Source organism: Liolophura sinensis, chromosome 2, assembly GCF_032854445.1.
Source record: "Liolophura sinensis isolate JHLJ2023 chromosome 2, CUHK_Ljap_v2, whole genome shotgun sequence".
NCBI lineage: Eukaryota > Metazoa > Mollusca > Polyplacophora > Chitonida > Chitonidae > Liolophura > Liolophura sinensis.
The window spans coordinates 4,625,351-4,697,439 of record NC_088296.1 but is presented as its reverse complement, the minus strand read 5'-3'; the positions used below and the strand labels follow the sequence as shown (position 1 = coordinate 4,697,439).

Genomic DNA, 72,089 nt, shown 5'->3' with positions numbered 1-72,089 from the left:
CAGCTTTATGTTCTCCAGTCTTAAAACAAACATGTTTTGTTTGCTTGCTAACAATAGCTGGACAGTAGTGTATTACCGCGTGCAGGCGGAGGCATTTCTCTCATCTTCGCCCTGTAGAGAATGGGGTGCCACAGGGGAGTGTTTTGTCACCTTATCTTTTTAATATAGCTGTTAATGATCTCCCGGAATCTATACCTCCGAGCCATAGATGTTTATTGCTGATGATAAAGCTTGATGAATTTAGTTCTCGAAATACCAATGTTTGCAAAATACATATTCAGCAAGGAATAGTTGTCATCATGGCATGAGGTAATAAATAGGGGTTTTAATTTTCGTCTGCTACGACTGGAGGTGCCATTTTTACAAAGAAGTTTGTTCACAATGTGGTTGTCAAACAACGATTTGCCCATTAAAATTTCAAAATCTTTGGAGGGGGAGGGGGTTGTGCTGCAGATAGACAATGTATTCTTTTGCTATATCGTTCCTTAATTCGTTCTCGACTTGACAGCTGCCCTGAAGCGTAAGACACTTACGGATGGGTTGAGTTAAATTCAGTGCGTTGCGCTCCGGATTTGTACCGGGTGTATACGATCGACGGCACTAAACGTTATGCAGGTTTTCTGTAAGGAGTGGCCCTTGTACGTCCGTCGGCATTAGCACACTCGTAGAGTCTCTCTCATCCTTAAGTCGTCTGTTAATAGCTCTGCCTCTGCTGTTCTTCAACCTTCATTTTATGATTGTTTATAAGATTTACAGGATTCTCATGCAATGCCTTTCAGTTTAAGATCCAAACAAATTTCTTCTTTATTGCAGTGTAATGATTTAAATCTTCACTTATCTTTTGTACCTCATTTCGCCCCGTGAAAGCTGCACATACCATATACATCCACGGAACCACATGCACTCAAAGATCAGTCAATGTGACAATTCAACTGTGTCTCTGTTATGCGCCAAGGATCAATTTCATTGTAATTGGTCACAATATCTTCACGTGTTTACAGACTCTTCAAAATGCCCCGATACCAAAGTAGTGGGTGCATCCTTCGCCATACCAGAGTTAAAGTATAATAAATCGTTTAGATTATCTGATTTAATTTCATTTTTTTACAGCTGGACTGACGGCTATTGTATGAGCATTAAATTTTCTGTTAGATTTAAAACCGGCCCGAGCTATATATATATATATATATATATATATATATATATATATATATATATATATATATATATATATATATATGTGACGTATTATCCGGTTCTAAAACCGTGGAAGGATCATACTGATCCGTATATATATATATATATATACGGATCAGTATGATCCTTCCACGGTTTTAGAACCGGATAATACACGCCATGACGGTGGGAAATCACCAGTAATACAAATATTATTAAACACAAATCACATACCAAGCGTCTCAAGTGGCTCAGGCGGTAAATGCGTTAGAAACTTATAATATACGTTATCAGGACCACAAGCAGTATCGTGGGCCTTTTTTAATGCAGTTTTAAGTTCATCGTTATTAAGAGGATGATTATAATCTTCTAAATTTTTTGAAGAAAAGGGCAATTTAATTTTCTCCTTCTGCGTTTTAATATGTTGGAATTCTGAAGTATAATTCTTAGGAGAAGATTTCTTGGAAATAGTTTCAACAGATTTATTAGCTATATCGGGTGGAGATTATCGCCATCTTTTAAATGCTGAACTTTCGCTTTATGATTTTTGCCCTGAAGTTTCTCAATCATGTTCCAGACTTTACGCATAGGTAGGTTTGTGACGTAATGCCTGAAACAAAGTTCCGCCAACAAGATCGTTTCATGGATTTCAATAATCGACGAGCCTTGGATCGAAAAATATGAACCTGGTTTAAGTTAGTATCGGTAGGATATATATTAAAGCTTCGCACGGCCTTTTTGCGGTCCTTAATGGCTTTGCGGCAGTCCTTATTATACCAGGGTTTACTATTGGATTTGTCGATGTCCTAGGGATAGTTCTATCGCCAGCTCCTATAACTCGTTTATTAAATTTTAAAATAGGATCGTCTATTCCACTGAGAATCTCTGGAGTGATATCAGCCTCGCAGAACATCTCAAACGCGATCCAATCTGCTTTATCGAATTTCCACCTAGCTACACGTTCTAAAGAAATAGAAGTGGTATGTTCTAGGATAAGGGGAAAATGGTGACTACCACACGGATCATCATGCACTCTTAAAAAAAACCCGGGAGAAGTGATGGATCTGTGATAGTGAGATCGATAGCAGAATAAGCGCCATTACCCAGATGTAAATAGGTATTAGAACCGTCATTGAAATAACACAGTTCCTCCTTCGATAAGAAGTCTTTAGGTAATTGTTCTATTAAATTATGTAATTAGGAAGCTGACAAAGAAGTGTTCGGAGATATATACACCGAACATAGTGTGATTGTTTCAGACAATGAAACACGAACGGCCACAGCCTGAAACTCTGTATCCAGAGCAACAGAGCTGTAAATAATATTATATTAGAAGACGCCTGCAGCTCGCTCTTTTTCATTTGAATAAGTACTGTATAATAAGTAATTTTTAAGCGTTATTGTATCTTTGTCAGAAGTCTTCTGGTGAGTTTCCTGAAGACAAAGGGTAATATGATTTTATGATTGAATTAGCTGTGTTATTTCAATAAAATTTTCTGTGGGACCGCTAGGTTTATCTCATTTTTTTAAATTTTGACGTTTACTCTCAGACTGAGTTTTTGCGTTATTATTGTTTTTTGAGTGATTAGGTTGAAGATTTTCAGTTTCTGTATTATTTACTGGTTTTATCTGTTGACATTATGTGGTTTGGGTTCAGCAAGAAGTTAGCGTAGGCTGAACAAAAGGTTCCACAGAAATAGGAGTAGGCTTGTCGTTTCCAACGAGCCAAGTTAAGGAAGTTTGAGTAGCCACAGATGCTACTCGCTTGACCGTATTGGCAAATGAAGTCTGCAATGAAGTATTAGAAGGCGAGACTAATTTTCGGACCTCCTCATACGATATATTGTTTTTAGTTTTTATATTTATTATCTCTTTTTCCTTGAGAAAAAGTGGACACTCCTATAGAGGAGGCCATGTGATATCCACCGCAATTGCATTTGCAATATTCAACTGTGCAGTCAAAACTGTTATGACCCTCACTGCCGCATCGAAAGCAAATCACTTTATTCTTACATTGGCCTTTTGGGTTAGGTATATATAAATCCACATTTACCCTATACAGGCCAATGTAGATATACGAAGGAAGAGATTAAGTATTGGATGTCAACAGATATGTATTTAATTTAAGGATTTTACTAGATTTCTTTATTACTAGACCCTGTGATATCAATTCTGAGCACATTACCTGTTTTCTGAGCATAAAGCAGGTATGTCCGAAATTTTGTTTAATGTTAATAAAATTTATGGATTCGTGTTTTCGGAAACATTCAATGAGAATGTCTCCGCATCGTAATTTTTAACGTTCTCTAAACTTCCTGCTGCACCCTGAAGATCTCTCTCCAAGACAAAAGGATGAATTTTCGAGGCCAGCTTTTGTTCACTCTTCGGTGAGAGAACAATGAAAGCCGACCAAGGGTCCAGTGCATTATCCTTATCAAGAGGGTCTGACAAAACTTTCAACTTCTGATATATATATTCGTCGCCTTTGGCAGGGTGAATGGGATCTGCAGGTTTACAATAAATTGCATGCCATTCATCCTGTCATTGGCTATAATTCCTATACCTTTGATATGTCTCGTAGAGATGAAGTCGTTTTAACAAGATGCCGTATTGGGCATTCTCATCTAACACAAAATTTCATCTTGGATGGGAGCAGTGCTCCCGAGTGTGTTGGATGTGATGTTCAATATGGCATCAAACATATCCTGGTTGCCTGTGTAGACTTTGCCCATGTTCGGCAAAGATTCTACACAGTCAACTCCATATATGATTTGTTTGACAGCATCGCTGGCGATGCTGTCTTAAAATATTTGAGGGCCATTGACTGATATCATAAAACATAAATTTTATTTGTCATGAATCTTTATAGATAAAAAACTGTCTACATGTAGATTTCTAGAGATACTATTTTGCCAGGTGCCAGTTAGTTTACTGCTTACAGTGTCCTCAGAGTCAGGCACCAAACTGCCTACAATACATGTTAACTGTCTAGACCATTCGACCAACAGGCCGAAGGTAGTTGACCGGTAGACTTTACAGGCTTTACACAAATGACACCACTCCACTCACCTAAGGGAGCGGTAGCATTTGTGATCATCACAGAGGTAATGCATGTTCGCTGTAAAGTTTACCGGTCAACTACCTTCTATATCTGTGGAAGGCCTGTTGGCCGAGTGGTCTGGACAGTTAACATGTATTGCTCGCGATTTGGCGCCTGACTCCGAGGACGCTGGTTCGAACCCCACAGTGGTCACAGTCAACTTCAGCACTAGAATCTGTGCTATATTCAGAAAGCGTAATCCCTATTAACGATAAAACTGTAACTGGCACCTAACGATGACGTAGTATTAATGCTTGAACAATGCTTAGCTAATCACCCTTCCCACTGTTCTTTAACGCTGCTTTCTACATAACCTCACAAAGTGATCAGAATCAACCTTCACAGTACGTCATGAGGGGAAACATAAAAAAACCCCATCAAGTCCAACATCAAAATCCCGGACAGGCTTCATTCATCAGATAAACATCACACTGTCTATTTAAAACATAACTTTTATTTTTATTCTGATATGAAGGAAACACACAATTGCACATGTTTTAACGTGTTTTGCTGTGAACAATTTAAAAATCAGCACGTTTGTGAGAGTAAAGACTATTTACAGCTCATTCCATATTCACTATAAATCCTAAAGTTAAAAAATTTGGCAAAATCAACAAAATCCAGAAAGTGATTTCAGTTTTAAAATTGGAATGGTTTTGGTAAAGCACTGAACATAGGTTATTAAAGGCAAGGAAATCTCATTGTGTGGATGTCGATCTTTAGTGTACTCATACACCCATATATCAAAACAGAAAGACATAATAATATTTAAACGTTCTTGTTCAACATTAGCGTCAAAGAACATTGCAAAATGTAGTCTCCTAAAATCCGGTATGTTAGGTGTGTTGGTTAGCGGATTAAAGTAGAATAGCCTTATCCTGCGTCTATGGTTGGCGTTAGTCCTCGCACATTAATTATCGCAGCGAACTCGCTAACGAAAGCTCCTGAAATGCCTACTTGGCTTTGAATAGCTTGACAGAAGCATAAATAAGCGTTGGTTGACCATTTTCACAACAGCTACCAAGAAACTTGGTATATTCTTAATTAGGTACGTTCACACAACAGCTCACACATGAGCACCTCGCCACACACACAGATATGTATTCAGGCTACATAGTCACCTGAAATAGGAGTCACCTGAAATAGAACATCCTGAAACTTGACACAAAACAAGCCTCAAATTCCACCATACATATCATCCTTACGTCACAGCTGTTCACTGCATACTGGAATGTCCTCTCATTGACGCAAAATCACAGCCAACATCAGAACTCTACCATACAAGTATATACATATATATATTATATACATACACAAGCATACCACAGGTCAGCATTGATATTAACAACCACGTTTCAAAAAAATTTCACTGCGACCAAGAATCCTAAAATGCAAATCATCTTCATTATAATCTAGCGAAGGCACATATCAAATCATAACATAATCGGAACATAAGCATACATTGCATGCATACCCCAATTCTTCTGACTTAGTGTATTGTGTATCAGAATCAATGTTAAACAACGTGGTATGGGTGGTTTCTCCAAAAGCACTGCCTGTATCGAGCTCAAGATTTGCGCACACGTGGAGCAGAATAGCACGAGGAAGGTATTTCATTGTTGACAAATACCGTAAATGACTGAATTCCTGACTTAGTGTATTGTGTTTTAGAATCATGGTTAAACAAAATGTAAGGGTTGGTGTCTGAAAAAGTCTTGTATGTACTGGTCTGAAGTTTTATATTCTTATAAAGCACACGGCGCTAGGGCGATGTTCCATCGCTGATCCTCTGGGCATAATAATTACTGTAAATGACTAAATTCACGATTTCAGCTCTTTGTGTATTGAGCTGAAGTGTCTCAGGCAGGTGGGCTCTTTTGGTAGCCTTGCTACCAATTCTAAGTTGGGACACCTGGCCTGCCAATGTACAAGTAAAAGTAACAGGGATGTTTACTTTCATTTTTTTTTACGTTGTTAGTTCATCTAATGAACAACACATACATATCTTTACCTTTCCAAATAAGAGAGAGAGAAAGGTGATTCTTTTGCTTTAAATCTGCTCTAAAAATCAGAAGAAAAAGGGTACTTCCATTCTACAGAGAGTAAAAACTATTAACTCTGTCTCCCGGGATAGCTAGGAGAAACACTACTTAGTCCAGCTGGTCCTCGATTATGGGATTGGGTGTACTTTGAAACAATGGTGATTTTCACGTCAATGCTTTCCTGTGGCAAACCTGTATCGGTACACAGCAAACATTCCAATTAAAATATTTTTTGCTATGTGAATCTTGATAGATATCACTGAAAATCTAAGAAGCTAATGTAAAATAAGCAATACTTCCTCTACCAGCAAAAAGACAAAAAGAAACACAATTTCCATATGCTAGCTCCCCACATACATGTGACATGGAATACCATCATGTCAACAACAACAACGAAAGACATACAAATACAATCTAATCATAAGAAAAAATTGCTTTTGTTACATGTACAGGAACTAATGTTATACATGTACTGATCAAAGAAAATTGACTTCAACCTAAGCTAAGAATCAGACAAAGTTAAGAATTACAGGTACCATTTATGAAAGCAATTTACACCTCTAACAACAGCAAATCTATGATTCTCTTGTAAAACCATAGAATCTCATCTTCCACAGCACAGAAACTCTTTTGAAGTCAAACCAACATGTCAAAGACAATACTTTTTTTTGTTTACGTTAGGATATGAAGCCCCGAAAAAGGAGCAAGCGATGCAAATGTTTATAACCTTTTGTCAACATTTACTTTGTACATAAAAACTGATCTATGTGAAGAGGTGTTTCTTATCCGACACATTCATTATGTAAAACACATGTATTATGGACAATCTTTTCCTTTCCAAAAAATAACAACAAGTGCAAAATAAAAGTATATGACAAGAGATATTACAAAACCCCAAAGTAATCAGAGAAAAGCCAAATGTAATTAGAGAAAAGCCAAAAGTAATCATAGAAGACCCCAAGGTAATCAGAGAAAAGCCAAAAGGACATTCAAGAATTTAGGAGCAGTGAAAGAAAAGTCAAAAATATAAGACATGATAATGGCAGGCATGGAATATCCATGCAGTTCTACGTGGGCCAAAAAAAAAAAGCCACAAGGGTAGATGGTTTGTAATGGCAGCCATAGACAAAGATGGCTGCCATTGCAAACCACATATATTCAAGAACTTACGAGCCGCAAAAGACAATCCACAAAATATAACATAACGCCATGATTAGGCAGAGTAAAGACATATCTAACAACTTCAAAGTAGGCAGAGAAAAGCCACAAATCTAACATATGACAGCGGCATGAGATATCTAACAACTTCAAAGTAGGCAGAGTAAAGCCACAAATCTAACATATGACAGCCACACGAGATATCTAACAACTTCAAAGTAGAGAAAGAAAAGCCACAAATAGAATATATGATAATGGCATGGGATATCAAAGAAGTTAAAAGTAGGCAGAGAAAAGATACAAATATAACATAACAGTATGAGATTCTGAAGAAGATCAATGTAGGTAGAGAAAAGCCACAAACATAACATAACAGTATGAGATTTTGAAGAAGATCAATGTAGGTAGAGAAAAGCCACAAACATAACATAACAGTATGAGATTTTCAAGATCAAAGTAGGCAGAGAAAAAGCCACAAACATAACATAACAGTATGAGATTTTCAAGAAAATCAATGTAGGCAGAGTAAAGCCACAAATGTAACATAACAGTATGAGATTTTCAAGATCAAAGTAGGCAGAGAAAAAGCCACAAACATAGCATAACAGTATGAGATTTTGAAGAAGATCAATGTAGGTAGAGAAAAGCCACAAACATAGCATAACAGTATGAGATTTTGAAAAAGATCAATGTAGGTAGAGAAAAGCCACAAATATAACATATGACAAAGCCATTTGGGATTCAAATACTTTAGAGTTGGCACCAAGAAAACTATCCGATCACGGAGAGAGTAATTACATACCTCATCAATGATATACTGGATATTCCTTTCCAGAATTTTTGTACATATACATTTATGGTGAAGTACTGCACCTCACCAAAGTAGTGCATGTGAACTACACTTACATCAAACAAGTCTTATTTAAATACTGCATCTGAAATACGTTTACATCTCGCTATATTCATACCAACCTGAACTACATGTGCATTTTGTTGAACTATTTTATGAATACAAAATCATCTGCTTTAGATTTCTTGTAATGAGCACTCATTACGTAAAGCGCACTCCCACAGAATTACCACTGTGGCATTCCCTCGGAATTATCACCGTGGCACTCCCACAGAATTACCACTGTGGCACTCCCACAGAATTATCATTGTGGCATTCCCACAGAATTACCATTGTAGCATTCCCATGGAATTACCATAGTGGCATTCCCGCAGAATTACCAAAGCAGCATTCCCATAGTAGCATTACCACAATGGTACTCCAGCAGAATTACTGTTTAGAAATTCCCACAGCATTACCGTAGTTGTATGGTACTTCCATAGCATTACCGTAGTGTCATTCTCACAAAATTACTTTAGTGGAACTCACACAAAATTTCTATAGCCTAGTGATATTTCAACAGAATTACCTTAGAATAATGGCCTTCCCACAGAATAACTAGAGTTTAGCGGTATTCCTATATAATTTCAACAGTGATATTCCCACAGAATTACCAGTGGTATTTCCACAGGCCATAATTTCTTAGTATCTATACAACTGCTTCATGGTAAAGGTCTCCTGTAACACAACTGACCGACCGACCAACTGACTGACTGACTGACTGATAGGCTCAACGGCTTTGTACCTGGACTAGGTACTTCTGAATCAAACGGACTGTACTTACAACACACCTTGCAAACTGAATGTTCCTCACTATTACCATAAATCTCTGACATATCAAAGTGGCTTAGATTTCTATTTATTAATTTATTTAATGGCTGTTTAATGCTATTAAAAAACAAGTGTTTTGCTTGCATGATCAGTTTGATGGGCGCAGGAAATGCCAGGGTTCAACAACCAACATTTCTCCAACTATAACCTTAACTGCTGTTGAATGAGTGCAAAATATCATGCCCTAGCATGTCAGCAATTGACGACGACGTCAGATAAATGTCTGCCTAATGTTGCCATTGGTTACCTGTGTGCATACATGTAGATAACACCTCCCATGTGAAAATGAAGGCCCAGCCAACCAATAACTATTACCAAAATGTTGAGTTTTCAAGACAAAATGACCTGAGATCCAGGACAAAGACAATGTGAAGAAAGAATCTATGGGTGCTGTGACAGAAAGCACTTTTGTGAAATGAACTTGACAGGAGCACCAACGCCCAAAGAAGACTAAAGACTGGAAACAGAACACAGACATAATCATGCCTGTGGATGAGAAAAAAAGTCAAATTTTTTTGAATACATCATAACTATTCCAACAAGGTGAGAGTAAAATGTTTGTTACTATAATTCTTTAACCTTTTCGCAATTTAAAGAACAAGGTTCAGTGCAATATATGTACATTTTTGATTTGATTTTGGGTACAAAACTATATTTGTTGGTTTGGCCAGTTTCAGGGCCTTACAAAAAAGTATAATTTTATCAATCAACACAACATAATGCCTTCAGAATATTCCTGAACAAATACCTTGTAAACATGCGAAAAGGTTGAAGAGTGTGAGTTTTGAAGACATGCATCCTGTCTTCATAACACATGTACAGTATGCAATTTCAATTTTAATGTGAACAAACTTTAAAATATGTAATGATGTACATACATGTCCAGTTTAGCACTACAAATGTTAAACTACGATGTGAATTTGTCGCACGTTTTCTAATTAACTTAGACTTAGGGTGAATAAAAATGACTTCAAAGCAGATTCACGACACAAAGGTTTAAAGTACAATCATACATTCGTCATTATCACATGCCAGATTATCTAAAAACCATGCCTATTTACATGTACAAGATTATTTTACACCATACATATTTATTTCACTGTTCATTTCTTAGACAAAAATAAATAAAGAGCCTTCCAATTAGGTATTTAACAAAGAACAGTCCCATCTCTTACTCCTTCTGGAGCCCCATATTTTCAACAATCAGTGCCTCCCCCTGAAGATCCTCACACCTTTCACAGGGCATCTTTACCATGAATCTGCAGCTGTATAGTCTGGTGGTCACATGACCATGTTGTCGTCATTGCTGAGCAGCAGTTCGTGGTTGGCATACTGCGCCCTTGCTCGCCACCATCGAACAACGCAGATTCCCATGGCAACAAGCAGAATCAGACCAACGATAGACGTCACTACTGCGCTGATGATAACTGTGGTCTCTGAAACCAAGTACATGTATAACACTGACGATAACTGTGGTCTCTGAAACCAAGTACATGAGTAACAGTGTCATGGAATTATTATATTAACATTAAAATATTTCACTTTATATTATACCTTGCTCAAGACGCTGTCGATACTACAATGAGGGGGTCGGTTTAGAGGAAGAGGGAACTGCCAATCCAACTCATTTGTGTGTGTGTGTGTGTGTGTGTGTGTGTGTGTAAGTGTGTGTGTGTGTAAGTGTGTGAGGGAGGGAGGGAGGGAGTGAGTGAGTGCTTGGGGTTCAATGTTGTACTTAACAAGTTTTCAGTCATATGACGACGAAGGAATCCTTACAGTGCATGTAATGTGCCTCCTTGTTGCAGGACGGATTTCAACCGCTCTTTTATCTAGTGCTGCTTAACTGAAGGAAAGTATGTTTTCCTGCCTGAGCCATTATACTGACTCAGGTTAACCAGTCTTTAAACTATCCCCTTGATGCTAAACGCCAGGCAAGGAAGTTACAACTTCCTCTTTTAAGGTCTTAGGTGTGACCTGACCCAGGATTGACCCTGGATGTACCGCTCCCGCAGAGGACGCTCTACGCCAAGTATGTGCATAACTTCCTGGCTTTAAATCGTGCCAGACCGAACATTAAGGTGTAGGTTTCAGTCTGCTTCCTCACTGGTCAAAGGATGATCAACTGAAGTTGAATATAGCAATTACTTTAAATATTCAACCTTTTCAACCACTAAAGCACTTTTTTCAGTGGGATTTATGCAGATAGTTATAATGAAAACGATGCTAAAATGACTAGGATGCGAGCTTCATAAAAAGATGCAAATTATTTCTGTATTTCTCTTCACAGAATGCCACAAAATATTGGCTGCAGTTGAAAAGATTGAATTAGGGTACCTGAATTAGCCAGCTGTTTTTATACACCTAGAATAATTTTTGATGGTTAATCATACATGAATGTACACCTGGAATAATTTTTAATGGTTAATCATACATGAATGTACACCTGGAATAATTTTTGATGGTTAATCATACATGAATGTGCACATTTTTAGACACATTTGGGGTAAATGCCCTAAGAAAAACTGAGTATTTCTTTAATTGGTGTTTTACGCCGTACTCAAGAATATTTCACTTATATGACAGCAGCCAGCATTATGGTTGGGGGAAACCGGGCAGAGCCCGGGGGAAACCCACGACCACCCGCAGGTTGCCTGCAGGCCTTCGCACATATGGCTGGAGAGGATATTAAAAATTAAACTGCTGCAATGAGACTGTAAGGAAAAGTTATGATGTCGGCAAAAACGAGACAACTGCTATAGAATTCGCAGCAGCCGTTGTGTCAGTGTGAGTGTGGGTTACTACAGATGGGCCTGAGCTCTCTAATATAAAGGCTTTAGGTAAATCAAGTGGTTGGGATAAAACAGTCAAAACAGGCAGCATTTGTGATAATTATAAGATACAAAATTGTTGATTTATTTATTTATTTCATTGACGTTTTATGCCGTACTCAAGAATATTTCACTTATACGACAGCGGCCAGCATTATGGTTGGAGGAATCCGGGCAGAGCCCGAGGGAAACCCACGACCATCTGCAGGTTGCTGCCAAACCTTCCCACTTACAGACTGAGAGGAAGCCAGCATGAGCTGGACTTGAACTCACAGCGACTGCACTAGTGAGAGGTCTCTGGGTCATTACGCTGCGCTAGTGCGCTAACCAGTTGAGGATACAAAATTGAGAAATTGTGATTGGCCAAAAATCTGTAAACAATCTGTTTCTCTTTAATAATACTAAGATGAACTCCATGTTAACTCATTATTCCTCCACCCACCCATCCAGGCCCCACCAAAAAATCTACAAATGTGAATTTACAAATTCCCTGTCCAAGGTCAGGTTTGAACCCACACCTCCTGTCTCTTCATGATTGAAAAACAATTGCCTCTAACCACTATAAAACCCACGACCCTCTCTCTACTACACGTGTATGAAATGACTGTATGTCAAGACTGACTTACTGTTACTTGACTTCTGCCTGGTAGGTGAAGGCTTGGTAGTAGCTGAAAATAAAGAAAGGCTGAAGTTGTAGTCTTATGACATAAAAACCAGTGGGCACATTACTAGGTTCTGAGGTCACTTTCACAACACGTCATAAGAAAAGATGTTGTCTAGGTTAAAAGCGATGTCTTTTATGAGAAATGTTATGAAAAATTGATTTGCAAAGTTTTGTGAAAGTGGCCCCAGAGCTTCAGTACTAGTATACAAAATTTCTCACGCCACCATTTCACCATCATCCAAGTCTGCTGATGTCTAAATACTGAGGTTAGTAATCCATTTATACAGGTTCTGTAAATAACCCAAAACTTGGTCCATCAATAACTAACTCAATTACTTGACTGTGAGAATTCTTGTGATCTAAGAAAGGTATATTGTCAGGTTTGCTTGGAAGGTGCTCTGCTATCCTACTGAAAAATGAAAATTTGAGCACCAAAAGTATTAAATATCTTGATGACACTTTTATTTATATAAAATATGCGCTTCTGATGTAAAATTTACGTTATTTGTTTTAATGTTGATTTTAATAACGCTAAAAGTATGTCATAGATGATGGTGTTAGGTTGATCATGAGACTTAACAGATGCACCTGAAGCAAATCAACACCCGAAGCAAATCAACACCTGAAGCAAATCAACAAATCAACACATGAAGCAAATCAACACCTGAGGAAAATCAACACCTGAGGCAAATCAACACCTGAAGCCAATCAACACCCTCTCTGAGGTACTGACAAACGTCCTGACTTAAAGCCACAGCTGACGAGCGAAAGCTTGATTTGAGCCTTCAACCCGATTGGTCAAAGAGCTGATTGGTTTGGCCAAATGAGTGAGTGAGCGCTTGGGGTTTAACGTCGTACTCAACAATTTTTCAGTCATATGACAAGGAAGGCATCATTAGGGTGCATGTACGTCTAATGTGCCTCCTTGTTGTAGGACGGATTTCCACTGCTCTTTTTTCAAGTGCTGCTTCACTGAGATGACTTACCGAAGGCAAGTAAGCTGCCCCGCCCGAGCCATTATACTGATATGGGTCAACCAGTCGTTGCACCCTTAATGCTGAGCGCCAAGCAAAAAGCTACAACTCAACTCAAAGCTACAAGCTCTTTTAAACTCTAAGGTGTGACCTGACCCAGGATTGACCCTGGATCTACCGCTTCCAAAGCAGACGCGCTACAAATTATGCTATTGGGGCCGGAGGCTTGGCCGAGGGCCATTTATTTACATATACTCAAATTAGTTAGCAAAAGCCTGAACTAAGCTTTCATGATTCACAGGTACTTATTGTTGCAATTAGTATTTTAACACTGACACGTTCATGTTTAACATTGACACGTTCATGTTTAACACTGACACGTTCATGTTTAACATTGACATGTTCATGTTTAACACTGACACGTTCATGTTTAACATTGACATGTTCATGTTTAACACTGACACGTTCATGTTTAACACTGACACGTTTATGTTTAACACTGACACGTTCATGTTTAACACTCACTTGTTCATGTTTAACACTGACACGTTCATGTTTAACAATGACTTGTTCATGTTTAACACTCACATGTTCATGTTTAACACTGACAGGTTCATGTTTGACACGCTCTTGTTTAACACTGACACGTTCATATTTCAAAAAGCATAGCAAACAACACCTAACCGATAAATGTTATGTATTGCTGTCCAAACTCACGCTGTCCTTCTGAACCACTGAACCAATCAATCAGTCAGTCAGTTAACCTAATGTCCTAAACATACATCATCTCTGAGAATCACTCTATCATACTAAACTGACGCATACATTGTATTTGTGAATCACTACAAAACCAATCAATCAATCAGTCAGTCAATCATACAGGTGTATACGTTTCACCTGATGTCCTGTCTTCCTGTACAACCATCCATTGTATCTGTGAATTAATAAATTCGTCAATCAATCATACAGGTGTGTGACTTACCTGCTGTTGTTGAGTATTGTTTACATGCCCCTGACTCGACCGCATAGTCTGGCAGACACACGCAGATGTTACCTTTACACATCTCATTTGGGGGACAGGAGCTGATCATTTCAGAGTTACATTTGACACCGCTGCCTGAAATGATAACATACTGACATTTGACACCACTGCCTGAAATGATAACAGATTGACATTTGACACCACTGCCTGAAATGATAACAGACTGACACTTGATACCACTGCCTGAAATAATAACAGACTGACATCTGACACCACTGCCTGAAATGATAGCAGACTGACATTTGACACCACTGCCTGAACGGATAGCACACTGACATTTGACACCATTGCCTGAAATGATAAAAGACTGACATTTCGCACCACTGCCTGAAATGATAATAGACTGACATTTGACACCACTGCCTGAACTGATAACACACTGACATTTGACACCACTGCCTGAAATAACAACAGACTGACATTTGACACCAATGCCCGAAATGATAACGAACTGACATTCCGACATCATTGCCTGAAATTATAACAGCCTGGGGGAAACCCACAACCATCTGCAGGTTGTTGGAAGACCTTTCTACATATGGCTAGAGAGGAATCCAGCAGGAGCTGGACTTCATTGGTGCGAGGCTCCTGGGTCATTGTGCTGCACTGGCATGTTAATTAGGAACCTAGTTCACCTCTATATGGGTCTACCAGCAACTGTATGTATGGCCACGGGCACCCCCTGGGCTTGGTTTCCTCCCACCATAATGTTGGGTGTTGTCACATAAGTAAAATATTCTTCAGTACGGCACAAATCACAAATCAAAAAAATAAATCACCTCTATATGAACCTAAATATTAAAAAGATATCATTATCTGAATTTTATATTTTTTAATAACAGACACCAGTAAGGATGTGACCAGCTTATATCACTCAAATCACAGAGGGTACCCTAGGGCCAGCTTATGTCACACATAGCAGGGAGGGTGTGACCAGTTTATATCACTCAAATCACAGAGGATACCCTAGGGCCAGCTTATGTCACACAAGGCAGAGTGGGTGTGACCAGCTTATATCACTCAAATCACAGAGGGTACCCTAGGGCCAGCTTATGTCACACAAGGCAGAGAGGGTGTGACCAGTTTATATCACTCAAATCACAGAAGGTATCCTAGGGCCAGCTTATGTCACACAAGGCAGAGTGGGTGTGACCAGTTTATATCACTCAAATCACAGAGGGTATCCTAGGGCCAGCTTATGTCACACAAGGCAGAGAGGGTGTGACCAGTTTATATCACTCAAATCACAGAGGGTATCCTAGGGCCAGCCTATGTCACACAAAGCAGAGAGGGTGTGACCAGTTTATATCACTCAAATCACAGAGGATACCCTAGGGCCAGCTTATGTCACACAAGGCAGAGAGGGTGTGACCAGTTTATATCACTCAAATCACAGAGGGTATCCTAGGGCCAACTTATGTCACACAAGGCAGAGAGGGTGTGACCAGTTTATATCACTCAAATCACAGAGGGTACCCTAGGGCCAGCTTATGTCACACAAGGCAGAGAGGGTGTGACCAGTTTATATCACTCAAATCACAGAGGGTACCCTAGGGCCAGCTTATGTCACACAAGGCAGAGTGGGTGTGACCAGTTTATATCACTCAAATCACAGAGGGTATCCTAGGGCCAGCTTATGTCACACAAGGCAGAGAGGGTGTGACCAGTTTATATCACTCAAATCACAGAGGGTATCCTAGGGCCAGCCTATGTCACACAAAGCAGAGAGGGTGTGACCAGTTTATATCACTCAAATCACAGAGGGTACCCTAGGGCCAGCTTATGTCACACAAGGCAGAGTGGGTGTGACCAGTTTATATCACTCAAATCACAGAAGGTATCCTAGGGCCAGCTTATGTCACACAAGGCAGAGTGGGTGTGACCAGTTTATATCACTCAAATCACAGAGGGTATCCTAGGGCCAGCTTATGTCACACAAGGCAGAGAGGGTGTGACCAGTTTATATCACTCAAATCACAGAGGGTGTCCTAGGGCCAGCCTATGTCACACAAAGCAGAGAGGGTGTGACCAGTTTATATCACTCAAATCACAGAGGATATCCTAGGGCCAGCTTATGTCACACAAGGCAGAGTGGGTGTGACCAGTTTATATCACTCAAATCACAGAGGATATCCTAGGGCCAGCTTATGTCACACAAGGCAGAGAGGGTGTGACCAGTTTATATCACTCAAATCACAGAGGGTATCCTAGGGCCAGCCTATGTCACACAAAGCAGAGAGGGTGTGACCAGTTTATATCACTCAAATCACAGAGGATACCCTAGGGCCAGCTTATGTCACACAAAGCAGAGAGGGTGTGACCAGTTTATATCACTCAAATCACAGAGGATATCCTAGGGCCAGCTTATGTCACACAAAGCAGAGAGGGTGTGACCAGCTTATATCACTCAAATCACAGAGGATATCCTAGGGCCAGCCTATGTCACACAAAGCAGAGAGGGTGTGACCAGTTTATATCACTCAAATCACAGAGGGTATCCTAGGGCCAGCTTATGTCACACAAAGCAGAGTGGGTGTGACCAGTTTATATCACTCAAATCACAGAGGATATCCTAGGGCCAGCTTATGTTTTCACAAGGCAGAGAGGGTGTGACCAGTTTATATCACTCAAATCACAGAGGGTACCCTAGGGCCAGCCTATGTCACACAAAGCAGAGAGGGTGTGACCAGTTTATATCACTCAAATCACAGAGGATATCCTAGGGCCAGCTTATGTCACACAAGGCAGAGAGGGTGTGACCAGTTTATATCACTCAAAACACAGACGATACCCTAGGGCCAGCTTATGTTTTCACAAGGCAGAGAGGGTGTGACCAGTTTATATCACTGAAATCACAGAGGGTACCCTAGGGCCAGCTTATGTCACACAAGGTAGAGTGGGTGTGACCAGTTTATATCACTGAAATGACAGAGGGTATCCTAGGGCTAGCTTATGTCACACAAGGCAGAGAGGGTGTGACCAGCTTATATCACTCAAATCACAGAGGGTATCCTAGGGCCAGCCTATGTCACACAAAGCAGGGAGGGTGTGACCAGTTTATATCACTCAAATCACAGAGAATACCCTAAGGCCAGCTTATGTTTTCACAAGGCAGAGAGGGTGTGACCAGCGTATATCACTCAAAACACAGAGGGTACCCTAGGGCCAGCTTATGTCACACAAGGCAGAGAGGGTGTGACCAGCTTATATCACTCAAATCACAGAGGGTATCCTAGGGCCAGCTTATGTCACACAAAGCAGAGTGGGTGTGACCAGTTTATATCACTCAAATCACAGAGGGTATCCTAGGGCCAGCCTATGTCACACAAAGCAGGGAGGGTGTGACCAGTTTATATCACTCAAATCACAGAGGGTACCCTAGGGCCAGCTTATGTCACACAAGGCAGAGAGGGTGTGACCAGTTTATATCACTCAAATCACAGAAGGAACCTTAGGGCCAGCCTATGTCACACAAAGCAGATGGGGTGTTGCCAGTTTATATCACTCAAAAGATAGAGGGTAGCCCAGGACCAGCCTATGTCACACAAAGCAGAGTGGGTGTGACCAGTTTATATCACTCAAATCACAGAGGGTACCCTAGGGCCAGCCTTGGTCACACAAAGCAGGGAGGGTGTGACCAGCTCATATCACTCAAATCACAGAAGGAACCTTAGGGCCAGCCTATGTCACACAAAGCAGATGGGGTGTTGCCAGTTTATATCACTCAAAAGATAGAGGGTAGCCCAGGACCAGCCTATGTCACACAAAGCAGAGTGGGTGTGACCAGTTTATATCACTCAAATCACAGAGGGTACCCTAGGGCTAGCTTATGTCACACAAAGCAGAGTGGGTGTGACCAGTTTATATCACTCAAATCACAGAGGGTACCCTAGGGCCAGCTTATGTCACACAAGGCAGAGTGGGTGTGACCAGTTTATATCACTCAAATCACAGAGGGTACCCTAGGGCCAGCCTATGTCACACAAAGCAGAGTGGGTGTGACCAGTTTATATCACTCAAATCACAGAGGGTACCCTAGGGCCAGCTTATGTCACACAAAGCAGGGAGGGTGTGACCAGTTTATATCACTTAAATCACAGAGGGTACCCTAGGGCCAGCCTATGTCACACAAAGCAGAGTGGGTGTGACCAGTTTATATCACTCAAAACACAGAGGGTACCCTAGGGCCAGCTTATGTAACACAAGGCAGAGTGGGTGTGACCAGTTTATATCACTCAAATCACAGAGGGTACCCTAGGGCCAGCTTATGTAACACAAAGCAGAGTGGGTGTGACCAGTTTATATCACTCAAATCACAGAGGGTATCCTAGGTCCAGTCTAGGTCACACAAAGCAGGGAGGGTGTGACCAGTTTATATCACTCAAATCACAGAGGGTACCCTAGGGCCAGCTTATGTCACACAAGGCAGAGTGGGTGTGACCAGTTTATATCACTCAAATCACAGAGGGTATCCTAGGGCCAGCCTATGTCACACAAGGCAGAGAGGGTGTGACCAGCTTATATCACTGAAATCACAGAGGGTACCCTAGAGCCTGCTTATGTCACACAAGCAAAGAGGGTTTTACAAGCTTGTTTTTTTTTTAAATAGAACACAGCAGATAGGTTGTGGCCTGTAGTTTTGTTACATTAACAGACATCAAACAACACATGGCCAGTTCATTTTCTTAACAGGCAGCCGAGACGCTTGGATAGTTTATTATATAACAGATGGCCCAAAAAGTGTGAGCAGTTTATTGAAGAGAAAGCAAAGAGAGTGCCACTATGTGGCGAATTAATTCAAAATTCAGCAGATGGAAACCATGTAGTTGTTACACCCTCCATGCCATGCATATACATGTAGAACTTAACTTGAGGGTGTGACCAGTTTATATCACTCAAAAGACAGAGGGTATCCTAGGGCCAGGTTATGTCAGACAGAGCAGAGTGGGTGTGACCAGTTTATATCATGCTCAAGAATGTTTCACAATTTCACGGGTGGAGGAAACCCACTTGCCTGCTTGGAGAAACCTACGCACCTCTTGGAAGTATCTGACAAAGTTCTCCACCTAGACATTTTTCACCAGCGTATTCACATATGAATCATGCCTAATATTGTGCTAAGACAAGGACAATGCCAAATCACTCTGTTGGGAAAGATATAATCTCAATGATAACAATCATTTAGTATTTATAAGCCAAAACTACTACAAAAATGTTTCAAGTAAATAAATCCAATTTTTAATTCAGCTTGTTAAGAATCTGAACAATGGTATTATCTAGTTGTCTCTGAAGTGTTCAAGGAGAAAACAAAAGTGAAATAAGGTATACACCATCAGAGAAAGAACTACCTGCATGTCACAAATGTCTCTTTTTTAATAATCAAATTCTTTTTAAAACACTCAAGCACCAATTCAACACAGTGGCGACATCCTGCAAGTCAATGTTGTCCTGCACTTCCTTAGTGAATGTACCATGTTAAAAAATAGCATGTCAAACATTCAACTGACCAACTGATCAATAGACAGTTAGAAAAACTTAGAGTTACTTGTCACAGCTAAAAATGCAAAGCCAAGCAGCAAAATGTGTGAATTCTCAAGGAGACTTAAAAGGAAAGGAAACCGTAATCGCTGTTCTGACGATTCATTTACATGTATTTATTTGGTGAGAGTTCAGTGATGAATTGAAGATTATTTGCCTCATGCTCTGTTTCGGCTTCAGAACTTACCTGTGATTAGAGGTTGGGGTAAAGTTGTTGTACTTGTCACAGGTGGAGTGGAATGACCTGGCTTCGCGGCCTCGGCATGAGGGTGACGTGTGGTTACCATTGGTTTGGGGGTTGTGGACTGACCTGGAGGGATGCACTGCCCCACTGTCAGAGCAGGAGTCTGTTGGGGAGGGGACGTGGGGTGATCACAGTCCAGTAACAGCTGCTGTAAAGGAACAAGGCTTCTTTTCAGCCCCTCAGGCCAAGTCTCTGCTAGGGTGTAGTCGGCCCTGACTGTGAGATCCACCTACAACAAACAGGGTGGGGGAACCACGGGAAAGGGAAAGAATCATTCAAAGTAAAATAAAAATCAGTAGAAGGGACCTATTTGAAAATACCTGTATCTTATTACCAAAAATTAAGTAAACATCAATACAAAGGCCTCTGAAAATACCTTCACCATGTCTTAAATTTTTTTCTACGCTGAAATGAAATTCAGTTAACTGTTTGGATTGCTAAGTACGCTTTACCGGCCAAATGGATGATGTATGTCAGCAATGATGTCAAGAAACATTTTTTCCACCTCTATCTATGGGTTTTAGGCTAGCCTCTAACAAATATAAAATAACATCTACCAAACACTCTGTAATTGTTCAACATTTTTGCATGTTTGCATGGTGTTTATTATTCACTTTTTGCAAAGCCCTCAAATTTGCCAATCAAACCAATGTAATTTTGTCAGCAAAATCATATTAAAAATGTTCATAAATTACACTGAAAGTTGCTCTTTCATATGCGAAAAGGTTGAGGAATTAGTGTGCCATTTTTCTGTAAAGTACCCATACTGGTTTTTGAAAATTGTCAACCTAACTTTGCAGATGACCGTCCAGAAGCTCTGCACAGAAACCTAACTTTGCTGGTGACCGTCCAGAAGCTCTGCCCGGAAGCCCAATTCTGCAGGTCACTGTCCAGAAGCTCTGCACAGAAACCTAACTGTGCAGGTGACCATCCAGAAGCTCTGCACGGAAGCCCAATTCTGCAGGTGACCATCCAGAAGCTCTGCACAGAAACCTAACTGTGCAGGTGACCATCCAGAAGCTCTGCACGGAAGCCCAATTCTGCAGGTGACCATCCAGAAGCTCTGCACAGAAACCTAACTGTGCAGGTGACCATTCAGAAGCTCTGCACAGAAACCCAACTCTGCAGGTGACCGTCCAGAAGCTCTGCACGGAAACCTAACTCTGCAGGTGACCGTCCAGAAGCTCTGCCCGGAAATCCAATTCTGCAGGTGACCGTCCAGAAGCTCTGCGCGGAAGCCCAATTCTGCAGGTCACTGTTCAGAAGCTCTGCACGGAAACCTTACTCTGCAGGTGACCATCCAGAAGCTCTGTGCGGAAGCCCAATTCTGCAGGTCACTGTCCAGAAGCTCTGCACGGAAACCTTACTCTGCAGGTGACCGTCCAAAAGCTCTGCAGGGAAACCCAACTCTGCAGGTGACCGTTCAGACCCTCTGCTGCAGGTGATTGTCCACAAGCTCTGCTGCAGGTGACTGTCCACAAGCTTTGTACAGGCGCTCTACATGCAGTATACAAACTGTCTCCAATACTGTTATTAGCATGTTAATCTTCAGCCTGGTTTTAACTACTAGCTTGGGTTTTTACGGGGGCTGTATCATATCTTTCCTTGCAACCACCAAGGAAGCCCAAAGAATCGAGGGAATTTCCTGTACGAGTACCGGACTTGACTGACCACATCCTCCTCCCCGCCATCATTACCATTAGGTCATCACAATTTTTTCTGTACACGTAACTATATTAGTATATTCCAGACCGATCGAGTGCAATGGCAAAGGCCTGGGTGACTATGATCTCGAATAGCCATACCCTCGAGCCAAAAATAATGACCCTGTCAGCCATGTATATACAGTATACTCACCCCAAATTCTACACGGTTGTGGGCGGGTGTTCCCATGGTCACATCCAGGAACACATCAGCTGTGACAAAGTCAGTTATCAACCGATACGACAGATCTGTCCGAAAAAAAAAAAAAAAACACGAACAGAGGGTTGAAGACTCAAAGCCATACAGCAAATTCACTGTTCAGTTCTGGTATATTTAGATACTAATTCCCTCACTAGTAAAACATCACTTATTTGGATAGTTTATCTACTTATCTACTTTATTAGTGTTTCATGGCCCACTACACATGTAAATGAATATTTTATTTCAATAAGAGCGGCCAGCATCATGGTGGGAGGAAACCGGTCACCATGTATATTTATGTGTATAATTATTATGAAAATGATGGTAAATGATGCTAAAACTGTGCAAATTATTTCTCTATTAAGTTCTATCAAAATGTTCAAAATATTGGTTGCAGAAGCAGTTGAAAAAGTTGAAGAACTACGGCACATATTTTAACTGTTGGGTATACACATCACAATACTACATACAGTAGATGTATCTTGTTGACTGTGTAGAGTGCATATGTACCATGGACCTGCAAACTGTGATTATGATAGATGCAGACTTATTACTAGGGTCCTGCAGACATACAATGGGCATGTTGACTTGCATGGTTTGACTACTGTGGGCGCAGACTTACTGAGGACTTGGATGGTTTGATTACTTGTGGGTGCAGACTTACTGAGGACTTGGATGGTTTGATTACTGTGGGTGCAGACTTACTGAGGACTTGGATGGTTTGATTACTGTGGGTTTAGACTTACTGAGGACTTGGATGGTTTGATTGCTGTGGGTGAAGACTTACTGAGGGCTTGGATGATTTGACTACTTGTGGGCGCAGACTTACTGAGGACTTGGATGATTTGATTACTTGTGGGTGCAGACTTACTGAGGACTTGGATGGTTTGATTACTTGTGGGTGCAGACTTACTGAGGACTTGGATGGTTTGATTACTGTGGGTTTAGTCTTACTGAGGACTTAGATGGTTTGATTGCTGTGGGTGCAGACTTACTGAGGACTGGGATGGTTTGATTGCTGTGGGTGCAGACTTACTGAGGACTTGGATGGTTTGATTACTGTGGGTGCAGACTTACTGAGGGCTTGGATGGTTTGATTACTTGTGGGTGCAGACTTACTGAGGACTTAGATGGTTTGATTGCTGTGGGTGCAGACTTACTGAGGACTTGGATGGTTTGATTACTGTGGGTGCAGACTTACTGAGGACTTGGATGATTTGATTACTGTGGGTGCAGACTTACTGAGGACTTGGATGGTTTGACTACTGTGGGTTTAGACTTACTGAGGACTTAGATGGTTTGATTGCTGTGGGTGCAGACTTACTGAGGACTTAGATGGTTTGATTGCTGTGGGTGCAGACTTACTGAGGACTTGGATGGTTTGATTACTGTGGGTTTAGACTTACTGAGGACTTAGATGGTTTGATTGCTGTGGGTGCAGACTTACTGAGGACTGGGATGGTTTGATTACTGTGGGTGCAGACTTACTGAGGACTTGTATGATTTGATTACTTGTGGGTGCAGAGTTACTGAGGACTTAGATGGTTTGATTGCTGTGGGTGCAGACTTACTGAGGACTTGGATGGTTTGATTACTGTGGGCGCAGACTTACTGAGGACTTGGATGATTTGATTACTGTGGGTGCAGACTTACTGAGGACTTGGATGGTTTGACTACTGTAGGTGCAGACTTACTGAGGACTTAGATGGTTTGATTGCTGTGGGTGAAGACTTACTGAGGACTTGGATGGTTTGATTACTGTGGGTGCAGACTTACTGAGGACTGGGATGGTTTGATTACCGTGGGTGCAGACTTACTGAGGACTTGGATGGTTTGATTACTGTGGGTGCAGACTTACTGAGGACTTGGATGATTTGATTACTGTGGGTGCAGAATTACTGAGGACTTGGATGATTTGACTACTTGTGAGCGCAGACTTACTGAGGACTTGGATGATTTGATTACTGTGGGTGCAGACTTACTGAGGACTTGGATGGTTTGATTACTTGTGGGTGCAGACTTACTGAGGACTTGGATGGTTTGATTACTGTGGGTTTAGACTTACTGAGGACTTAGATGGTTTGATTACTGTGGGTGCAGACTTACTGAGGACTTGGATGGTTTGACTACTTGTGGGCGCAGACTTACTGAGGACTTGGATGGTTTGACTACTTGTGGGCGCAGACTTACTGAGGACTTGGATGATTTGATTACTGTGGGTGCAGACTTACTGAGGACTTAAATGGTTTGATTACCGTGGGTGCAGACTTACTGAAGACTGGGATGGTTTGATTACTGTGGGTGCAGACTTACTGAGGACTTGGATGATTTGACTACTTGTGGGCGCAGACTTACTGAGGACTTGGATGGTTTGATTACTGTGGGTTTAGACTTACTGAGGACTTGGATGGTTTGATTGTTGTGGGTGCAGACTTACTGAGGACTTGGATGATTTGACTACTTGTGGGCGCAGACTTACTGAGGACTTGGATGATTTGATAACTTGTGGGTGCAGACTTACTGAGGATTTGGATGGTTTGATTACTTGTGGGTGCAGACTTACTGAGGACTTGGATGGTTTGATTACTGTGGGTGCAGACTTACTGAGGACTTGGATGGTTTGATTACTGTGGGTTTAGACTTACTGAGGACTTGGATGGTTTGATTGCTGTGGGTGAAGACTTACTGAGGGCTTGGATGATTTGACTACTTGTGGGCGCAGACTTACTGAGGACTTCGATGATTTGATTACTTGTGGGTGCAGACTTACTGAGGACTTGGATGGTTTGATTACTTGTGGGTTTAGTCTTACTGAGGACTTAGATGGTTTGATTACTTGTGGGTGCAGACTTACTGAGGACTTGGATGGTTTGATTACTGTGGGTTTAGACTTACTGAGGACTTAGATGGTTTGATTGCTGTGGGTGCAGACTTACTGAGGACTGGGATGGTTTGATTACTGTGGGTGCAGACTTACTGAGGACTTGGATGGTTTGATTACTGTGGGTGCAGACTTACTGAGGACTTGGATGGTTTGATTACTTGTGGGTGCAGACTTACTGAGGACTTAGATGGTTTGATTACTGTGGGTGCAGGCTTACTGAGGAATTGGATGGTTTGATTACTGTGGGTGCAGACTTACTGAGGACTTGTATGATTTGATTACTGTGGGTGCAGACTTACTGAGGACTTGGATGGTTTGACTACTGTGGGTTTAGACTTACTGAGGACTTAGATGGTTTGATTGCTGTGGGTGCAGACTTACTGAGGACTTGGATGGTTTGATCACTTGTGGGTGCAGACTTACTGAGGACTTGGATGGTTTGATTACTGTGGGTGCAGACTTACTGAGGACTGGGATGGTTTGATTACCGTGGGTGCAGACTTACTGAGGACTTGGATGGTTTGATTACTGTGGGTGCAGACTTACTGAGGACTTGGATGGTTTGACTACTGTGGGTTTAGACTTACTGAGGACTTAGATTACTGTGGGTGCAGACTTACTGAGGACTTGGATGGTTTGATTACTGTGGGTGCAGACTTACTGAGGACTTGCATGATTTGATTACTGTGGGTGCAGACTTACTGAGGACTTGGATGGTTTGACTACTGTGGGTGCACACTTACTGAGGACTTAGATGGTTTGATTGCTGTGGGTGCAGACTTACTGAGGACTTGGATGATTTGACTACTTGTGGGCGCAGACTTACTGAGGACTTGGATGATTTGATTACTGTGGGTGCAGACTTACTGAGGACTTGGATGGTTTGATTACTTATGGGTGCAGACTTACTGAGGACTTGGATGGTTTGATTACTGTGGGTTTAGACTTACTGAGGACTTAGATGGTTTGATTGCTGTGGGTGCAGACTTACTGAGGACTTGGATGATTTGATTACTGTGGTCGCAGACTTACTGAGGACTTGGATGGTTTGATTACTGTGGGTGCAGACTTACTGAGGACTTGGATGGTTTGATTGCTGTGGGTGCAGACTTACTGAGGACTTGGATGATTTGACTACTTGTGGGCGCAGACTTACTGAGGACTTGGATGATTTGATTACTTGTGGGTGCAGACTTACTGAGGACTTGGATGGTTTGATTACTTGTGGGTGCAGACTTACTGAGGACTTGGATGGTTTGATTACTGTGGGTTTAGACTTACTGAGGACTTAGATGGTTTGATTGCTGTGGGTGCAGACTTACTGAGGACTTGGATGGTTTGACTACTTGTGGGCGCAGACTTACTGAGGACTTGGATGATTTGATTACTGTGGGTGCAGACTTACTGATGTCTTGGATGGTTTGATTACTGTGGGTGCAGACTTACTGAGGATTGGGATGGTTTGATTGCTGTGGGTGCAGACTTACTGAGGACTGGGATGGTTTGATTGCTGTGGGCGCAGACTTACTGAGGACTTGGATGGTTTGACTACTTGTGGGCGCAGACTTACTGAGGACTTGGATGATTTGATTACTGTGGGTGCAGACTTACTGAGGACTTGGATGGTTTGACTACTTGTGGGCGCAGACTTACTGAGGACTTAAATGGTTTGATTACCGTGGGTGCAGACTTACTGAGGACTTGGATGGTTTGATTACTTGTGGGTGCAGACTTACTGAGGACTTGGATGGTTTGATTACTTGTGGGTGCAGACTTACTGAGGACTTGGATGGTTTGATTTCTTGTGGGTGCAGACTTATTGAGGACTTGGATGGTTTGATTACTTGTGGGCGTAGACTTACTGAGGACTTAAATGGTTTGATTACCGTGGGCGCAGACTTACTGAGGACTGGGATGGTTTGACTACTTGTGGGCGCAGACTTACTGAGGACTGGGATGGTTTGATTACTTGTGGGCGCAGACTTACTGAGGACTGGGATGGTTTGATTACCGTGGGCGCAGACTTACTGAGGACTTGGATGATTTGATTACTGTGGGTGCAGACTTACTGAGGTCTTGGATGGTTTGATTACTGTGGGTGCAGACTTACTGAGGACTTGGATGGGTTGATTACTGTGGGTGCAGACTTACTGAGGACTTGGATGGTTTGATTGCTGTGGGTGCAGACTTACTGAGGACTTAGATGGTTTGATTACTGTGGGTGCAGACTTACTGAGGACTGGGATGGTTTGATTACTGTGGGTGCAGACGTACTGAGGATTGGGATGGTTTGATTACTTGTGGGTGCAGACTTACTGAGGACTTGGCTGATTTGATTACTGTGGGCGCAGACTTACTGAGGACTTGGCTGATTTGATTACTGTGGGTGCAGACTTACTGAGGACTTGGATGGTTTGATTACTTGTGGGTGCAGACTTACTGAGGACTGGGATGGTTTGATTGCTGTGGGTGCAGACTTACTGAGGACTTGGATGGTTTGATTACTGTGGGTGCAGACTTACTGAGGACTTGGATGGTTTGATTACTGTGGGTTTAGACTTACTGAGGACTTGGATGGTTTGATTACTGTGGGTGCAGACTTACTGAGGACTTGGATGTTTTGACTATTATGGGTGCAGACTTACTGAGGACTTGGATGTTTTGACTATTATGGGTGTAGACTTACTGGGGACTTGGATGTTTTGACTATTATGGGTGCGGACTACATAGGACACAGGCTTCTCAGGGACCTGTAGATAAATGTCCGCAGTGACTGGCGAGTCACAGGGGTTCAGGCGGAAGCCAAAGCAGAAGTCCACATTCCTGGCAGCTACAGCTGGGATCTGAAACACACAAACAATATGATACAGAAAGAACAAAGATTGTAGCATGAACAAAGGTTGCAGCATGAACAAAGGTTGTAGCAAAATGAACACAGATTGCAGCAAAATGAACAAAGGTTGTAGCATGAACAAATGTTGTAGCATGAACAAAGGTTGTAGCATGAACAAAGGCCTGAGCATTAACAAAGGCTGTACCAGAAAATGATACTTATGCCTGGTGGCATGTTACTGGTAATTGAAAGTAGAGAGAAAAGGGGTAAAATTAATGCCTACAGTGAGCAGAACAACACAAAACATTAACTTCCCTCGTAAATTTAAAGCATTTTCATGTACCACAGCAGAGATATCTTGAATTCATTATGACATAAAACAGATTTAGGACAGCAGTCAGAGAAATAAGTTGTAAATTCATAAAAACTGTAAATACTTAAAAGTCCTGTCCAAAACGCCAATATTTCTGGAAAAACTGTGTGGGAAACATCAAACTTGGAGATAATCCGTAAGTTTCCATGGTGCCATGCACAACAACTTCCATGGTATGTCCCAAAATATGACCCTACAAAATGTCCCCACAACTTCATCCCATAGCATGACTGCTGTGCAGGAACACACTATCCCACAACTTGACCCCACAAAAGGGTTCCATGGTAACACTTCCAAAATCTGACCCTACAAAACATCCGCAGAACCTGATCCCACAGCACGCCTGGGCTTGGTTTCATCCACCCATAAACTTTATCTTCACTATAAACGTGACACCTGTCAGGTGTTCAACTTCACTAAGTGCGACAAATATTAAAGTAAATTTAGTGTTTATTTCATTGTAGCCATACTCAAGAATTTTTAACTTATACAATCACAGTTAAAAAGTTTTATAGGTAGAGAAAACTGGAATGCCTGGTGTAAAAAACCACAGACCTTGGACAATTTACTGACAAACTTTCCCGCACACGACGTGCAGATAAGCACACCACATATTGGTGAGAGACGAGTAACCAACAAACATTACACTGTGTCATCAGCAGCTTATTGTCACTAAGACTCCACATGCTATGAGCAAAGGGCCAGGCAATCTATAAATCTGCTGTCAAAGGCTCATTAGTTCTAGCTGTTATACAAGCACCTTTAACCACTTGGCCACTGTCAGCTCCCTACATGTACAAGTGAAATTTACTTATTTATTTCACTGGTGTTTTATGCCATACTCAAGAATATTTCAATTACACAACAAAGGCCAGCAATATGGTGGGAGGAAACCGGACATGACCAAGAGTAACCCCTGACCATCAACAGGTTGCTGCCTGACCTCCCCACATACTGTTCAAGTGAAATGAACCTTTGTACTGAATGTCTCACCTTGTAATGGTAGATGCCTGTACAGGTGATGCCCGTGCATGTTCTGTTCCGCACACAGGTCATATTCAGGCCCCGCACCGACTGGGTGGAGTTGGCGGCCACATGATGCCATTGGTCACAACTGGAGGAGTTGTGTCCACTTGCATTGGGCACTTGAAACATAAACATAACTTCATAACTCTTCACGTCCAGTTACTTTGTCTTTCCTATATGTACTTTTGCCTTTGTACACTGTGGCTACATTCATGCTCTTATTATATTAAGGTATATGAACACCAGGGCCCTGTTTCACAAAGCCGTTGCAATGGTATGTCAGGCACATTTACCCTGATGGCCTGTTTCTTCTCTTCATGTTTTCACAACAGTTATGACAGGTGCAATTTCTGACTACATCGTGTGTATGTGTGCCTGGGATTATACGTCCTACTTTTAAAGTCATATGCTGAAGAGGAGACATTAGGTGTGTGCACATATATTGTGTCTTCCTGTGGCAGGGCGAGTCAATACCACTAAAGTGCTGCCACCACTGAAGTATCATGCCGAAGACACCAGATATGACAAACGGTTGTGGCCGCAGTGTCGTAAATTAAGATTTGCAGTCCGCGGGTCCACAACCAGAGGAATTTTGGTCACATCAGTCTAAATACTAGAGGCATGTAGCCTAACTCAATTCAGTTGATGGAACATCACTCTCATGTGATGGGTTTGACATGCACATGTATGCTAAACTTCAGCTCAATACACAACAGGCTTTTGGAGTGGATTTAAAGGCCCACTGCAAAGTGGACTGACTGGATTTTTCAATACAATGGTCAACAATGGTGCAGATATATATAGAAAATGTTGAATTATAGAGTGAGTGCTTGGGATTTAACGTCGTACTGAACAAGTTTTTGGTCATATGACGACGAAGGAATTCTTAGAGTGCATGTGATGTGCCTCCTTGTTGCGGGACGGATTTCCACCGCTCTTTGATTTAGTGCTGCTTCACTGAGACACCTTACCGAAGGCAAGTAAGCCGCCCTGCCTGTGCCATTATACTGATACGGGTCAACCAGTCGTTGCCCTATCCTCTTCGTGCTGAACGCCAAGAGAGGAAGTTACAACTTCCTCTTTTAAAATCTTAGGTGTGACTCGACCCAGAAAATGTTGAAAATAGGCCTCAACGTTTCATTTAATTGAAATAATGTCCTTTGTGGTTGTGAAACACCGGCATGGCTGGTGAGTATTGAAGGGACATGATCCCGCGCGACTTTAGTAACCAGTAATGCATGTTGGTCTCGTTGTTGTTTTGACCGTGTTCATGATCAAAACGAACAAATGTAAACAACGACCCACTTGTCGTCGCGATAAGAATTACAAATGCACCACTGGCAGGGATCCCTAGTCGTACGCTTACAAATACTTTCTTTCATTACTTACCCCAAAACAAAAGGCTGATAATTATGCCTCCGCCAAATAAAAGCCGCATTTTGCTGAAGTTCAGCAACCAACATCAATGTTGTTGACGCCTCCTATTTCTACTTCCTGGAGGGTTTTGTCAAATTGCTAAATTACTATGAAGTCGGAAAAATTAGAAAAAAAAAACGGGTTCATTTCTTCAGTAGTCAAATACTTATCATATAATAAAATAACCTTTCATTAAATGGGTTGTCTTCCATTTTTGTATTTATTTTGCCGTAGTATTTCGACAAAATCTTGGAGAAATAGCATTTTGATTTACAGCTGAAATTTACATTTCCGGTTCTATAGTATGAGACGCGTTTGACATTATCATACTGACAGCTGAGGTGACAAGTTAAAAATAAAGACAGGCGTTTTCGAAAAGTTATCATGACGACTATGTTTGAGAAAATGAATACATAATGGCACAGTATCGGAGTAGGTGAGTTGAACAGACATGATGGATACTCTTTCATTCAGTAATTTAAATAAGTCAGAAAAAGTTCAGATAATTTATTTAAGTCAAATCAGTAAGTTACTACAGTGACTGTCATTTCACACATGGTTCATTTAACTTGTATAAGAAATAGAATATAATACTATAACTTTGTCATGTGATATGAAAATGATTAGAAAAAAACAAGTGATGAAAGTTGACATGCAGCATTCTATTTGTTTTATATTTTTGTTGGTGGAGTGTTTGTAATTCAACTGTCAACATGGTGAATTGTTAAGGTGAAAAAAGGGTTAAATTGTAGAGTGGCTTGTCCTGGAACATAGTTCAGACAACAGGTACATTAAAGATAAAGCTCAGAAATGGTCAGGCCTACTTGTGCAAATGATCACCATGTACATAAATAATATTAATCAGGTAACAAAGATCTCCTATATACTTCACCTGACCTATGGCAGCTCAATAAAAATACAAAATTTAACAAGAGCGTTACCGGTGATTAGAGTGTGATATTTAAGGGCTGTTATCTCAAAAAGTGTTGAATATTTTTTTTTCTGAGGACATATATTCTGAAAACCTTTGTAGGAAAGTCCAGTAGGAGGATTTCCAGACCTCTAGCCCCCTGGAAGGGGAAAACCAGTCATCTAAAAATGTTTCCACCAGAAATAAGCATTTCGAGACTGTCAAAAATGAACAGTACATGGTGTTTCTAAAGGGCCATGTCTCAAAAACCACTTGGAATTTGGAGCTATAACTTGGCAAACTTTCCTCATTTATGCTAAGGTATACTTTAAAATTTTTTCAAAATAATCCAAGGGGGTCACTGCCAAAAAAAAAATTTCAGCTTATTTGACACAGAATGACCCATTTGTCTATGTAGCACCAGAATATGATGTGTCCATCTGTGTGTCATACATGTAAGTGGAAAAGTGTAGCAGTGAAATCTTCATAAGGTGGTTTTATCCAGGGTGAAACAGCTTGGTCCACCCATAAAACTAAATCCCAAACACTCCCTCTCTCCACCCATAAAACTGACATAAAATCCTGAAAGTGAATAATTCTTGACTACGGCATTAATCAACAATCAATTAATCAGACAGTCAGTGAGTGACAATTGGAAACTAATCATATCATTATTATTTGTAAAAATGCTTCTTTTATACAGACCCTGTAGTCTTGATGACTCGTTTGAATATATCGAGTGTGCTGCAACAAAGGGAAGCAACTCATCCCCGACGACGCCTGACAGGACGAATAGCCGCACCCCACCACTTACCCAGGAGCAATTCAGTAAACTTCTTGATGCTGAGGGCAGGCTGGTGGATGAACATGCTCTCAGACAGGCTGTTTTCCTGGGTAAAGGAGCCAGCAACCATAATAAGCCACTGTAAATTAATTGTTTGTTTCTCATGACCTTCTCGCATCTAAAATTTGATTGGAAATAATTCAGTTAAATGCAGTATTAAAAGCATTTTCTTATGTTGGAAAAGCAAGTTCATGTTTATTTATATGATGAGTGTTAGTCCAGTGATGAGTCCAGCATTATGGTGGGAGAAGAAACAGGCAGAACCTGGGGGAAATCCACAACCATCCGCCGGTTGCCGAAAGACCTTCCCACGTATAGCAGGAGAGAAAGCAGTGAAAGCCAGACTTTCCCTCACAGCAACCACATTAGTGGGAGGTTCCAGGTCATTGCAACCACATTAGTGGGAGGTTCCAGGTCATTGCAACCGCATTAGTGGGAGGTTCCATGTCATTGCAGCTGTATTACTGGGAGGTTCTACGTCATTGCACTAACACACTAACCACTAGGACATGGAGACTCTGGAAACTTTGACCGAGAATCAAACCTTATCTTATTATAAAGCTACCCTGTTTAGTGAAATGATGGCCTGGCAATGATTGACAGAGAAGGGCTTTAACATCACTGAACTAATTTATATGCTCACTTCTAAAATTTTATCATTTTCGTTCAAATTACGACAGGAGGAGTTGATCCGAGTATTCGTAAGGAAGTCTGGCAGTTCCTGTTTGGTCTCTACCCTTGTACCTCTACAGGCAGGTAAGTCATTTGACACTAATGAGAGGTCCATGCTGCAGGTGTCAAGCAGACACATTCTAATTGTTTATACATAACAGTGTCTGTCTACACAAAACAACTACATATCAACCTGTTTTTTGCCAGTTTACCTTTCTAACACTCTACTTGTATGTGTATCTGTCACTGCGACCACAATCATGTGTTTAGTGTCTGGGGTGTGGCTGCACAATGACCCAGGAGCTTCTCACTAATGTGATTGCCGTGAGTTTATGCCCAGCTTATGCTGGTTGCCTCTGTTGTCATATGTGTGAAGGTCTTCCACCTACCTCCATTTTGTAAGTGAGATATTCTTGAGCTTGGCGTAAAACAGCAATCAAATAAATAAATTGTGTGTGTCTTTTTGCCTCATAATTCTACTCAGCTTGTCAGTTTGTTTTCTGCCACTCTGTCTACCGCTGTGCGAGCATTCGTATGTTTTTTATGTCAGATGTGTGTCCGTTGGCCTCACAGCCTCATTGTGTCTGTCCATTGGCCTCACAACCTCATTGTGTCTGTCTGTTTGCCTTACAACCTCATTGTGTCTGTCTGTTGGCCTCACAACCTCATTGTGTCTGTCTGTAGACCTCACAGCCTCATTATGTCTGTCAGTTGGCCTCACAGCCTCATTTTGTCTGTCTGTTGGCCTCACAGCCTCATTGTGTCTGTCCGTAGGCCTCACAGCCCCACTGTGTCTGTCTGTTTGCCTCACAGCCCCACTGTGTCTGTCTGTTTGCCTCACATCCCCGCTGAGTTTGCCTGTTTACCTCACAGCCTGGCTGTGTCAATTCCGTTTGCCTCACAGCCTGACTGTGTCTGTTAGTTTGCCTCACAGCCCCACTGTGTCTGTCTGTTTGCCTCACAGCCCCACTGAGTTTGCCTGTTTGCCTCACAGCCTGGCTGTGTCTATCCGTTTGCCTCACAGCCTGACTGTGTCTGTCCATTTGCCTCACAACCCCATTGTATCTGTCTGTTTGCCTCACAGCCTGGCTGTGTCTGTCTGTTTGCCTCACGGCCCTACTGTGTCAGTCGGTTTGCCTCACAGCGCCACCGTGTCTGTCCATTTGCCTCACAGCCTCTCTGTGTCTGTCTATGTGCCACTGTGCATGTTTCGCTGTTTTTCTATCTTCCATAATTACTCTACCTTTGCTCACAAAACACCAACTTTAATTGCAATTTATGCACATTTTTAATTTGATTTTGGAGACAAAACTAAATTAGTTGGGTTGGTCAGTTCAAGGGGTTCACAAAAAGTATCATTCCATCAGTCAACACAGAATAATGCCTTCAGAATATGCTAAAATAAACACCTTGCAGACATGTGAAGAGGTTGATGAACTACAGTAATTACTGTCATATACAGAGACAGTGGCGTATACATGAAATTATCTGTAATTATTACATACATCTGTAATACATGAGGAGTCTGAAGATTTTCTTAGAAACCATATAAATTGTGATAAAACTGTTTTCATAAATTTGCCATTTTTCTTGTTATTCACTGTTTCTTGTCCACATACATAAACTGACTGTGTTTTGCATGTTCACATGGAGTGTACGTGTGTCACCATGTTGATGTGACTGTCTGTCTGACTGTCTGTCTGTCTGTTTGTGCATGTATGTGTCAGCAATGTTATGTATGCATGTCTCTGTTCACTTTTGTCCTTCCCCATCCAAAGTGGGAAAGGAGTCTGTGTCCATCAATCTAGTTGTGTGTGTATGCTTGTCTGTATGTGCGTCTTTCTGTGTGTTTGTCTGTGCGTCTATCTGTATTTCTGTTCATCCATCTGTCTGTCATTTTAGATGTCTGTCTGTCTGTCTGTATTTCTGTCTGTCTCTTTCTGTCTGTTAGTCTGTGTGTATGCGTTTATCTGTCTGCGCATCTCTCTGTTTCTGTCCATCTGTCTGTCTGTCATTCTAGGTGTATGTGTCTGTCTGTCTCTGTCTGTATGTCTGTCTGTCAGTATCCCAGTGTCTGTCTCTTAATCTGATTGTGTGTGTTAATGTGTCTGGATATCTGTCTGTGTTTTTGTCCATCTGTCAGTCATTCTGGGTGTATGTGTCTGTCTGTATCTGCCTGTATGTTTGTCCGTCTATCAAGCTCTCGGTTTGTGTCAGTCTAACTGTGTGTGTTTATGTGTCTGTACGTCTGTATGTATTTTTGTCCACCTATCCATCCGTCTGTCTATACATGTATCTGCATGTCTAGCTGTCTGTATGTCTGTCTGTATTTCTGTCCACGTGTCTGTCATTCTGGGTGCATGTGTCTGTCTGTATGTCAATCTCATGGTGTCTCTCTGTCAATCTAACAGTATGTGTTTATGTGCCTGTACATCTGCCTGTATTTCTGTCCGCGTGTGCCTTACTCCATGTGGGAATATTTAGTTGTTTGTCTCTGTATTTCTGTCTGCCCATCTGTCAGTCTGACGTCTGTTCACAGAGAGCGGGAGGTCCTGAGGCTGGATAACTATGTGAAGTATCGGGAGCTGAAATCTCGCTGGAAAACCATGCTAGTGGTACAGAGCAAACCAGGGGGTAAGTCTTCTAGCGAAAACAGCCTGGGCGAGGGGAAGTTAACTGGATGCTGATGCTTGGGGGTAATCAACTGGCACAGATCAATGCCAGAACAGCTTAGGGGGTGAATCAACTGGCAAAAATGAGGGGGAGGATGGGATTAAGGGCAAGGCACTTTTAAAGGCAAATAAAGATCAATACTTCTGGTGGAGAACTTTTTTTTTTTCAGAAGGATGCCTTACCTTCCAAACAAACCTCAAAACATGTTTCAAATAGGAACATATCTCTCAGAATGGGGCAAACTTACATGTAGTTATGTCACTTTCACTAGACATATCAAGACTCAGTGTTCTTGTGTTCCTTGTTGCCAGTAATCTGATGACAATGCCAGTGTATTCGATAAATGCTCTGGTCCTCCATGACCGAGGTGGTTAGCACGCCAGTACGTCGCAATGACCCAGTAGCCTCCTACCACTGCGATCACCGTGAGTTCAAATCCAGCTCATGTTGGCTTCCTCACCAGCTATACTCAGGAAGGTTTGCTGGCAATGGTTGTGGGTTTCCCTACAGGCTCATTCATGAAAATCTGTATGCCTCATGTCAGTTACTGTAAATCTTCAACCTTTTTAACCTCTGAAGTTCTTTTTAAGTGGAATTTATACTTAAAATTATTATGAAAATGATGTTAAAATAATTTGTGGTTGTCATGAAAAATGCAAGCTTCATAAAACTGTGCAAATTATTTCTCTACACCTCTGAGGTCTCTAAGTACTGGTATATTACAAAATATGGGTTGCAGGGGCAGTAGAAAAGGTTAAAAGAATTAGGATACCTGTACTTGTCAAAGGTTGTCACAGGTTGTCACAGGTTGTCAAAGGTTGTCAAAGGTTGTCGAAGGTTGTCACAGGTTGTCAAATGTTGTCAAAGGTTGTTACAGGTTGTCAAAGGTTGCCAAAGGTTGTCAAATGTTGTCACAGGTTGTCAAATGTTGTCAAAGGTTGTCAAAGGTTGTCAAATGTTGTCAAAGGTTGTCACAGGTTGTCAAAGTTTGTCACAGGTTGTCAAAGGTTGTCACAGGTTGTCAAAGGTTGCCAAAGGTTGCTGATTTACACAGAACTCTCCAGTTTCTTGATTCAAAGTAGAATTGTCCAGTATCAAGTTAAATGTTATTGAATTTGGAATTCAAATTAATAAGTAGACAGAATATGGGACTGGGAATAGGGAGTTCTCCAGGACATCATGATATACTGTACTTCACCTGAAATATGGACTGAAAAAAGTGCGCTTTTGGAAGCACATAAAGGCCTTAAAACATAGGTATTTTGATTCCAGCATTTAAAGTTTTGTGATAAATTAGTCAGAATCAAGCAAAATGTTAAACCTGAAAGAAGCTTACATATATTTTTACCACTGAAGTAATTTGGGATTAAGATGTATAGTCTGGTTCATTTGAGACTTAGTGATGATGTTTTGTGAGCATTCTGCAAAGGTATTTACTCGAAAGAACAACACTCAGTTCGACTTAAAGTTATCACAATGTCTGTCATGATATATACATGGAAAAAAGGATATAGGACACAGTTGTCACAGAAAAATATGTAAAAAAAATTCTGTAAAGTTTTAAAAGCCGAGAAGATGAAGTTCATCATTAGGGATATGGCACTGACTGACAATTCACTCAGAGTAGTCATACTGAAGGAGCCAATATGAACTTTGCCAGTCACTAGCACAGAAAGCGTCGCCTGATAATTAGCTGTCACATCCAAAAGCCTATCCATCTTTAAATTGTCAGTGTGGCATCTTATAGTGGATAGACTGATATTGATGCAATAAGTTGGATTTTATGGTTAGTTTAAGTGTTAAACTGGTGCATTGTGAACCACACATGAGCAGGGAACTAAGAATGGCTGACCATGTCTGAATGCTTACATGTTGAATAGGATGAAGTGGTAACTTGGCAGGGTGACCTGACAAGAAAATGGCCTCGGGAGAGTCATTGCTTGAAGAAAAATAATGTGACATTATTTTTCCCAGTCAGATTTATTCTGAAAATATCTTTCCAAAATCTGAATGGAAGCGTCTGTTAATGAATCAGAAGGTCCTGCTGTGTTCGGCCAGCACTGTGGTGGGAGGAGACCGGGCAGAAACCCACGACCGTCCAGTACATGGGAAGGTTGCTTACAGACCTTGCCACATGCGGCATGAGACGAATCCAGTATGACCTGGATTTGAACTCACATAAGATCGCATTGGTGGGAGGTTCCTTGGTCATTGCACCGCACTGCCAGGCTAACCACCTAGACCAGAGAGGCCTCTCAGAATGAACTCAGCTTGGACCTGAATGTGAAGTAAAATGTGCCCCATTAGGGACATGTATAGATGTGGATATACTTCAGAAAATCTACCCATGACTGAACCAAGTACATGTATATCATAGTTTATTAGCTGTTGTTTGTCTTAGTATCATTTTATACTACTGATATTCGCGTTACACATTGTTCATGTATATGGTACAGAACAACATGTGTTTGGATGTTTTCACTTCAGCATCTCCTCTTGAACAAGGACTGGTCGCCAAATATCAGCAGGAAGTAGATGAGGATCTCCCCAGCCCAGACAAGCTTAGTTACGAGGACCCTGGAGACAGAGACCCTGAAGGCAACAGCAGTACCGCCTCGCCAGCTCAGCTTGTCCCAGCGCTTTTCACTGCACAGAAAAACAAGACAGATTTGTCTGAGTCCAATCTCCCTTTCGATATTACCTCCCCTGATGTGCAGCAGAGGATGGAATTCATGAAGCTACAGTCACAGGTCTGTATGGGAGGATGGCTGCCATCTTTTGTTCGTGTGTTTAGGGTTTTGGGGGTTTAATTTCACTTTCAGCACCATTTTTGTCATATCGCTTGTAGCAGGCCAGTTTCATTACAGACATATGCCAAGCCTGCAAATGAGTTTTATGTTAGTGCAGGACATAATGGAAAATTTTCCAGCTATTTACATTTTTGAAAGGGTCCGTTTTGGTCTGAGCATCCACCTCAGAGACTTGGGTTTTAAAGATGATACTTGCTGCCTGGCTTGGTGTTCAGTACCAAGAGGTTTGAGCAAGGAAACAGGACTGGTTGGCCTGGTGTCAGTATAATGTGACTGGGTGGGGTGTCATGTCTGGTGTCTTCAGCATGATCTTTGGTGGCAGCAGCACTTTGGCAGCATGGGCTCGCCCTGCCACAGGAAGACACAGTTTATGTATATACGCACACCTGATGCCTCCTCGTTGTCACATGACTGAAAAATGGTAATACATACACATATAACCCAAAGCATACCTACATGCTACAGTCTCTTCTTGTAGAAGGTCAGTTTCATTACTCATATATATTATATAGTGCTACCTCAATGGAATACCATGCTCACACGACCAAACATGATACCCCACTCACTTTGAACACCATGTATTTATTTGATTTATTTCATTGGTGTTTTACGGCGTACTCAAGAATATTTCACTTATTCAACGACAGCCAGGATTAAGGTGGGAGGAAACCGGGCAGAGCCTGCGGGGAAACCCACGACCATCCGCAGGTTGCTGGCAGACCTTCCCACTTATGGTTGGAACGCCATATAAACCTGTTGATCTACAGCTAATTGTTGAACAGCATCAAATAATTCTGATATTTTTGCCGTCATGGTTGAGCTTCACAGATTACAGTCTGATGTTATATAACACTGTGTGGTTATATATTTATGCCTCCGTCACCATGTGTTTGCAAATCCTTGCTCAAAGAAAGCTTGTTGCATGCTGTTTTCAGAGGACTGACCTAAACTGTCACTCTTGACAATTAAAGTTATACATTTTGCCTGATTCTGACAGCTCTGTTGATCAATAAAAAGGTGCTTTCAGGTTTGTTTAGAAGGTAGAATGATGTATGACATAAGAAGAGTAACTTCATAACCTGAAGTAGTATTTTAGGACATTAATTTCAGTCTGCAAATGCGTTCCAATATTCACATTTGTATGTGATATACTGTTTTTACACCTTGATGTAGCAATGGCCTTATGCAACTATAGCAAAGGATCAGACATATCTGAGGAGAAGTTCATGGTCTGTGTGGCAACAAAACACCAGAACTGATGATACACTGTTGAACATAACACCGTATCTTGGAAAATCTTTGTACCCTGATGTTCGGAATCAGTATAACATTATGTCTTGAAATAGTATTATTTGACTTTGAGTGAATGAGTGAGTGCTTGGGGTTTAACGTCGTACTTAACAAATTTTTCAGTCATATGATGACGCGGGAATCCTTAGAGTATATGTAATGTGTCTCCTTGTTCCAGGACGGATGTCCACTGCTCTTTTATCTAGTGCTGCTTCACCGAGACACCTTACCGTAGGCAAGTAAGCCGCCATGCCCGAGCCATTATACTAATACGGGTCAACCAGTCGCTGCTCTATCCCCTTAATGCTGAACGCCAAGCGAGGAAGCCACAACTTCCTCTTTTAAAGTCTTAGGTGTGACCCGACCCAGGATTGACCCTGGATCTACCCTTCCCAAAGCGAGCGCTCTACCAACTGTGCTGTCTATTTGACATTGATATATACATGTATAATTAACGTGTATCACAAACCCTAAATGACCATAAATTTCATCCATGACTAACTTGTCCATTTTTTTTTTCTGATTCTGAAAATTCTGTTGATTTGAGAAAGGTGTCTTGAGGTTTGCATACAACAATACTCTACTGGAAAATTATTTCAGCACCAAAATAATATATATTTTTTTTTTTTTTTTTTAGCCTCTGAAATGCACTTTTAGCGGGCGGAATTTCATGTCATTCAGGGTGTATGTTTTATATTAACCTTCAATTTGGGAGTTGTGCTTGGTCTAGTTTGTTAGAGACACTGGCTTGTTAATAGGAACATGTATGAGCTCAGGCTTTTGAATTTGTAGATCTGTAATAAATTGATCACTGAACACCAGTTGTCGCTCCCACTATGGTGTGCTTATCCGCAAGTCTCGTAGGAACGTTTGTACGTAACTTGCCGGAACTTGGTGGTTTGCACCGGGCACTCTGGTTTCTTCCTCCCATGAAATTTCTGCCACTGTATAAAGTGAACAGTTCTTGAGTGTGGTATGTAATACGCAACAGTGAGATACTATGTAACAATTTGTATAACAAATACATAAGTAAATGATGGAATAATTTTATATGATAACCTGCAGCTGTTCTTCCCTACCTGTACAGGTGTATGTAAACAGGCAGCAGTTAGACATGGACCAGCTGAGGACAGACATTCGTATCATTGACAAAGATGTGCCCAGGACAGACAGGGACTATGAGTATTTCCTGTAAGTACAGGCTAAGAACAAAACCAGATATCGAGGTAGAGGGCAAAGACATGCAAGGACAGAGAGAGACTGTGAGTATTTCCTGTGAGTACAGACTGTAAGGACAAACACAGCCCTCCAGATAGTGGACAAAGACATTCCCAGGACAGACAGGGACTGTGAGTATTTCCTGTGAGTACAGACTGTAAGGACAAACACAGCCCTTCAGATAGTGGACAAAGACATGCCAAGGACAGAGAGGGACTGTGAGTATTTCCTGTGAGAACAGACTGTAAGGAGAAACACAGACATGTCCAGGACAGACAGGGACTGTGGGTATTTCCTGTGAGTACAGACTGTAAGGACAAACACAGCCCTCCAGATAGTGGACAGAGACATGCCCAGAACAGACAGGGACTGTGAGTATTTCCTGTGAGTACAGACTGTAAGGACAAACACAGACCTCCAGATAGAGGACAAAGACATTCCCAGGACAGACAGGGACTATGAGTATTTCCTAGTACCGACTAAGGACAAAAGCAGACATTCAGATAGGGGACACAAATGTACACATGACAGACAGGGTCTATGAGTATTTCTTGTAAGTACAGACCAAGAACAAAACAGACATCCAGATAGAGGACACAAATGTGCACAGGACAGACAGGGGCTATGAGTATTTCCTGTTAGTATAGACCAAGAACAAAACAGACATCCAGATAGAGGACACAAATGTGCACAGGACAGACAGAGACTATGAGTATTTCCTGTAAGTACAGATCAAGAAGAAAACAGACATTCAGATGATGGACAAAGATGTGCACAGGACAGACAGGGTCTGTGAGAATTTCCTGTAAGTACAGCCCAAGAACAAAACTGACATCCAGATAGAGGACACAAATGTGCACAGGACAGACAGGGACTATGAGTATTTCCTGTAAGTACAGACCAAGAACAAGACAGACATCCAGACAGAGGACACAAATGTGCACAGGACAGACAGGGACTATGAGTATTTCTTGTAAGTACGGACCAAGAACAAAACAGACATCCAGATACAGGACACAAATGTGCACAGGACAGACAGGGACTATGAGTATTTCCTGTTAGTATAGACCAAGAACAAAACAGACATCCAGATAGAGGACACAAATGTGCACAGGACAGACAGGGGCTATGAGTATTTCCTGTAAGTACAGACCAAGAACAAGACAGACATCCAGATAGAGGACACAAATGTACACATGACAGACAGGGTCTGTGAGAATTTCCTGTAAGTACAGACCAAGAACAAAACAGACATCCAGATAGAGGACACAAATGTGCACAGGACAGACAGGAGCTGTGAGTATTTCCTGTAAGTACAGATCAAGAAGAAAACAGACATCCAGATACAGGACACAAATGTGCACAGGAGAGACAGGAACTATGAGTATTTCCTGTAATTACAGACCAAGAACAAAACAGACATCCAGATACAGGACACAAATGTGCACAGGAGAGACAGGAACTATGAGTATTTCCTGTATAAATGTTTGTGTTGACACAATAATAAAAAAAAATGTTTGAATTTGTGTAGAATTTCCAGGTGGCATGTAGTTTGTGCATCATCATAAAATATGAAAGTGAAAATCATCATGATAAAATAGCATCTCTTTGGTTTTCACGCAAAGTCAGTACTGTACCACCTGTCAGTTTTCACAGGGTAATGCCTTTAAAGGAAATACCAGAACAAACAGAGTGAATTAACATGGTGAAACTACCCATTTGTTGAACTTTTTTTTGGTACATTTTGATAGCAAGGTGTAACTGGTTGATTATTTTCTCAGGAGTGTTTTTGGCATTTACATGTAGTTAAGAATGATATTTTTGAACATTTTCTTGGTTGCAAGTATATTCATTTAGTTAAAGATGGTGACAATATTATAAAAGTGTAACAGATTGAGTATTTTCTAGGTTACATTACGCATTATAAAGTTAATGATGGTGACAATAATGCATAACCTGGTTGAGTGTTTGTGTTACAGTGGTAAAAATAACCCACATCTGACACAGCTGAGAGAAGCCCTTATCACATTTGCGGCCTTCCAGACAGACATCGGCTATGCCCAGGGCATGAACGACATCATGGCACGATTCTTAGTCGTTTTCAACTCTGAGGCAAGACTTTACTGCACAGTGTATTCATTTCCTAATTTCTTATACATTTTTAACATGTTGAACATTATCAAATCAATAATTAAAACAATGTCACTTAATAATTGAACGTAATAATTTAAAGCTACTCTAAAATGACCTAAAATTTCACCCCAAAAGTGGGCTTTTTAGAGACTAATAAATGTCAAAAAATATTATTTTTGATGCTGAAATTTCCAAGAGAATATCATCCTCATGTTCCAAGCAGGCCTCAAAACATTTTTCTAAAATCAGCACAACTCTCAGAATCAGGAAAATGGACAGTTTAGTCATGGATGACATTTCTGGTCATTTAGGGCATGGCCTTAAACAAAAGAGACATTGTAAGAGACATTATAAGAGATTATTTCATGATTATCAATTCCTTGTAGAAGATTAGAATATAGCTGTAGACATTCCTTATTGACAGCACCCAACCCCACCCACTCCCACTTTTGTTTTCTCTGATGATGTCAGGTTATGCCAAACAAAGAACTTACTAAGGGTGACCTCACTTCCCTTTGTGGACCAGTATAACCAAGCAAGCATGAGGCAGAGATAGAAAAAGACCAATATCTTCTCAGTGCCTTAAAGTAGTTGTTCATTGTGCAGCCATTTTAACTGTGCATTTATGACGATTTGAAAATTTTGTGGTGGTTTAATTTGTCTTGCAGGTAGAAGCTTATTGGTGCTTTACAAAATACATGATCAGTGTGAAGAATGACTTTGATGAGGAAGGCATGGTGCAGAAAATAGGTTAGTGCTTCATTTCTTGTTGCCATGGTTACAGATTTCCTGGTATTATGTTAACTTATTAATAATGTACAAACTTTGTATCATCAACCCACCAGAATGTGATCAGCCATGATGGTGGTCTAGTAGCATTTGCCGCTTATTAAAGTTAATGTAAAGAACGTCTGCCAGCAACCTGTGGATGGTCATGGGTGCTCTGCTCAATTTCCTGCCTCCATAACGCTGGTTGCTCTTGTACAAGTGAAACACCAATCAAATAAATAGATAAGTAAAAGTTAATGTGAACAGTTTTCATGACTGTAATTTGATCATCCTATGAATGGAACATGATCAGCAATATTGGTGGTCTGCTAGCATTGGCTGCTACTGTTTTCCTCCAAAATGGATGCTAAAAAAGCCATATAAACCATACAACCCTCCATCCTGTGATTTTTGGCAGTATCATTTCCTACATTTTATTGTACAACTTGTATTCTGAGAACTGACCCCAAAGGTTAAAACCTGCAGATGGTCGTGGTTTCCCCAGGGTCTGCCGGTTTCCTCCCCACCATAATGCTGGCCGCCGTTGTATAAGTGAAATATTCTTGAGTACGGCATAAAACACCAATCAAATAAATAAATAAATAAATACAAATATAAATATAAATAACATTTGTATATCTGTTATCATTGTGTTTCCTTATTTGGATGACCAGTTGAATGTTTTTATTTTGTTGCCTGTTTTCCTTTGCCAGATCTTGTAAGGAAACTACTGGAGCAATTTGATAATTCTCTGATTAGTCACCTGGAGTCACATGACCTGGGAGATCTCCTCTTCTGCCACAGGTTAGTACAAACATGTCAGATTGTGTTCTACTTTCACTTGGCAAACTTAACGTATCAAACTTTAGGTGTCACAGATTTGGTGTAAATTTACACCAGCACACCAGCCGTCTCTCTGGACACACCAGTATGCTAAATCTCTCTGATTAGTCGTGAATAAATTTTGATATGTCTTGAATAATTCATGAATTTTGAAAATCTTTAGAAAACTTCATGAAAAAGTCATGAATATTTGTGTATGAATGTGAGTGTGCATGCTTGTGTGTTCTATTACCACTACTTATTCTACTTGTAAAATAATTACAGTATTAAAAAGGCCTTAACAAGGGTGGGTGTTGCGGTGTACAGTTGGAGAGGAGCTCACTCGTAGGGTCCAAAGCCCCTTGAAAATTTATAAGAATGAAAATATACAACAATGAGGTGCCCTTCACCGCTGGTTCCACACCTTGCCCTTTGGAGGCTAGATTAGGCCCTGAGTTTCATGAAAGGGGAATTAAAACGTGACTAGCTACGAATACTCTCTCTTCATGTGTTCACAGATGGTAATAATGAAGCTAGGGCCACCAAATACTTATTCTTTCTCTATATATTTACTAGGTGGTTGCTCTTGGGTTTCAAGAGGGAATTCAATTTTGACGACTCGTTGCGATGTTTTGAGATTCTCAGCAGCCATCATTTGGAGCTATCATCCCTGGAGGCAGCCAATGCCCGCAGACGAGAACAGATGAAAGAGTTTGAAAACCAGGGTGAGCCACTCTGATGTTAGAGGTTTCAAGTATGGATGTATGTATGCCGAAGTGGTTAGCATGCCAGCGCAGCGCAATCGCCCATGAGCCTCTCACCAAGGCAGTCAATGTGAGTTCAAGTCCAGCTCATGCTAGCTTCCTCCCCGGCCATACATGAGAAGGTCTCTCTCCAACTATAGTGCTGGCCTCTATCGTATAAGTAAAATATTCTTGAGTATGACATAAAACACCAATCAAATAAATAAATACATTGTACTTAACAATCTTTTAGTCATATGAGGACATATATTAGTGGCATGTAAATATACTGTGTCTTCTTGTGACAGGGAGAATAATGCCATATTGCTGCTGCCACTGAAATATCATGCCTAAGACACCATACCTGACACCTCATCTAGTCACATTATACTGGCACTGGGCCAACCAGTCCCGTTTCCTTGCTCTAACCTCTCACTGCTGGGGGCCAAGCAAGGCAGCCGCAAGCACCGTTCTTAATCTCTTTGTTACTACTGGAACCAGGGTTTGATACCCAGGTCTCCCAACTTTGAGACACAAATAAAGAAAGAGAGCCTGACTGATATCATCCGACTGACAGACTGCAACTCCCAGTCAAAATACTACATCAGCCAATTAGAAATCTTGATAATTGTCGATGCTGGCATTTTGATTGGTGGGCATGGTTATTATTGGTGTGTTTATAGGACATAAAAGGTCAATTGAGATATTTTACAGTACTTTTGTAAGTTGTTAAACACCAAATCAAATAAATAAAAAAAAAATAATGACTATTGGAATAAATGGATATGATAAATGACGTAGAATTGTACAATTTTTGTCTGAATCTGAGAGTTTTGTTGTTCTTAGAAAGGCATTTTGAGGTTTGTTTAAAAGGTAGAATGATACCAAAATTAAATTTTCATCACCAAAAGTCATACATTATGACATTTACTGCCTGCAAAATGCACTGTTTTGTTCAAATTTTTAGGCCGTTTACCATTAATGAAGTTATTTCCTCTGTTTGCCCAGATGGCGTTTTGAGGACAGTAGACAATCTGACACTCCACTACGACTACACATTTGAGTCCTTCATGTGCGTGGCGCTGCTCATTCAGTGTCGGGAGGGCCTCCTCAAGTGTACAGACTCTGCCATGGTCTTTCAGTGTATCAATGGGTAAGATCAAAATCAGTGAAAGTTATCTATGAAGTAATGAGTAATTTTGATTACTGCCCTGTGTCACAGTTCTTCACTCTGTTGAATGGTAACTTTTCCTGATTTATCAAATCTGTGTCACAGCTCTTCACACTATTAAATGCTAATTTTCGCAGATGTATCAAATTTGTGTCACAGTCCTTCATACTATTAAATGCTAATTTTCGCAGATTTATCAAATCAGTGTCACAGCTCTTCACACTATTAAATGTCAACTTTCCCAGATTTATCAAATCTGTGTCACAGTTCTTCACACTGTGAAATGTCAACTTCCCTGGATTTATCAAATCTGTGTCACAGCTCTTCACACTATTAAATGCTAATTTTCACAGATGTATCAAATTTGTGTGACAGTTCTTCACACTATTAAATGCTAATTTTTGCTGGATTTATCACATCTGTACCCCAGATCTTCACACTGTTAAATGTCAACTTTGCTGGATTTATCACATCTGTACCCCAGATCTTCACACTGTTAAATGTCAACTTTGCTGGATTTATCAAATCTGTACCACAGTTCTTCAAACTATTACAGGTCAACCTTTGCTGGATTTATCAAATCTGTACCCCAGTTCTTCACACTATTAAATGTCAACTTTCCCAGATTTATCAAACCTGTACCACAGTTCTTCACACTATTAAATTGTCAACTTTGCTGGATTTATCACATCTGTACCCCAGATCTTCACACTGTTAAATGTCAACTTTGCTGGATTTATCACATCTGTACCCCAGATCTTCACACTGTTAAATGTCAACTTTGCTGGATTTATCAAATCTGTACCACAGTTCTTCAAACTATTACAGGTCAACTTTGCTGGATTTATCAAATCTGTACCCCAGTTCTTCACACTATTAATTGTCAACTTTCCCAGGTTTATCAAATCTGTGTCACAGCTCTTCACACTTTTAGATGTCATCTTTCCCAGATTTATCAAATCTGTACCCCAGTTCTTCAAACTATTACATGTCAACTTTCCTGGATTTATCAAATCTGTACCCCAGTTCTTCACACTATTAAATGTCAACTTTGCTGGATTTATCACATCTGTACCCCAGATCTTCACACTGTTAAATGTCAACTTTGCTGGATTTATCAAATCTGTACCCCAGATCTTCACACTGTTAAATGTCAACTTTGCTGGATTTATCAAATCTGTACCCCAGATCTTCACACTGTTAAATGTCAACTTTCCCAGATTTATCAAATCTGTGTCACAGTTCTTCACACTGTGAAATGTCAACTTTCCCACATTTATCAAATGTGTGTCACAGGTCTTCAGCCTGTTAAAGATTGACTTTCCCAATGCATGACTCATCAAAGTGTTGTGACATGTACTGTCTGCAGCCAGAACATTTGTGCTAAAGCAGTTCTTTTACTTTTTCCCTTGTTTTCAGCCTGCAAATTGACCTGGACGATGTTTTGGGGAAAGCAGAGAGTTTGTTTTTCCAGTATTGTAAACGAACAGTTGGTGATTGTTTTGTACTGGTGGATGTGCCGAAGTCAGATCATTCCAAAAGACGGGGAGCTAAGCACTGACCTCGTCCAGTCATGTCTCACTGAACCAAAAATACATGAATACAAGAGTTTGTCCCAAAAAGTACATAGATTTTATTAGAGACAAGTATTACATTATCAAAAATATTGCTTCTGATGCTGAAATGTTTCCAGTTGGCTATGCCACTATATACCACTTCCACTATATAACTTTGATTTGTTTGGTCAAAGTCAAACAAACGTGAAAATTTGTTTCTAAGATCGATAGATTGCTCAAAATTAGGCACAAAGAGAAATTTCATCCTGGGTGAAATTTTAGGTCATTTTCGGCAGTTAGCTCATGATGATCCAGTTCGCATTATTTCAGCTGTGACTGACATATGCGTGTCTTGGGTGGAATACTGTCCCTAGCTGTATTAAAACAGGGGGCCTCTTTGGCTGAGGTGGTTAGCCTGCCAGTGTGGCGCAATGACCCAGGAGCCTCTCACCAATGTGGTCAATGTGAGTTCAAGTCCAGCTCATGCTCAGGCTTCCTCTCCGGCCGTATGTGGAAAGGTTGGGCAGCAACCTGCGGATGATCTTGGGTTTCCCCTGAGCTCTGCCTGGTTTCCTCCCAACACAATGATGGCCGCATTAGAACACCAGTGAAATAAATAAATATGTTAAACATTGTAACCATCAACTGATCAGTGTCAACTGTCCTTCACAATTCAGCCAATGTTATGTATGCATACGTCATAATGGTTGTGACATCTGAAACTTTACATTGACCTGAGCATGGTCAAAAAAAATAACAAAAAGACACAACATAGCCCACTAGAACTAAACTTTACCCTGGACTTTGATCACAGGCCCACTTACGCCCAGGACTTTGACCAAAGTCTGCAATGTTGTAGCATAGGCCCACATACACCCCGGAACTATTGTCAAAGTCTGCAATGTTGTAGCATAGGCCCACATACACCCCGGAACTATTGTCAAAGTCTGCAGTGTTGTAGCATAGGCCCACATACACCCAGGAATGATCAAAGTCTGCAGTGTTGTAGCATAGGCCCACATACACCCAGGAATGATCAAAGTCTGCGATGTTGTTGCATAGGCCCACAAACACCCAGGAATGATCAAAGTCTGCGATGTTGTTGCATAGGCCCACATACACCCAGGAATGATCAAAGTCTACAGTGTTGTTGCATAGGCCCACATACACCCCAGAACTTTGATCAAAGTGTGCAGTGTTGTAGCATAGGCCCACATACACCCCGGAACTATTGTCAAAGTCTGCAATGCTGTAGCAGAGGCCCACATACAGTGTACAATGTATTACATTTAGACATGTGTGCGTCCAAGCAGACATTTCTATACCAGCAGTCAACCAACATGGACGTTCCAGGTCACTATTCGCATGACCAATTTTCAAAATTAAGGCCTTTGTGCACAGTCTATAGCAGTCAAATTAATTGATTTCTCCTTGTGAATCTGTATCGTATTTTAGTATTGAGTAGGGCGGGAAACACCAATGGAGTTAATAAATTAATCGTATTTCAGTCTACTTTATATATCTGTTGTTCTGATGCAGGTTGAATGTTGCGGATATTATCTTTTGCTACTTATCTGTGCACAAATATCATTAAAAGTTAAACTGCTAAGTGCCTCATTGTTAGTCAGGCAGGTTTATGAGTTCATTTGTGCATGGCATTGTTTTTTTTAGTACAGATGATACTAGGTGGCTTGAAGATGTTCACATATCCCAGATTAAGCAGAACACGCATTTCTGCCCTTGTCACTACGGCTTTATGTCACTGTGTTTTGAGTTTACTGCGCCTCGATGTCTGAGTTATTGATAGTGTCACTCTAGCAGTTGTCAATGAGTTCACAAGCTCAAATCCAGCTGTCATTAGTTTTACTGCTCAGTTTGTAACGTACATTCACTTGACAAGTGGCGGCTATATACTAGACTCGTTGTCCATTACCCGTGGGTATATCAGTGTTTATTTTTTTGCTACGTCATACTGAAGAAGATTTCACTTATACGATGCCCGTCAGTTTTATGGCTGGATGAAACCACAGTGCCAGAGGTAAACCACCAACCTTTGGCAAGTTACCGACGCACTTTTATTCATGTGACATATATAGAGACATATCATATTGGTGGAAAACTGATGGAAAAGACTTTCTGATCCCTAGCAAGTTTTCTAGTAAAACATTTGTGGCAAAAATATCTCCTTTGAATTATAATCAATACGTACACTATACCTGTAGAAGACTTTTGAACGTTAGACTGTGCAATCGACACAATCCTCGTCTACCGTTCTCCTTCACTAAGGCCCCACACGCTATGAGAGTAGAACGTGGCATTGTCCTTCAAACATACCAGTCAGCAGCATATTTGTCTTATCTTCTATCCCACTCTTTGAGAGGTCGTTCTGACTGCCCTTGTTTGTTTGGTGTAAGTGCAATAAAATCTTCCATTTTAGATGGGACAAAGAAAACAGACTGTTCCTTCATGTCCTCAGATTATGTCGTCACGCCAGGAAGTTGTCACTGCATTGATTGGTCAAACATTCAGGCATATACATATTTAAGTATTTCAAATAAAGCAACTAAGTCAAAGAAAAAAAAATGAACTCAGTAATTTATATTTGTTCCAAATACATGTAGGCGTATTGATTATTAGGCAACTCTTCATACATATTAAACCTGTGTGTGGTCTCCCCCCCCCCCCCCCCACGTTTCCCCCGGTGATAATGCTGGCCGCCGTCGTTTGAGTGAAATATTCTTGAGTCCGGCGCTGAAAACCAGTCAAAGGACTAAATAAATACATATCAATACTTTCATAGTTTATTGAGGTGTATATTGTTTCTAGTCATATGAGCCAGCTTAAATTTTATGTCTTTGGTTTTGTTTATTTTGTCCTCCAGTGTTTTGCATTCATTAAAGATGTGTGTTACTCATTGCTCAAAGACACCCTTTTGACGTCATTTATTTATTTGTTTATGTATTTTATAGGTGTTTTACGCCGTACTCAAAAATATTTCACTTATACGACAGCAACCAGCATTATGGTGGGAAGAAACCGGTCAAATCCCGGAGGAAACCCCTGACCGTCCGCAGGTTTCTGCAAGACCTTCCCAAGGCGGTTGACGTCATTTATTGTTTCCTATTATCAGATATATATGTGATGTAACTGTCGTAAGGTTATGTACTAATTACGAGGGGCCGAGATGGCCGAGGTGGTTAGCTTGCCAGCGCGGTGCAATGACCTAGGAGACCTCTCACCAGTGCAGTCGCTGCGAGTTCATGTTCAGCTCATGCTGGCTTCCTCTCCGGCCGAACGCGGGAAGGTGTGACAGCAACCTGCAGATGGTCGTGGGTTTCTTTCCACCATAACGCTGGCCTTTGTCGTATAAGTGAAATTTTCTTGAGTACTGCATTAAACACCAATCAAATAAAATAAATAAATGTTAGTTTCGAAAGCCTGCACGTGGTATATGTTCAGATTTCTGGTATACTCTGCCAAACTGTGTAAAACTTTGTTATATGTATTGTTATATGTATTTTTTAGGGGAGTAGTTTATGCATATACGAGTGACATAACGTACCATCAAGCATATTTCACTTATATAACGAAGGCCAGTATTATTGTAGGAGGAAACCAAGTAGAGCCCGGGGGAAACCCACGACCACCTGTAGGCTGCTGCAAGACCTTCTCACATACGATTGGAGGGGAAGCCGGTATAAGCTGGACTTAACCTCAAAGCAACCACATTGATGATACGCATCTGGGTGGCTTCTGCTGCACTAGAACGCTAACAATACGGCCAAGGAGTTAAAATACTAACGGTAACTCTTCACCCCTTCCCCATGTTGTCAAAGTGGTTAATACAAGCATATTCTGAGGGCACTATTCTGTGTGGACTGATAAAAGTATACACTTTTTGTGACTCCCTGAAGTTGGCCAAGCCCACAAATGTAGTTATGTCTCCGAGATCAAATAATAAATGTGCTTATTTCACAATGGTAGTGTGCAAAAACTGAAACAGGTTGAAGAATAAGGGTAGTAAGATTTGTTTATACCTACGTGACATTAGCAAGTTCAATACTGGAGCATTCTTTTATAAAAAGGGAAGGCGTCTCCGTGGCCGAAGTGCATAGCACACCAGCGGCGCAATGACCCAGGAGCCGCTCACCACTACCGCTGCTGTGAGTTCAAGTCAAGCTCATGCTGGCTTCTTCTCCGACTGTACGTAGGAAGATCTGTCAGCAACCTGTGAATGGTCGTGGGTGCCCTCCCACCATAAGTCGTATAAGAGATATATTCTTGAGTATGGCGTAAAACAACAAATAAATTTTATAAAACGGATGGCAAGAAATACTTCTGTAAACCTGTGCTGTCTCTGGCCAAGTTACATTACAACATTGCGACAGTATGGCTGAATGAAAGACTCACTACAACAGTGTGGCTGCATGAAAGACACATTACAACAGTGTGGCTGCACGAAAGACACATCACAACAGTGTGGCTGAATGAAAGACATTACAGCAGTGGCTGCATGAAAGACATTACAGCAGTGTGGCTGAATGAAAGACATATTACAACAGTGTGGCTGAATAAAAGACACATCACAACGGTGTGGCTGAATGAAAGACATTACAACAGTGTGGCTGAGAAAAAGACACATGGCAACAGTGTTGCTGCATGAAAGACACATCACAACAGTGTGGCTGAATGAAAGACACATTACAACAGTATGGCTGCATGAAAGACACATTACAACAGTGTGGCTGAATAAAAGACACATTACAACAGTATGGCTGCATGAAAGACACATTACAACAGTGTGGCTGAATAAAATACACATTGCAACAATGTGGCATGAAAAACTATCACAACAGTGTGGTTGCATGAAAGACACTTAGTGCACAGCACAATTTTCAGTTTCTTTCATTTGTCGTTTCGACAACAAAATTGCTTTTTTGCATTAGTTTGTATACGATGTACAGTTTTGTCAACTGAAACTTATTCCTAAAAAAAATAAGAGTAAGCAAATGTCATTACATTTATCTACTGAACCTGCTAAACCCATAGTGGTAGAGAGCGAGTAAGTTGCTACTGTTTAAGCCTTTACATGAACAGGTAAAACCCTGATGTAAATTGACAAGAAGCGGTATTTCACCGGTTACGAGTAATAAACTGCCACACTATCATCGCTGTTCCGGTTTTACTCTCTGCGCCAAAAGGTTTGTTTTTCATTAAACATCTTAAACTTCTGAATTACACCCTTATACTTTCGTATCAGATTTTTAAAAAAACAGGGCCCTAAATAAATACATATATTTTGTTTTTTTTTTGACTGGAGTTTTACTCAAGAATATTTCACTTATACGGCGGCGACGAGCATTATGGTGGAAGGAAGCCGGGCAGGTTGGGAACTTTGACGTCACAGGAAGTTTATCCAGCTTTCATCACGACACTACATATTGGCATAACTCTTTTCACGTATAAGTAAAAGATTACCGAAATAATGTTCCCAAATTCCTCTCTGCTTCTGATCATCAGGGATCGCTCATAAGGCCCATCATAGTATTCAATGTTTGAATGCCTTTCAACACTCTTAAAGAAATCTGAAAAAATAAAGGAAAGTATTTTACGTGTGGTTTTCAGTTGTCTGTATGATCAGCCTTACTTCATATGTCAGCTTTCTTTTACTTTAACAATGCGACATGTTAATTATTTATTTGATTGTTTTCAGCTGTCTGAATTCAAGAATATTTGACTTATACGACGGTGGTCAGCATTATTGTGGGAGGAAATCGCGAAACTCGCGACAAGTTAGCAATTGTGTACTGTACTACACAGACAACCTGACTAGTATGCTATATATAGGGACAGAGAAACTGGCTGTATATATGAAGAGACAGAACGATGAAACACCCCGTTATGGTATATAGAGATTGTACGACGTGACAACCTGTGGTATGGTGTGGTCTAGTGGCTGGTAGGTTATACCAATTCGTCAGTGATCCATCACTATGCCATCTGTAACTGTAGCCTTGCTCGGACATGATCCGCTCCGCGCTGTCTCTGTCGTCTACCTGGAATACCTGTAAACAACAAGCAGAAAGCTAATCCATCCGTGCACTACTTTTCTATGTTTCTACAGACCATTTCCACATCAGGTGCGTGGTAAACTTTCTGAAACATCGAGGCATGGATTCTAGCTGGCAGACCAGTCCATACTAATTCATCGGCCAGAGCCCAAAGGAAACCTCTGACATCCGTCAGAAGGGCAAACCTTCACACACAGCCAGACCTGAATCCTAGTCAACAGAGGCCTTCTAAAACTCATATGACAAGGCCCGTAGAAAAACCCTCCAACAAACCTCACAAGCCCTCCGTGGGCAAGGTGGTTAGTGCCTGCGCGGTGCAATGACCTAGCCCTGGATGACTCTTTTATATTTATAGTGGTGCTTATGTAGCCATTGATCGCTGTCATTCATTTACATGCTTAGTGTCCCAGGGAACTCCAAGTTCCCAAAATGGCCGCTGTCTTCTGTCTGTGGTATTCTGGGTACGGTGGTTATCCTGGTTCCCGGCCTCGTGACTGCAAATGCTGTGGCCCAAGAACCCGGATGGTTTATATGATGAGCGGAGAAGTTGAACTTATTGAAATATGCATGTATATTTACGTTTGAGATGATGGACAGCTCGGGATTTAATCTGTTTGACAGACTAGGACCCTAAACACTGTAAAGAAGTGATTGAATAGACTGGAAAGGTCACTAATCCACTGTTTTCCGAAATTTTACGATGATTCCTTTAGGGGTGAATGGGAACAATGTATGACTATGCGAGCACCAGCACCAATATAAGAGAGCGAAGTGTAGTCATCCAGAGCTAGAAACTCAAGGGCCTCTCACCAGTGTGGCCCCTGTGAGTTCAAGTTCAGCTCAAGCTGGCTTTCTCTATAGTCCTACATGGGAAGATCTGCAGCAACCTGCAGATGGTTGGGGGCTTCCCCCTGGTTATGCCTATTTCCCTCCCACCATAATGCTGGTACTAAAATATTCCTGAGTACGGCTTAATAAAATGCATCGAACAACTTTCTAAGATCAACGTAAAAACCGGGCAAATGAGTACCTGTTATGGATGAAATTTTAGTTCACACACGGTAGTTCCTAGATAAAAGGATCAGTGAATTTCACAAACTACCTCTTGCCAGGACAAATAGACTGTCTGGTCTTTTGTGCGCTGGTCCTGTGAACTAGGCAGATTATTGCTGTAGCGAATCCCAAGTCTCTTGAATTTATCGTTGACTTCTGGATTTATCTCCCTCTGAATATCTCTGTTCGTCACCCGGACGGATTCGCCTCTACATCCGGGCTCTGGCGGAATCTCACCGAAAAACGATAGCTGTAACCGAGTAATATGGCATATGAACATTTAGTGACTAACTGATTCAATTTATTCACCATGAACAACACACAGATGCTAGTATTCACTATTCAAATCAAAGTTATGAGCAATGGCTGAAATACAGGCATTAGGATTTATTCTGTACCGGCGACTAACAGGCCAGCAGGGCGCGATGACCCTGACACCTTCCACCAATACGGTGGCTGTGAGTTCAAGTCCAACTCATGCTGGCTTGCTCTACGGAAGTACGTGGGAAGGTCTGACAACAGATGGGTTTCCCCTTGTTCTGTCCGGTTTCCTCCCACCATAATGCTGGTCGCAGTCGTATAAGTGAAATATTCTTGAGTACGACGTAGAACACCAATTAGATAAATAAGCCTGAACGGTATCAAATGAGATATTGCTTCATTGTTTTAGACTTGAGATTTAACACTGTTTCTTATTAACATGTTTCATGATTAGGGTTTTTAGGTGGTGTCACATGAAGTTTATGGAGGGTAGCTTGCCATCCACCACTATGGTGCTTTCATCTCCTCTTGTCGCATGTTTGAGTTCAGTCATTTATTTGCCGACGTCCAGTGGTGTCATACAGACACTTAGGTTTGGTCCAGTCTTAAAACTAACATGAGTAAGCTATGCTTGTGTTTAAGCTGTTTAATGGTTATTTGTTGTGGCCGGCCATGTCGCCAGTTATGTGGTTCAAAGGCAAAGAAAACATTAAAATGAAGTATGTATCAGATGAAAGATCATTACAAATGTCTAGGAAAATAGTTGGATATTTTTTTACAATTTGTTTAGCCTAGTAAAATGCATTTGAATATTTTATACCATGGTGGCCTTTTCTGACCACTATGGGGCCAGTGACGTCACATAAGGTTCTTTTATTCGCCGATTTGACCTTAAAATGAACTATTTCAGGCAAAAAGTATAGATGTGGCGTAAATGACACCTTCTGGGTCACAACAGACCACCGTAAAATCTGATCTTTTCACACAATTTTACTTGCTTAGAAACATTTAAAAAATAAAATCCAACTGTTTTCCTGGACAGTTTCTAATGGTCTTCTATCTGATATATACTTCATTTTAGAGTGGTCCTTGCTTTTAAACTTATTGGAGACATCCGTACATTGTCATTTATCAATAGTTTTTTAACCACTGCAATGATGCGGTCGCTGTGAGTTCAAGTCCAACTCATGCTAGTTTCCTCTCCGGTCGTAAATGGGAAAGTCTTGCTACAACCTGCAGATGGTCGTGGGTTTCCCCCGAGCTCTGCCCGGTTTCCATCCACCATAATGTTGGTCGCCGTCGTATAAGTGAAATATTCTTGAGTACGGCGTAAAACACTAATGAAATAAATAAATAAATTAACCACTGCAATGTTATTGAAGCTCATATCTGCACACATTATGCTTCACTATAATACATGGAATATAAATCAGTAAAGACACTTATCTACCACTAAAATGAAGAAATTAACAATGAAACATTGTCATCTTTCGTGTCGAGGTAACTCACCGAAAAGTGAAACAAATATCTGCAGCTGTTTATAAAATGTGATATGAAGCATATGAAAATCTATAGGCAGGAAACACAAATGGGGTGAAAGTTGGACAGCTCAATGAGATATTTGGGAGAAAATGCAAATGGCAACGTAGTCAGTTGCAGTTAACATAACTGCATATTTTGCCTACTTCTGCTTAAGCTAAGGGGTGTGTAATTTGCTGCTCTGTAAGCATTTGCATTGGCAAGAGGCAGTACTTCAGGTTACGTGTGGCCATTTGTCACCTGTCACGCTGTGGTCGCTGCTCTGGTTTTACTCTCTATGCTGTGCGTCTATCACTGTGGCCGCTGCTCTGGTTTTACTCTCTATGCTCTACGTCTATCACACTGTCGTCGCTGCTATGTCTTTTCTCTCTATGCTCTACGTCTATCACACTGTCGTCGCTGCTCTGTTTTTTCTCTCTATGCTCTACGTCTATCACACCTACCATCGCTGCTCTGGTTTTTCTCTCCATGCTGTACGTCTATCACACTATCGTTACTGCTCTGGTTTTTCTCTCTATGCTGTACGTCTATCACACTGTCGTCGCTGCTCCGGTTTTTCTCTCTATGCTCTACGTCTATCACACTGTCGTCGCTGCTCCGGTTTTTCTCTCTATGCTGTACATCTATCACACTACCGTCGCTGCTCTGGTTTTTCTCTCTATGCTCTACGTCTATCACACTATCGTTACTGCTCTGGTTTTTCTCTCTATGCTCTACGTCTATCACACTGTCGTCGCTGCTCCGGTTTTTCTCTCTATGCTCTACGTCTATCACACTGTCGTCGCTGCTCCGGTTTTTCTCTCTATGCTGTACATCTATCACACTATCGTCGCTTGCTCTGGTTTTTCTCTCTATGCTGTACGTCTATCACACTGTCGTCGCTGCTCTGGTTTTTCTCTCTATGCTCTACGTCTATCACACTGTCGTCGCTGCTCCGGTTTTTCTCTCTATGCTGTACATCTATCAACTATCGTCGCTGCTCTGGTTTTTCTCTCTATGCTCTACGTCTATCACACTATCGTTACTGCTCTGGTTTTTCTCTCCATGCTGTACGTCTATCACACTATCGTTACTGCTCTAGTTTTTCTCTCCATGCTGTACGTCTATCACACTATCGTTACTGCTCTAGTTTTTCTCTCCATGCTGTACGTCTATCACACTATCGTTACTGCTCTAGTTTTTCTCTCCATGCTGTACGTCTATCACACTATCGTTACTGCTCTGGTTTTTCTCTCCATGCTATACGTCCTAATTATACTCTTCCCGTCAGTGATGGACATTAACCCATTGTTTGCAAACTTCTACTTCCACTGGTAAATAATTTCCCCTTATAATCCCGAATACTGATCCCCTGTTTCCATTAAACATCATGCAACAGAAATGGTTCATCTTTTTTGAATAGCCCATGTGATTGATTTTATTGGTGTTTTACGCCGTACTCAAGAATATTTCACTTATACGACGGCGGCCAGCATTATGGTGGGTGGAAACCGGGCACATCTCGGGGAAAAACTCACGACCATCCGCGAATAGCCCATAGTGACAGAGCATAAGAAAACAACAGAAAATATCTTGGCTATTATATCTAAGGAGGTAAGTTATCAAATGAGCATTATTACCTTCGAAAAGCCTTGGGTAACCCTTTACTTCAACATATAACTCTGTATCCCTGTTTACTTCACTGTAATGCGCTAAGTTGACAAGTTACCGGAAGTCTCCAAATTGTCATAGTCCCATACACCAGGCATCTAAAATAGTCTCCTCGATATCGTATCATAATTCTTTTTGGCTCGATCAAATTTCAAAATGTATTCAATAAAGGTCAAACAGAACTGTAGAACTCAATCGGCAACCGATTTATTTTCCAAATTTAGCCTCGATCTGCTACCACGTGATCATTTCCTCCGCCGGGATTAGAACACCGGCGTAGTAATTTTCTTTCATGCATTGTCTTAGTAACATGAAAACAAGTTAGTCACGAATACCCTGGTTATGTGAGTGTTAAATGTTAACAACTACATGTATATCAGCCTTCATCAATCACATGGTTAATACGTAACATTCTTGGCGTTTCTCTTACTTCTGTTGTAAAAACCTTTCTTTTTCATATGGACTTTGGTGCGTGAAATAAAGCATTATTACTATTATTATCTCTTTAGATAACATTTTTTTAATCCTGGTGGTTGCTTCACTGTTTTTCAGGGGCGGCAAATATAAAAACAACTGAATTTTTGTATCACGATCTGTGTTTGTCAGTTGGTGTCACAATGACAAAGATATTGTTGTGGGCTAACGAATTTATTCAGTGAGTTGCCGAGACACGAAATTTGACTTTGTTTTAATGTAAAGGTTTATTTGTTACTTTTTTTTTTGCTGGCAGATAATTTCCCCCAAAGGAATCTTCTCTGTATAATGAATCAGATTATGTACAAATATGAGGACCTATGGTACAGTGGTTAAGAAACTGCTGATAAATGACCATGCAGGGGTTGTTCGTGACAGCCTTCTTTAGTCAACTTTGCTACCTTTAGTAAATCTCCATCATTTCACATAAATGACAATTTGTGATGGTAAAGACTATACTTGCATGTGTTGGTCATTTGGGCAGGTATGCCATCTCATTATGCGGCTCGATGGTGAAACATAGCGGTTCTCGGCTGGCTGTCGATACGCCCGACGCTACGGTCTCTCTAACCCCAGTTCCTCCCTCATAAGGCATTGTCTCCAGCCCCAGCTACCTGTTGAAAGAAGCCACGTCCTGCGCTGTTGTCAACGGAAGCCCTTTGAAGAGGACGGCGCCAGATACTGGAACGGTTTTGGTGACGTCCTACCAGCTCCCGTGAAAGCTTCTCTGTAGATGTCATTTACGTAACATCGACGACGCTGGGGAAGCCGTCCCGGAGCCAGGCAGGTAACGCGGCATGCCTGCCCCATTGAACACCTCCCAAGTGCGGACGACCAGCTAGAATCGGCTGACCCTCGGAGAAAAGTAAAAGCGCTAATTAAGTCAGTGTCATTGAAGGCTTCACGGTGGACCTTGGTGGAATAACCCCTCCATGGCGTCAATGAAACTTGGCTAATACACGCTAGCAAACGCCGGACGTGCATGGTACATGCTCCGTTTACAATAACACGACTAAGCAATCTGCCTTATGGTCCTCGGTTGGGTAAGCAAAGCTAAACCCTCTGGGCAAGGCTAAGATATCTGCTCAGGTAACAATTCTTGTCAGCCACGATATTACTGGCCTGGCACGGATGATCTTAAGAGAAAGCACGCCGTGTGTTGAATGTTTTCATGCGGCCTTCTTAGGAGAAAGCCTCTTTGTGAAACGACAAAAAACAGGCTATCCAGTTTGTGGAAATGATATGTGCTTAAAGACTTTAGATTGCTCTAACCTCACATATCAAAGAATCCAAAGAATTGAACAGATCAAGAAATTCGAGAAAACTTGGAAACTGACATTAATGTAGATTTCTTAAGTACCGTCAGTATGGCACATGTCAGATTTTGGCATCTGTCTTCTCAGGCAGTTTCATGCAAGGAGTGCCCACGATCATAATCCTTTATGCCTTAGAATGTTGGTGTTTTCTTCACTTTTATGCAAGAAGTGCCCGCGCTCATAATCCTTTATGCCTTAGAATGTTGGTGTTTTCCAAACTTTTATGCAAGAAGTGCCCACGCTCATAATCCCTCTGGCTCCTCTTATAACTTTATGTCACTGCAACCGAAAGGGCAGACACAAAAGGAAAAGATAGAAGGCAGGCAGACACAACGTAGGCAGGCAGAAAAAGGAACAGATAGAAAGTAGGCAGACAGAAAAGGAACAGATAGCAGGTAGGCAGTCAGAAAAGGAACAGACAGAAGACAACCAGAGAGAAAATGAACATAAAGAAGGCAGCCAGACTGAACAGGAACACGCAGACAGATCAAGAACAGACAGAAGACAGGCAGACAAGAAGGAACACGTGGAAGATATGCAGACAGAAAAGAGACAATAAAATTAAGACGTACAATAAAATTAAGAAGACAGGCAGAAGGCAGACAGACATAAAAGGAATAGACAGAAGACAAGCACACAGAAGAGGAACAGACAGAAGGCAGCCGACAGAAGACAGGCAGACAGAAGACAGGCAGACAGACAGAAGACAGGCAGACAGAAGGCAGACAGAGAGAACAGAAAGAAAGTAGCTGACAGAGAGGGAACAGACAGAGGAAAGGCACACGGAAGGCAGTTAGACAGACAAGGAACTGGTATAAGGCAAGCAGACAGGAAAGGAACCTACAGAATTCAGGCAGACAGAAAAGGATGAAGCAGAAGGCAGGCACACAGAAAAGAAGGAGCAGACAGAAGGCAGGCAGACAGAATGTTTCACATATACGACATCGGCCATGATTTTGGTGGCCAGCTATGTCAGGGAGACATGGTTTTTCAGTTTGCTTGTTTCGAGTGACACATCTCAGTGAACACTGTGAACTCGTCATGTAAAACCTTTACCAAAGCTATCTACTCCTTTTTTCATACGTATGTAGTACGTCACACTTTTCAGTATATATTATGTGCTCATACAACACTTACGGTAATTTTTACTGCAATTTGGACATGGATATGACATAAGTCCCCTTACCTCTCCCGAACGCAAACGATGGCGAACGTATTCGAGATCGTGCTCATCCGCGCACTTCCCTTACACGAGGCAGTGACAAGCAGACGATGAAGGGAAACACAACATGGGAAGGTATGGCAACACTGGGCGATATTCCGAGAACTACGTCTAATAATAATAATAGACAGTATAGCGTAACACATGTATACTTTAGACAACAGAACAATCTGTAGTACCCGATTAATGAACTAAATGTCACAATTTTTTCATCAGATAAATAAAAATGGTTGAAATAAACCCAAAAACACACATGTCGGTGAAAGGATATATATATGAATATATATTACGAATGCATCATATATAATGCAATGGGTATTAGATAACGGATTCTGTTTAAGGGTCTTTAACTAATGAGTAGAGCACGTATCTCAAAACAAGCAAAACACAAATACAACCATGTTTATATTGTTGAAGTCAGGAAATATTTATTATCAAACAATAAATCGCTGACTGGTACTGATAAGTTATTAAATAGCAATAAAACAGTAAAAACAAAAATTAGCCACGTCAGATTTTGGCATCTGCCTTAAGGCAATTCCATGCAAGATGTGTCCACGCCCATAACCCTTTGGAATGTTGATGTGTTCCTCACTTTTATGCAAGAAGTGCTCACGCTCATAATCCTTCATGCCATAAAACATTGATGTGTTCCTCACTTTTATGCAAGAAGTCCCCACCTCATAATCCTTCATGCCATAGAATGTTGGTGTGTTCCTCACTTTTATGCAAGAAGTGCCCACGCTCATAATCCTATATGCCATAGAATGTTGATGTGTTCCTCACTTTTATGCAAGAAGTGCCCACGCTCATAATCCTATATGCCATAGAATGTTGATGTGTTCCTCACTTTTATGCAAGAAGTGCCCACGCTCATAATCCTATATGCCATAGAATGTTGATGTGTTCCTCACTTTTATGCAAGAAGTGCCCACGCTCATAATCCTATATGCCATAGAATGTTGATGTGTTCCTCACTTTTATGCAAGAAGTGCCCACGCTCATAATCCTTCATGCCAAAGAATGTTGATGTGTTCCTCACTTTTAGGCAAGAAGCGCCCACGCTCATACTCTTTCATGCTTAGAATGTTGATGTGTTCCTCACTTTTATGCAAGAAGCCCCCACCTCATAATCCTTCATGCCATAGAATGTTGATGTGTTCCTCACTTTTATGCAAGAAGTGCCCACGCTCATAATCCTATATGCCATAGAATGTTGATGTGTTCCTCACTTTTATGCAAGAAGTGCCCACGCTCATAATCCTTCATGCCAAAGAATGTTGATGTGTTCCTCACTTTTAGGCAAGAAGCGCCCACGCTCATACTCTTTCATGCTTAGAATGTTGATGTCTTCCTCACTTTTATACAAGGAGTGCCCACGCTCATAATCCTTCATGTCATAGAATGTTGATGTGTTCCTCACTTTTATGCAAGAAGTCCCCACCTCATAATCCTTCATGCCATAGAATGTTGATGTGTTTCTCACTTTTATGCAAGAGTGCCAACGCTCATAATTCTTCATGCCATAGAATGTTGATTTGTTCCTCACTTTTATGCAAGAAGTCCCCACCTCATAATCCTTCATGCCATAGAATGTTGATGTGTTCCTCACTTTTATGCAAGGAGTGCCAACGCTCATAATTCTTCATGCCATAGAATGTTGATTTGTTCCTCACTTTTATGCAAGGAGTGCCCACGCTCATAATCCTTCATGCCATAGAATGTTGATGTGTTCCTCACTTTTATGCAAGAAGTGCTCACGCTCATAATCCTTCATGCCATAGAATGTTGATGTGTTCCTCACTTTTATGCAAGAAGTGCTCACGCTCATAATCCTTCATGCCAAAGAATGTTGATGTGTTCCTCACTTTTATGCAAGAAGTGCTCACGCTCATAATCCTTCATGCCATAGAGTGTTGATGTGTTCCTCACTTTTATGCAAGAAGTGCCCACGCTCATAATCCTTCATGCCAAAGAATGTTGATGTGTTCCTCACTTTTATGCAAGAAGTGCCCACGCTCATAATCCTTCATGCCATAGAATGTTGATGTGTTCCTCACTTTTATACAAGGAGTGCCCACGCTCATAATCCTTCATGCCATAGAATGTTGATGTGTTCCTCACTTTTATGCAAGGAGTGCCCACGCTCATAATCCTTCATGCCAAAGAATGTTGATTTGTTCCTCACTTTTATACAAGGAGTGCCCACGCTCAAAACCCTTCATGCCAAAGAATGTTGATATGTTCCTCACTTTTATACAAGAAGTGCCCACGCTCATAATCCTTCATGCCATAGAATGTTGATGTGTTCCTCACTTTTATGCAAGAAGTGCCCACGCTCATAATCCTATATGCCATAGAATGTTGATGTGTTCCTCACTTTTATGCAAGAAGTGCCCACGCTCATAATCCTTCATGCCATAGAGTGTTGATGTGTTCCTCACTTTTATACAAGAAGTGCCCCACGCTCATAATCCTTCATGCCAAAGAATGTTGATGTGTTCCTCACTTTTATACAAGGAGTGCCCACGCTCATAATCCTTGATGCCATAGAATGTTGATGTGTTCCTCACTTTTATACAAGAAGTGCCCACGCTCATAATCCTATATGCCATAGAATGTTGATGTGTTCCTCACTTTTATACAAGGAGTGCCCACGCTCATAATCCTATATGCCATAGAGTGTTGAGGTGTTCCTCACTTTTATGCAAGGAGTGCCCACGCTCATAATCATTCATGCCATAGAGTGTTGATGTGTTCCTCACTTTTATGCAAGAAGTGCTCACGCTCATAATCCTTCATGCCATAGAATGTTGAGGTGTTCCTCACTTTTATGCAAGAAGTGCCCACGCTCATAATCCTTCATGCCATAGAGTGTTGATGTGTTCCTCACTTTTATACAAGAAGTGCCCACGCTCATAATCCTATATGCATAGAATGTTGATGTGTTCCTCACTTTTTATGCAAGAAGTGCCACGCTCATAATCCTTCATGCCATAGAATGTTGATTTGTTCCTAACTTTTATGCAAGGAGTGCCCACGCTCATAATCCTATATGCCATAGAATGTTGATGTGTTCCCTCACTTTTATGGAAAGTAATTATGTACAAAGGCTTGTGATTCAGACCAGCTTGTAGTGAATCAATCAGCTTCATTAGTAGGTCCCCAGTTACCCCAAGTTCTGAAATTTCTGTTGCGGTATATGTCGAAATCATGTAAAAAGCCTCCTATGCCAAATCTACCCCAATCTTGAATACCCATTTGTATGTGTGTGGGGGTTTTTTTTGGCATGTACACTTTTAGATGAGATCTACCTTTGAATGGAACAATTATTTCATCGACAGAGTGGCTCTACTCTGCAGGAATTGAGAGAAATTTTGTCGTAAAGCATCGAACCAGCTTCGAATTCTCCACAACTTATCCTTCTTCTACTCATCAGTGACCATGTTGATGTTAACAAGACCATATCTTGTGACGTACTCCAAGTAAGATCATTCTAGAGATGTTGTTGTCACAGATTTCAGTCTCAGAGAAACCGATTTGTTTGGCCAGCTACATCTGTCAGCATCTCATCTGTGTTGAAAAGATTTAGGTATGCATAGGGTGTTGCAAAATTACTTCCCTTGATAAATGCGTAATCTGCAATTCTACATTGCCACGAAACTGTATGTTCCAGGCGGAGTAAAGTTTCCAAACTGTAATCTGTAGTCATTTGCTGACGTAGGGCATTTCCTAGCAAAGGTTGCCAATAGGGGCATCATCGTCAGACGAATCTGTTGCGAGAGTTACGGTGAGAAACAGCCCCAGATGTTGTAGGATTTACGGTACGGACCATTTACCACTGTTCACATCTGTATGAAAACTTGGTAGCAAAGACTGACGTCATCAGACGTCATCCATCTCTGTACTTAACCAGCTTGTTTTGAGACTCCGCCGAACCAAAAAAAGATCCGTAACAATTCACTTTTCCATGAAAAAATTGCTCCGTCCATGCTTGACTGAAACTCGCTTGACTGTTACTTTTAAAGACAAAAGATTTCAAATTCCAACTCCACTATTGTCCAGCTTTTCCACGTATTAAATGGTCCCTTTCAGGTGCCAGAGATTATGGTTAAACACCAGGTCCGATTGTTGTGCACTCGGAACATTTCGGGGATTTCCGGTCGGCCGTCAACCACCTCCGGAAGGGTTAGGTTATAACTATCATATTTTGGTGGTATTTTACGCTGAATACCATTGTGGCTGGCGTTGGTTATACTACTTAATATTTTTGGAACAAACTGTTTATTAATAAAACTACTTCAAAATAAAAGATAACACCAGGCTAAATGTACATTTATGACTCGATATAAAGTATTCCACATGAATTTTTAAAAATATTGCTTATTGCCTTTGTGATATTGCTTAACTGAGATATCGCAGTTCTGAGTAAACAAAATCACACACACTGAGCAAATCCGACGCGCCGCCATATTGTCAGTTTTGACCAATCAAATACAACTTATCTCTGTAACCCAAGAAAACAGCTGTTGCAGCTCTCGTCACCCGAACACTTCTTTGCTTTCAACCATATGTGCGTGGGGTACGAGTAAGGCGATATCGTGTTTTCAGTTGTTCTAACACAGCGCAATCCATTACCTCTTAAGAATTCCAGATAAAATATTGATTTGTGGCGTTAGGAAAAACGTCGCTTTTGGGTCTGTTTCTTCTCCCCTTCCTGAATAACTACAGTTATTATATTTTTGTTTTGGTAATTTTTTTTTATACCAGTACAGCCATTTGCCCTCACGGGTTACTTCATGCACTGACGTCCATTGCGGATATAAGAGTGACCAGCAACCGTCTTTCTCCCACGTAACCAAGGCGACCATGTTGGACCCAGCATGTTGTCAAGGACGACCAGCTCTCCCTGTTTCAACTGGACCCCGATAGCGTGTTTCCAGGTGACTTCTCGCAAGTGCTCCAGGACTTCCGGCTCAATGGACGACCCGTCACCGTAGTGAGCGTTGGAAGGAAATTTATCCTCAGGGATATCCACGAAGACCAAAAGGGTGTGCCTGAAAGTAGCTCACGTTCAGATGAGCTGATTAAACCAGAGCTCTTCTCCTGGGAAAAAAGTAACGAAGAAGCCTAGTAAAAAATACGTGGGTTTGAAACATGGAAATTTTGAGCAGACTGAAAGAAACGCACCTCTGCTTCAAGAAGACATGTTCAAGTAGTCAAGTTGTCGAGGTTTTCACCGGTTACATGTGACTGAGAGTTAACTATCAAATAATGTAACGCCGGAAAATATCATCAAAATTTAACAGGTATGTTTTCCTTTCCTCGTAACCATGTACCCTAAGACAGCACGGTTAGTGCCTAATATACAGACAGAACGATGAGACAAGCTGGCTAATATTATATACAGACACACAGAACGAGGTGACAACCTGTGGTATGGTGTGGTCTAGTGGCTGGAGGTTATGCCAACTCGTCAGCGACCCATCAGTATGGAACCTGTAACTGTAACCCTGCTCCGACATAATCCGCTCCGCGCTCTCTCTGTTGTCTACCTGTAACACCTGTAAACAATAACCAAAATCTGAGAGTCAGCTCCAACTTTCATATACCACTTGTAAACCGTTTTCAAAACAACGTATTGCACTATATACCGCAAGAATATGCAAGAAACAACATATACAGGGTAAAATGAAAAAAACTGGTAGCACGTAAGAGAGAGACATCAGTCATGTCAAATATGCAATGCTGCAGTAAAGATAGTCAATATTCTAGGCACAAATGACATCCAGTTTGAGTTTTAAACACATAGTTTGTGGATAATTTCAGGCTGAATACAAATATAAGTTCTGTATCGCATTCTGGCTTTGAATGCTACAGTGTAAGATCAAGAGATCGCGTAGGGCCTTTGTTCACATTTCCCCATCACTGACTGATTGCTTAATTTGACCCTGGTTCATTTGTGTGATATATATATATATATATATATAATATATAATATATATATATATATATATATATATATATATATATATATATATATATATATATATATATATATATATATATATATATATATATATATATATATATATATATATATATATTGCCGGATAGGTGTTTTCACGCAGTACTGAAGAATATTTCACTTATACGACGGCGGCCAACATTATATGGTGGGGACAAACTGGAGAGATGCCGGGTGAAGACCACGACCATCCGAAAGTTGCTAACAAACCTTCCAAGTACGACCTTAAAGGAAGCCGCTGTTGATATATGGTGCACAGTTACACATAGTACCCACAGGGATCAGGCCCGCTGTTGATATCTGGTGCACAGTTACACATAGTACCCACAGGGATCAGGCCCGCTGTTGATATATTGCGCAAATGTTACTAATTAGAAATTAGAGAAATTCATTAAACCTTGCAACATCACAAGAATGACAAAATGAAGAGTTTTTTAAAAAAAAAAAAAAAAACACAAATGCCGTGGGAGCCTTGACATTGATGAAATGATGGCCTGTTCTTTGAAACACTAATACGTTATGTTGTTCAAGGAAGGCTTAATGGAGGTTCCCACACTACCTCTTGCCACGACAAATAGTTTGTCAGGCCCTTCCTGTCCTGGTCCTGTAAACTAGGCAGATGATTGCTGTAACGGACCCCAAGCCTCTTGAATTTCTCTTTGACTTCTGGGTTTATCTCTGTTTGAAAATCTCTGTTCCCCACCAGGACGGTTTCACCTCCACATCCGGGTTCTGGTGGAATCTCGCAGAAAAAAATAGCTGTAAAACAATTTAAATAGGCCTACTTTTGAAACATTTAGTTGCATAATATAATTTATATTACGTCGTACGGCATACGGAGTAAAACCAGAGCAGCGAAGATAATGTAATAGCTGGCAAATGGCCAGACGTAATCGGTAAGATACAGCCTCTTATCAATTTGCCTTACATTTTTATTCTAACTGTTCATGTAAATGCATAAATAGTAGCAAATAACACGTCCCCTGGGACCATGGCGCAAGCAGAATTAGGTGACACAAATATACAGTGATGTTAAATTATTGACATTTATTAGGGACGTCATTGTTATAGAATTACTGAAAATGCTGTGCTGTCATCACATTTAACATACAAATACGTTAGATCATGCGGCGGATTCTAATACATGTCAGTTAACATAACTGCTTTTCTTATTTGATTTTGCTTTATGCCATTCATGGCTAGGTCTGTATCTCGTTACTTTTTAAATATTCATATGTACAGTTAGAAAAAAACCCATGATATAAAATGGCGGGAAGGGTATTTCACCGGGTAAGGCTGGCCATCTGCTAGTTATCACACTGCCGTCGCTTCAGCAAGTAATTTGGGTAAAAGTAGGTTAAGTAAGTAAAAACAAATAAAAACAACTGCAATGGTGATTTTTTGCAATTCATTGGACAACAGCGGTCAAAAATTATTCAAAATGCCGCGTTGTCACCCACATTAAATAAAAACGAAAATTATCGTTGAACGTCACCTTGCTTTCCACCAATGCGATACACCTTTAGGGCATTCTACAGCTATAACAGAGAGTTTCAGCTGAGAGTTTCAGCCTTTGGAAGGTTCGTCAGGTACTTCCCAAAGCTTGGCTGTTTTACTACCTTATGTCAACCTTTTTTCTCCTTTAAAACTGATCGTCGGCGTATCAGTCAAACATGCTTAAGCAAACATGCTTAAGTTTACAGCGCTTAATCCACGTTAAAATAAATCTACGTGACGGTAAAGACTATACTTGCATGTGTCGGCCATTTTGGCAGGTAGGACATCTCATTATGGGGTTCGATGGTATAACAGGGTGGCTCTCGACTAGCTGTCATGACGCCCGACTCCACAGCCTCTCTAACCCAGTTCCTCCCTCATAAGGCATTGTCTCCACCCCCAAGTACCTGTTAAAGGACGCCACGTCCTGCGCTGTTGTCAACGGAAGCCCTTTGAGGAGGACAGCGCCAGATACTGGAAGCTTCTGGCGCAGGATGGTTTTGGTGACGTCCGACAGCTCCTGTGAGAGTTTTTCTGTCGACGTCAGTTGCGTCATATCTACGACGCTGGGGAAGCCGTCCCGGGGGCCGGCCCAGGTAACGCGGCATGCCTGCTCCATTCGAGCCTGCCAAGTAAGGACGACCGGCTAGGATTGGCTGACCATCCGGAGAAGTAAAAGCTCTGATTAAGTCAGTGTCAATGGAAACCTTGCCGGAATTGCTTCTGCATGACGTCAGCGACGCGGGAGTGCGCCTACTGGACGCCAGACGGATCGAGGTAAACAAAAGTCGCCCGTGCTTGCTACACTCCACTCACAGTGCTCATATCGTAGCTATGAACTATTTGATCTGTCCCCGTGTCTCGGTTGCGTAAGCAAAATGTAGTCCTCTAGGTTTCTGCACCCCAGAGCAGCTATACGCCTAGGTAAGCGACACGCTCAGGTCGTGATCGACCATTAACCATCAGACTAATGCATGATGTGTACCTTAACACTGGACCATTTGAGTTTATACCATGGTATTTCATTCTCGTGATATCACAGCTCATTGCGAGTTTCAAGAGATAAGTCATGTGCAATATGTATGTGTTATATGTAAATAGTCAAATTTACACAGAAAAAGGTTACTTTTGGCTGAGTGCCCCTGCTTGACGTGACTCAAATGTTATTCATGTATATATAATATATATGTATACGTACCACCCGAAGGTCGTTTATGTAACGTCTGGTGAACGTAAAGTAGCGGAGTTTATGAAGATGATTTTTTTTTTTCAACATCTTCAGTCACCATCTTAAGGCATATAGTCGCATTCATATGAAAACATATAAAGCCAGGCTACTTCTTTTAGGCAGTGGCTCATGTTCAGCTGACCGGCCCGATAGTACAGTTGGTCGAGCATCCGCTTCGGGAGCGGTAGATCCACGGTCAGTCCTGGGTCGAGTCACACCTTTAAAAAAGGCTTTAAAACGCTTGGCGTTTAGCATGAAGTGCAAACGACTGGTTGACCCATATCAGTATAATGGCTCGAGCTGGGCGGCTTACTTGCTTCGATAAGGCGTCTCAGTGAAGCTGCACTAGATAAAAGAGCGGTGGAAATCCGTCCAGTAACAGGAGGCACATTGCATGCATTGTAAGGATTCTTTCGTCCTCATATGACACCAAGCACTCACTCGCTCACTCAGTCATGTTCCGCTGTCTGTAAAATCAGTCCAACTCGCTACCGAATTGCCTTTAGTCAGACACGTAACAACATGAGCTCTACACCTTGAAATGTTGGACATCTATTTTATTACAAAGAAAATGCAGTTAGAATACTTTTTCTCATCTCGAGTGACGTCATATTTATTCAAAATCAGTTGCTTGCTTGGCAATGGCTAATTTAGTAATTTCTTTAGAGTAATTTCTTTCACAATGGCTGCACCAACAAACGGTTGGAACAAACTTCACGCAGTAACACAGCCTACACTACTGTCTCTGAGAATAGACTACATCGCCTTAATTTCCTAACATACATCTCTAAAACAATACTGCCGTGAGATAATATACTACTACAGATATAAATTAAAATTCATTTATTATAAAGTTATACTACTAAAATGTATAAACAATTTCACATATGGCAGTGTCAAAAACAGGGTTTACGGTAAAGTCGATAGCAGTTTCGGAAACAGGTGTCGGCCTTCGTCAAAACATGTTACACCCATTATCCAACATACCACTGTTTTTATTAAATAATTATGACTTCATCTGGGGATTCTAGCCGTCAAAATATATTATGTGTAATTACCGTAAATATACAAAAGCTCGAAGACATGTTAGTCATGCTGAATTGATTTTAGAAACATTGTAGGGAGAAGCACAAGCTGCTTCGTGTGTTGGTATGGCAATCGCACCGCGCGAAAGGTTGGGGGATTTTTATATATACTAAAATCAGGGGATATATATT

At 41.1% G+C, this 72,089-nt stretch overlaps 2 protein-coding genes across 2 annotated transcripts; one reads left to right on the top strand and one right to left on the bottom strand.

Annotated features, from left to right (window-relative positions):
• Window positions 1-12,499: 12,499 nt before the first annotated feature.
• Window positions 12,500-30,999, bottom strand: LOC135463148 (uncharacterized). Its single transcript, XM_064740465.1, has 7 exons — window positions 30,897-30,999; window positions 29,475-29,626; window positions 27,962-28,118; window positions 22,344-22,438; window positions 20,430-20,715; window positions 14,645-14,779; window positions 12,500-12,692 (listed from the first exon to the last, which is right to left on the bottom strand). The coding sequence occupies exons 1-7, from the start codon at window positions 30,943-30,945 to the stop codon at window positions 12,610-12,612; spliced, it is 957 nt and encodes a 318-aa protein (XP_064596535.1). The 5' UTR covers window positions 30,946-30,999; the 3' UTR covers window positions 12,500-12,609.
• A 244-nt stretch (window positions 31,000-31,243) lies between these two features.
• On the top strand, window positions 31,244-51,206 carry LOC135462659 (TBC1 domain family member 15-like). Its single transcript, XM_064739883.1, has 12 exons — window positions 31,244-31,359; window positions 32,537-32,727; window positions 33,358-33,433; window positions 35,889-35,983; window positions 38,510-38,772; window positions 41,210-41,313; window positions 43,320-43,452; window positions 44,142-44,223; window positions 44,955-45,045; window positions 45,640-45,788; window positions 46,815-46,959; window positions 48,397-51,206. Exons 1-12 carry the CDS (start codon window positions 31,340-31,342, stop codon window positions 48,536-48,538), a joined length of 1,491 nt encoding a protein of 496 aa, XP_064595953.1. The 5' UTR covers window positions 31,244-31,339; the 3' UTR covers window positions 48,539-51,206.
• The last annotated feature ends 20,883 nt before the right edge of the window (window positions 51,207-72,089 follow it).

Bases quoted from the DNA above. Each gene is read 5' to 3' on its own strand.
- LOC135463148 (XM_064740465.1), bottom strand. From the start codon at position 30,945: ATGCGGCTTTTATTTGGCGGAGGCATAATTATCAGCCTTTTGTTTTGG. The intron at 29,627-30,896 runs GTAAGTAATGAA...TTATGTTTCAAG, and splicing joins TATCAGCCTTTTGTTTTGGG to TGCCCAATGCAAGTGGACAC. The intron at 28,119-29,474 runs GTGAGACATTCA...TGTGTGTTTCAG, and splicing joins CAGGCATCTACCATTACAAG to ATCCCAGCTGTAGCTGCCAG.
- LOC135462659 (XM_064739883.1), top strand. From the start codon at position 31,340: ATGGCACAGTATCGGAGTAG. The intron at 43,453-44,141 runs GCAAGACTTTAC...TTTGTCTTGCAG, and splicing joins TAGTCGTTTTCAACTCTGAG to GTAGAAGCTTATTGGTGCTT. The intron at 45,789-46,814 runs GTGAGCCACTCT...CTGTTTGCCCAG, and splicing joins GAAAGAGTTTGAAAACCAGG to ATGGCGTTTTGAGGACAGTA.